The sequence below is a fragment of the Microcaecilia unicolor genome, chromosome 10, assembly GCF_901765095.1.
Source record: "Microcaecilia unicolor chromosome 10, aMicUni1.1, whole genome shotgun sequence".
Lineage (NCBI taxonomy): Eukaryota > Metazoa > Chordata > Amphibia > Gymnophiona > Siphonopidae > Microcaecilia > Microcaecilia unicolor.
In genome coordinates, this window is record NC_044040.1 from 106,814,452 (window position 1) to 106,886,540 (window position 72,089).

At 45.3% G+C, this 72,089-nt stretch overlaps 1 long non-coding RNA gene across 1 annotated transcript; it reads left to right on the top strand.

Moving 5' to 3' along the window:
- Positions 1–25,060: 25,060 nt before the first annotated feature.
- LOC115478446 lies at positions 25,061–35,014 on the top strand. The gene is made up of 3 exons (XR_003943525.1): positions 25,061–25,135; positions 26,750–26,752; positions 35,004–35,014. It is a non-coding gene; the product is annotated as an uncharacterized LOC115478446 (long non-coding RNA).
- Positions 35,015–72,089: the final 37,075 nt, after the last annotated feature.

Here is a 72,089-nt window from a genome sequence, read left to right on the forward strand (position 1 = left end):
TTGGTTCTTCTCCACTTTCTGAAGGATTGTTTTTTGGCTCTAATGATTTCCTTTATCTTACTTTAGCCACGCCGGCTGACGTTTAGTCTTTTTTCCCTTTTTCTAATACGTGGAATATATTTGTCCTGAACCTCCAGGATGGTGTTTTTAAACAGCATCCACGCCTGACGTATTTAAGGATTCTGAATACATACAACAGCCTGCAATCAGAGTACTAACCATATTTGTTGAGCCCATAACAATGCTTAATCAAAACCACTATTCCTTCCCAAGACCACTGAGATAGATACATTAGATTATCTCCCCATGCACTATGCAACAGATACAATAGAAGCCATAGAAAGACCTGAAAGTGTTTATTAGTATGATCCACCTGAAATTGCTATTACCCACATACCTATACTTCATGGGATTTTGTAGATGAACTCATGGATTTGTCCCATTCAAAAAACATTTCTCACTACAGGTTTGAGTAAGTCTCAAGAGAGGTGACATCAGGATTAAGGCCCAAGGGATTGGGTAATATAAAGGGAATTCCATACACCCCAAATAATAATCACCTGAGAATGAAGTTTCCTATCTTGCACCATACTTTCTAGCAATTTGTAAGACCAAAACTCGCCCTCTCGTTTGATAGCTTGCCACCTTCTGGAATGGATGATGACAAGCTTGACGAGCTTTGTGTCACCCCTCCCCAGATGGGGTGACAAGTGGGGAATGTATAATTATGGTACAGCCAGAGACCCCCCACACTGGAATGGTGGCGGGCCCAGTCATAGAGCTCAGGCCATTACAGACCTTGGCTGAGTCAGAAATCTGATGGCTGACATAACTGGGAGCTTACTGGAAAAGTATGGCCTAGTTTGTAGCCCGGATTGAGGCCTAAATAAGCTAAATTAGGAAAACTTAGGTCAACAGAAATGGAAACAAAATGGAAAGTGGAATTTTCTCTAATGTAAGTTAGGAAAAAAAAGTTGAGAAATGAGACTTTCCTGTGAGCAGGATTGTGGTCAGCAATGGTGTGAGAAAGGAAAGGTGTAGCTGGATGCAGGGTCTTGCTTAAGATTTGTGGTCAAGAGAGCTAAAGACAAAACCATGTTAGCAAGATAGAAGCTACTCATTAGCATGAGCCAATCAGTGACAACCATGTCATTAGCATAGATCCAATCAGGTATATCTACTGTCATATTATCCATATCCTGAGGGCACCTATAAAAATCAGGGTATTTCCTGGTTTAAGTTAGAGAGAAAAGGGTTGCCACTCTCTCTCTCCAAGGGAAACCAATGTGTCCAACAGAATTGACAAATTACCTAATTGCTTTCCCTTGTAAAACCTTTAATTGGTAAGAGAAATTATAAAAGATTAGGAACTAATTAACACCCGTTTGCAGCTGGATTATATATTCCTATAACTAATTGATTGTACGTGCCTGTTGTCAATTACTGATTTGACTTGTACCTTGGCAAATAAACTCCTCATTCCAAATGATGATTTGTGGACTTCACTTTAAGATCAGAGGCTGTAAGTATAAATGCTTTTGCTGTATCAGGCTATCTTTCACTGCATTGTATAACCTGTGACATAAATCCAGTTTGTCATAAGGCTGGTATCTTTTCCTTGGACCTAACATCTCTCTTAGTAGCAATTCCTTTTAGAACTTCACAACTCCTTGATTACCCCAGTACTAGTGCTATTTAGAGATGGAGTCAGATTTAAGGTCACTCCAGCCTTCTTGGGGGGCTCGGGACCCCTCAATTCACAACAATATGCACCTGTTGATGGTTAGATAGCAAGTTCTTTGTCTATTTAAGTTAGTACTTGAGAGTTTTAGATCAGACTGCATCAGGATTTTTGCCTTGATGGATTCTCTCTGAGCACAGATCTAATAAACTGCAGAATTTGCTCAGAGTCCTGAGAGTGTGCTTTTCTTTGGTAAGAGATTCAAATTTCCCTAACATATTGGTCCTTCAAAAAAAAAAAAGCCAGACCCACTCCCCTCCCCTGGTTACAGGGTCGAGATTGAAACTGCACGGGCCATCAATGTCCATCAACTGAAAGTCCTCCGGGGAGCACCACTGTAAAACAGAGGCTGATCTCTCTGTGACCAGGGGTGATGTCGGGTTCGAACCAAATTTAGACTAAGGAGAGCTGCCAGGATTCTGGGTAAGTTTTGTGGGGGGTTTTCTCTTTTTGTGTCCTTTCTTTTCTTTTTGTTTTTGTTTTGTGTTGTGTGCAATGAATCGGGGATTCATTTAAAGACCACAGCCTGTCTGGGACGGCTACTGGCAAATAGTGTACACTTTAAAGCTGTAATAGGAGTCCAGACTGGGTTTTGGAAACCCATGGTCCTGGGGACCGTGCTTTATAGGAGTCTGGATCGAGCTCTGGGAGTTTGGAAGTTCTGGGAATTTTTCCTTACAGCAAGTCTAGACTGGAGTTCCGGGAACTCACTGGTGTAATTTGTGTTTGTTTTGTTTTAGTTGATTGTCCGGACAAATGGGTAAGTTGTGTTGTAGATTAGCATTGTTGTAATTGTTTGTCTTGTTGTTCAGATGGCCGTAATGATTATGGCACAGCATTAACTGCTGATGCTAAATTTCTGCATAAGCTACATCCAGAAAATGTCAAATATTTGAGACAATTGGAAAAGAGATTTAAATTTGATGGAAAGTTAACAATGAATTCTTGTGATGACTTGCTTAGAAACCTTGAAGCATATGAAAATAGTTACAAAAGAAAGTGGGGGAAAATAGAACTAGAGCAAGCACAGAATTCAGAGAAAAAAAAACCCTCCGTGCGGCACGTTAAAATAGAAAGTTGGTAGGAATTTGGAATTCCTGGGCTGACAGTTTAATAACCATGGGAAAATTTATGTGTTGCTGTGTTTGTCTATGTTGTTTAACGAGATCTCAGAAGCAAGGGACTATTTACGGAGACTCTAAGTTTATGCATAAACGTAATCCAGATAGATACTGTGTTGTATTAAGGTGCAAAGAAAAGAAAAAAAAACAAATGAAGTATTTGCTGACTCTTTTCAATGTAATGTTTTATCGTGCAGTTTGGTTGACAAAACATGATCTATTCTGTTTCAGGGGAAAGCTTTTCCTGATTTCAAATGTTAACCTGCCTTGTGCAGCCTCTTAAAATTACTTACCTTGAAATTTTACTATGTATTTAAATAAATGGGAAAAGAAGTTTGGTTTGACAGATAGGAAATTATGAGATCATTAATCTTGAGAAGGCAGGGAATATTTCCACCCGGTTTTAAAAACCAGGACTGTAATTTACTTTCACCACTCACTGCTGGTACATTTCTCCAGGGCCGTGCCAACACGGTAAGCGAGGTAAGCATGGCAGGGGGGCGCTCCCCTCTGGGGGGCGCTGCCGCACCATGCTCACCTCACTCGCCCTCCCGCTCCCATTGTTCGACTTCCCACCCTCTTCTCCCCCCCCCCAACATCCCTTTTCTTTTTTTTTTCCTTTTTAAATTTACCTCCGTGGCGGTTCCGGCAGCGCAGCGTCAGTGAAGGAGGCGGCGTTCGCTCCCAACGTCTCTAGCCTTCCCTTCGCTGTGTTCCGCCTTCTTCTGACGTCATTTCCTTGACGTCAGAAGAAGGCGGAACACAGCGAAGGGAAGGCTAGAGACGTCGGAGCGCAGCGCCGCCTCCTTCACTGATGCTGCGCTGCCGGAACTGCCACGGAGGTAAATTTAAAAAGAAAAAAAAAGAAAAGGGATGTTGGGGGGAGAGAAGAGGGCGGACAGTTGAACAATGGGAGCGGGAGGGCAGGGGAGAGATGAGAGCATGGATGCGAAGGGGGAGGGGAGCAGAGGGCGGGCCAGGCCAGGCCAACTGGGACATGGGAGCGAGAGGAGAGAGAGGAGCATGGATGGAGGGGGGGGGGTCATGGAAGGGAGAGAGGGGAATTGCTGGAAAAGGATGAATGGAGGGGGCAGGGGACAGAGGAGCATGGATGGGCATGATTGGGAGGGCAGGGCTCAGGGAGAGAGGGGAATTGCTGGATAGGGATGAATGGAGGGGGCAGGGGACAGAGGAGCATGGATGGCATGGATTGGGAGGGCAGGGCTCAGGGAGAGAGGGGAATTGCTGGATAGGGATGAATGGAGGGGGCAGGAGACAGAGGAGCATGGATGGGCATGGATTGGGAGGGCAGGGCTCAGGGAGAGAGGGGAATTGCTGTAAAAGGATGAATGGAGGGGCAGGGGACAGAGAAGCATGGATGGGCATGGATTGGGAGGGCAGGGCTCAGGGAGAGAGGGGAATTGCTGGATAGGGTTGAATGGAGGGGGCAGGGGACAGAGGAGCATGGATGGGAAGGCAGGGCTCAGGGAGAGAGGAGAAATTGCTGGACATAGAGGGGAGGGAAGAGAGATGAAGGAGATGAAATGAGGGAAAAGGAAGAGAGGAAATAAACTGCACATGGATGAAGAAAATAGGCAGAAGCTGAGGACCAGAAATGAAGAAGAAAGGAGGAAAGGAAAGAAATAATGGAAAGGAAGCCCTGGAAACGGAGTTAAGAGGACAAATAGCAGCAGAATCAGATACTGGGCCAGCATGATCAGAAAAAGAAAGTCACCAGACAACAAAGGTAGAAAAAAATTATTTTATTTTCATTTTAGTGTTTGGAATATGTCCACTTTGAGAATTTACATCTGCTATCTTATTTTGCAATGTATAGCAGTTTGTTTCTAAGAATATTGCTGACAATTCCTGTCAGTGTGGCAAGTGGTGAGCAATCATTTTCACCGGGGGGGGGGGGGGCGCCGCCGCCGCCACCACCAACTGATAGTCTGCAGGGGGGGCGCCAACTGATAGTCTGCAGGGGGGGTGCCAACTGATAGTCTGCAGGGGGCGCCAGAGACTCTAGGCACGGCCCTGCACTTCTCCCTGCCTCCCCTCCCCTTTGGGGAATAGTTTACAAATTAGAAGGTAACCAGGATGTTGTTATGTGCAGGAAGAAGGGACTAGGCAGGGGAATGAGGAAATAGGAAAGAGAGATAGACAAAGGATGTTGAAGATGAAGAAGTACTGCAGGTAGGAAGAGTTTATAATTGCCCTGAGAAGCCCGTGATTGCTCTAGCTTGTGTTTTAAATGCTAGTCAGTCTCTGTAGTTTGTGTAGGTACTGTTCTTCCCTTAACGGCTCAGGATATTAAATTGTGCAAATGACATGGCTAGGCTGGTGGAATCTTGGAATATATTCTTTTAAATTAGTTCAATGTACCACGAGATTCTTATCTACTGTAGAGATACCGAATCTCAATGTCAAATTTAAATGGTACTATTTTATTGTATATCTTTGTTTTTTTCTCCTGGTATACCTATGTCATGTGTCTCCTATTATCTGTGTTGTGGCCATATTAGGAACTGTCTGTGTATTTAATGTACATGAGTCTACAAAATTCCATTGTTTGGGATTCTAGGATCTGTTTGTTAAAGAACTTTGTAAAAATAATGAGTTTTCTTGTGTGTCTGGATTGTGGGTTAGCGGAGCTCTCAGCTCCTCTTACAGAGTTCATATATGACCCCCTTGGCAGCTTCTGATATCATCATGTGGAATGCGCAGGCTGAAGCTGTCTTCAAAAGCTCAAACAAGTGTGGTAAGCTCTTCGGTCCAAGGACTCCCAGCATGTTAGCTAAATCATTAGCAACACAGCAGCGGTTGAAAATCAGATGAAAACCACAGTCATTGGAGATTTTTTACCTCCCCCCCCCGTGACTATGGGTGGGAACTTGTTCTTTGCAGCTAGGAAAATTTTTCATTCTTTCTTTCCTCTTTCTTTTGTTTGTTCAGACTAAATTTTACATCTAGGTTTTGTGAGACTGCTAATGGTTGCTATAAGATACTAGCTGTGTTTTGGGTTCTGCCTGATTTCTTCCTGAAGAATAGCTTTAAACAACCCAGCTTTACATAATTTGGTGTTGTTTGTTTTGATCCTATGTTCTCTTCCCTTGTGGAGAGGGAAGACTGAAAATTTGTTTTAAATTCCTGTCTCCTCTTTACAAACTGTGCTCAGAACTTTCTAATTACGAATTATTTGTCCAGTTTGTTGAGGCTTCCTTTTTGCAGTGTAAATATGTATAAAGTATTGTGAGTGTTACAGTTGTATTGACATACAATCCAGAGCTGGAAAAACTGAGGAAAATCATAAGAGATCTACAACCTATACTCCAGGAGGATGAATTACTGAAAGAGATATTCCCATCCCCACCAGTACTGGCCTTCCGACAACCACCCAACTTAAAACACAAGCTAATCAGAAGTAAACTTCCATCACAGACTGAAAAGGAACAGAAGGGCACAGGTCCCTGTAACTTATCCAGTTGCAAACTATGCCAAATATTTCACAGGACCCCACAGTTACCCACAAAGGAAAGATATTCAACATAAAGGGATCTTTCACTTGCTCATCTTCCAATGTGGTATATATCATTCAGTGTAAAAAATGTAACGAAGGATGCTATATTGGAGAAACAGGCCAGATGCTTCACAGAACCAGGACACTGTACCAGTGATTTCACAGTGAGAATACTGAAAGGTAACTTTAAAACCATACAAGAACGTAAGACCTTTGAAGTCAGAATGATTGAATATTTTAACACCCAACAGAAAGGACTTAACAAGGACCTGGGGTTCCTAGCCCATTATAAACCATAAAGCTGTATGTCTCTGTTGATCACCCCACCCCTCACCTATCCACACCCATCCTGTTAGAATATCAATGATATGCTTTGATGTCCCCATGCATACCTCCGACCCACCCCCATCCTCCCACCCTGTCAGACTGTCATAGTAATGCTTGAAGGTTTCACTTATATACACTGTCAGCTAGCACATTTGCTTATTTCCGATCTGACGAAGAAGGGCAACCTTCGAAAGCTAATCAAGAAATGTATTAAGTTATGTCCAAAAAAAGGTATCATCTTATTTTCTTTTCCATGTTTTATTTGTTTGATTTCTATTGATAACCTTAAGAGTGGACTAACACGGCTACCACACTCCTCTACTTAATAACTGAAAATAAACAGATATTCCTTATGCCCTGCAGTGAACTTCCTGTGGGACAGTGCCCTTGTCTGATTTCATTATATTTTATCTTTCCAGTGCACTAATATTTTTCCTTTTATAGCATGGGGCTTCTCCTTTTGAAAGAGCATTTTTGTATTTTCATGTACTTATGTTCATAAGATCACTTGTACTGTGTTTCTGTATTTTCCTGCTATGTCTATACCTCAGGTAACTGAGATTCCAGAGAATTGCCCCCCCCCCCCCCCACTTTTTGGAAAGTGAATCTAGCTGAATGTTTAGATTAAGAAGTTGTGTGTTAATACGCTTGAAGCCAGCTGCTGTAAGTATTGCTATGTTTTTATGTAGATTTTGATGATTTCTTTAATTTTTAATTCTTAACTAATTTCATTGAGAGTGGAGGAGATCCATGATTCCGGATTCCTGCAAGGGAAACAGCCGGAGACAGGAGCAGAGACAGTTGTGATAAGGACTGTCACTTTAAAAATAGACAGTTCCCTAGATAGGAGGGGGAACACAGGGAGAAATAGACCATCATAGCAGGAATGGAAGAACCTGACACTAGAAATTAGAATATTTAAGCAAAAAAAAAAAATAAAAAGAGGAGGGGCAGGGGAATTCCTAGGAACAGAAAACCCCAGTGGATGGCTTCCTGATCTAGAGGTGTGAAATGTGAGCATAAAGGGCATTTTAAGTTAGAGAGAGAAGAAAAGGGTTCTCTCTCATGGATTCTATGGAACCAGAGGAGCCAGAGCTCACAGAGTCACATTACAATCACAGAAGTCTGTCAGAGGCGAGTGGGAGAAGAAGGATTTTCAGTTCCCCTATTGGAAAACGTTGAGTAGAGTGGAGAATTAATAGCACAATTAGGTCTGGGACTGCAGTCAGAGACAGGCAAATAACTAGTAAAATTAATAATTTCACTACAGAAGATTGAAGGGGGGCAGACTCAAAAAAGATGTCAGGAAGTATTTTTTCACGGAGAGGGTGGTGGATGCTTGGAATGCCCTCCTGCGGGAGGTGGTGGAGATGAAAACAGTAACGGAATTCAAACATGCGTGGGATATGCATAAAGGAATCCTGTGCAGCAGGAATGGATCCTCAGAAGCTTAGCTAAAATTGGGTGGCGGAGCAAGTGGGGGGAAGAGGGGTTGGTGGTTGGGAGGCTAGGATAGGGGAGGGCAGACTTATACGGTCTGTACCAGAGCCGGTGATGGGAGATGGGACTGGTGGTTGGGAGGCGGGAAATACTGCTGGGCAGACTTATACGGTCTGTGCCCTGAAAAGACAGGTACAAATTCAAGATATGAGTTTATCTTGGGCAGACTAGATGGACCATGCAGGTCTTTTTCTGCCGTCATCTACTATGTTACTAAGATGAAAAGGGAATCGATCCTGGGATATGGCTCAGAGACAGGAATCAGGAGGAGGGATTAAAAGTTCCTCCATATAAAAAAAACAACCCCCCCCCCCCCCAAAACTAAACAGAAGCAGGAGAGTGAAGGGAATACATGAAAAAGAAAAAAACAATACCCTATTTCCTCTGAAGGAAGGGTCTGCAACCAGTGATACAATTAATAACAGAAGTTATGTAAGCTATGCATGTCCCATTTAACACCCAGTTCTCCTGGTTCTTAAACTGGACGGAATATAGGTTAGGGCAGGTTTTAGAGCTGGTTCTGGAAAGGTTCCAGTTGCAACCTGACTTCACCCTGTTCCATTATGTAGCTGCTTATGTGCATTCCTTTATTCAGTTAGCACCATCAGCATTAACACTACTGAAGCCACTGCTTGTTTCATGTATGATATTGTTTCTGCAAGCAAGCCAAACACCACAAGGGTGGAGGTACACAAATTCCTACGAAAAGTAGAATCTGAGGAAAGGGGGAGTAGGAGGAAAAAAGCTCAGCGTATTCAATTGCACTTCTGTGAAGACTTCACAGAAGTGCAATTGAATACGCTGAGCTTTTTTCCTGCATCGGCAGTGGATTACAATTGTAGCAGAAGCCTTGCTTTCATTCTCTTTGAGCTTAATACTCGTATATCTATATATCACAAGACTCCTGAAGAAGGTGTCTGTAGCACCGAAACACGGCTGTGTTGAGTCGAGTGTATATTTAAATAAAGAGATTGTTCCTATCTACGTCGCCTACTGGTGTTGCTCAAGAGCCTACTCCTCCTACTCCCCCTTTCCTCTGATATTGTTTCTGTTCATATTATAAGCTATGTTCACTGAAATGAACTGTTCCAGTGACACTTCCTGGACTGCTTTCAAGTTAGGACTTTTTCTTCTTCCTGTGCTTAGTATTTGGTATTCTATGGTATCTCATGTATTGTTTCATGTTGCAAAACAAAATACTAAGGTTCCAATTGTTAATGACTGGTAATGAATTGCAAAGTTCTCATCTGCCAATGTGGATGTATAAGTACAGTGGGAGCTAGAGATGAAGGATGTTTACAGAGAACTGGAGAAAGGGAGGGGTGAAGGGCCTCCTGACCTGTATGTGCTGAATGTGCAGAGAGAGGACACTGTACTTTACGGAGGGATGAAAAAACTTTCTCTCTCATAAATTCTATGACAGATTATGGATTTACGAGTGGGACCCGAGAGGGGACCACTAACAGTCAGGACTGTACCCCAAAGGGACGTGGGAATTTCCCCTATGAAATGTTGTTTTGGATTACCCATATTTGACATTGAAAGATATGTATTTAAATGAAATAAATTCTATCTCATCCTCTTTATCTCATTTAAGAGAGAAAGGGTTACTGGCCCAAAACTCCACCACTTAAATTTGCTGTTCACAAGACCCAGCTGGGAGATTGGGTACTGGTCAATGCTGACCACACACACACTATACCAGGATCAAGGGACCAGTAGTGACCCCTGCAAATTTCCTTTGGATGGATAGAGATAAATGACAGAGGATACAAGATTGAGAAAGAAAAGAAAAATACCTACATGGATAACTCCTATACCAGACCTGCTTTGAGCTGGGATCCAGGTCCTGATGATACCTGCCTGGGATCCAGTGACCAGGTTTTGTACACTGTGAACCTTTAATAGACATTTGGACTACAGGGCCTGGGACTTCATTATAGGGGAAGAGCATATCTTCTATGGGTGTGCTAAAATAAGGATTGATATATCACTACCCCGACCCCACACAGGTGCTCAGACAAGGGGGAATCGAGCAATTGAGTTGTTTAACCTTGTTAAGATTAGCAGACTGTCTTCTTTTGGCATAGGGGTAATACTAGTACCTCTCCTTTGAATAAGGTGTATATATATATATATATGTATATGTATATGTGTGTGTGTATATATATATATATATATATATATATATATATATATATATATATATATATATATATGTATATGTATATGTGTGTGTGTATATATATATATATATATATATCCTCAGAACAAACTATGGCAGTCATATGCTTATATATTAGTGAGCCATGGGTCAAGCCATGTCTCAACAGGCGGGGTATGGTAACTATAGTAACAAGAATATTCATAACAATGTGAGTTTTATAATACTGTAAAAATACTGTAAAAAAAGTTTTTCTGTTCATGATGTATGCTTTGTGTTAAGCACAAATTTCCGGGAAGACAGGTTAACTCCCTTTGAAATTCTGTTTGGCAGACTGTATATGATCCCTCAGGTTTGCCCCACTGGAAAAGAGTCATGAGGGGGCTGAGGAATCATTAGCAACAAGAATGTTAATTAACACAAGAGGTTTCTCTGTTTAATGTGATTCCAGATCAGTTTGAACATCCTGAACATACTGAGCCTGAAAAGGTTCAAGCAGGAGACTGGGTCCTAATCAAGGTCATCAAGAGAAAGAACTGGGCCTCACCCCACTGGGAAGGTCCATATCAAGTACTCTTGAGGAACAAAGTACTTGGGTACACCTGTCACACTGCAAGAAGATAGCAGGACCTGGAGCTGAGATCAGGAAAACAGAATAGACCAAGTGACTATCCAGCATTACTTGTCTACCAGTTCAGTCCAGTAAGTCCTGCAGGCCGCCTGCACCTAGGGGCTCAACCTCTGGGAAACGGTGGTCAGAGCAGGTGAAGTTCTAGTTCTGCTCATTTTAGCCTGTTCATCTATAGCTTCAGTTCCAGTCTGGGTGCTCAGATCCTGCTTGTACTACTTGTGACAACCAACATTCTCGCAAGGGTGAGCCCGGCTAAGAAAACAAGAACCCAAGTGAGAATTTAGGGTCAAACTGGAGGTCTTGACATCAGATCCAGATGACCCACGTGAACAACTGACTGAAACCACAGTTTGGAGTCCATTTGATGACTGGAAAACAGGAGAGCAATCAGGACCTTAATTGATAGACAGACAACAATCAGACTGGTCCTAGGAGCAATCTGTGGTATGACTCTAGGATCATCCTCCTGTTCCAGGTTTTGGACGCTGTAAAAAGGACATCAAATCCAGGAGCCTCCATGAATTTGTGAACTGAAACCAAAAGGGTTCAACAGAGGATAAATGACTCTAGGACATAGTATTTCATGACTATACAGGAACATCACATTTTGGTTGCAAACAAATGTTAAAATTCAAAGTAAATCAGTGTTACAAGTTGTTTTTATCTGCTATATGTTGTAACACAATCAGTTAGCCTCTGAAACAAAGAGCTAAGGGAAACATTCATGGTAAGATATTTTCCTTGGACAGTCAGATAAAGGAAATAATGCACTACATAAATTGTTCCATCCCATTGTGATGGTATTGATTGGTCATTCTTGCTCACGGTATGCTGGGTTAAGAGAAAATTTTCACCAAGATCTATAGAGGCTATGATGTCATACTCTAAGTGACCATACGGCATTAATGTGGGAACAACCTTTGTCCCTGAGCAGTTGGAGATGGCACTGGTCTCTAGGGGTGGTGCATGTCATACTTATGCGAGAGAAGGCATATGAGTGGGATTGCAAGCCTACTAAAACTAGAGCAAAGCCAGACTCAATCCAAAAGCTCCCAAACTGAATAGAACAGATGCCAAATGACCGTAGGAAACTCGATAAATGGTGAATACCTAGCACCCAAAATAAAAGATGAGCAGGAGCAAACAATTAATAATGGTGAGTTATTTACTCATAATAGTCACATTTCTTATTAGCTGACATGCTCCAAGGTTACATGTCCACTATTCCTAGGCTCATACAGTTAGATATACCTATGTAAAATGGTCTAATATCCTTACTATTTTTGTTTTTCATAGAATGAAAGGGAGGAAATGTTGTGAAAAAATGAAATCATTCTATGTATGTATTGTGATTATGCTTACCTTAGAGAAATGCATTGTCAGGTTCTCAGGTTCACAGCCCGCAGGGCCGGGCTCTGGAGCAAATGTGAGCCCTTGGGCTGCTGCGAGGAGCGGCAGCAGCAGGCAAAACCCACCAACCTATACTGGGCAAGCACACCGGCACCGGCAGGGACTGCAGGCACCGCCCAGCGAGCCGGAACACACGGACTGGAATCCCCCGGACTGGAGGACACAGGACTGGAACACTGGACTGGAATCCCCTGGACTGGAACACACTGGACTGGAGCACCCTGGACTGGTCCTTACAGCGTCACCTGCACTTAGCCACTGCCCCCCAAGGGTTGAGCCCCTGGGTTCGAGTGGCCGGCAGGACTTACTGGATGACACAGGGAGCAGGACTGGAAACAGAAGTACTTAAATCCTAAACTGACCTAAGTGCTCCCAAGCCCTAAACCAACAGAAGTGTTCCTCACAGTAAACTAACAGGGGTGCCCCTACGCCCTACACTAACAGAAGTGCAGGGAAGCCACAAGGGAAAAGCAAGGAAGAAAAAAACAAACACAAGAACTAGCAAAGGTGCTTCCTAAGCACCAAGCTACATCTGTGCCCCACAGCACTAAACTAACCAAGCACTAAACCCACAGAAGTGCTTCTAACAGAAACTAACAGGGGTGCCCCTACACCCTACACTAGCAGAAGTGCAGGGAAGCCACAAGGGAAAAGCAAGGAAGGTACAATACAAAGCTACCACAGGTGCTCATAAGCACCAAGCTATCACAGAGCTCCTACAGCACTAAACTACCAAAGGTGCTCCTAGCAGCACCAAAACCTGAAGTACTTCTATCAGCAACAAGAGGGAAAGCAGGGGAGCCAAGAGGGAAAAGCAGGGAAACTAACACAAGCAAAGCAGAAGTGCTTTAAACACAGCAGAACCAGAAGTGCTTCCAAAGCACCAAACACCGAAGGGCTTCTAAAGCCCCAAACACAGAAGGCTACTAACCCTCAAGCACAGAAGAGCTTCTAAAGCCACAGGGGAGCAACAAGGGAAAAAGCAGGGGAGCTAAACACATACAAGTCACAAGTGCACACTGCACTAACACTGACCTGGCCCTATAGCAATGTAGCAAAAGCAAACGTTGCAAAAGGCCCTGAAGGGAAGAACACCACTTCCTTATCAAGGCCCTCCCTGATGATGTCACACTCCCTAGACCAAGGCAGACAGCACACTGAAACCCAGAGAGGCCAACCCACACCAATGGAGCACCGTGAAGCACTTGAAGCCAGTACACCCACACAGCTGTAGTAAGGTGAAACAATTAGAGTCATGCTGCTGGAAGCTGCCAGCATAGAGAGAGAGAGCTAGCTCAGAAAGGACAGACAAAAGAAACAGAAGCCAGCTAAGAAGCTGACCCCCAGGAAAAAGGTAAGTTTGAGAGGGGTTCTGACCACGATCATAACATGCATGCCATAGGCGGTCGGTGGCCCAACTGTTTGGGGAGGCTAAAGGGGGCAGGGTTAGGGGTGGGGCCAGGGGTGGAGCTTAAATCCATAATTGTCTGATCACACACAGAAAAAAAAAATAAATGTCACAATTAATACCTTTTATTAAATTTAGATATTAGCTATGTATCATATGTCAAAGAATAAAGTGGTTGCTCAAAGCATATACTAACCACAATCGCTCAACTGCAAAACACTATGCACAACTTTGTGCAAAAACACACTCTGAACCTTACTGTACCATAAAATTACACTGGGCAGAACCTAATACACCAATATACCACCCATACGGAAAATGCAGACCGTCAACAATATTGAAACAAGGGATCATAATATCACAATTCTCATGTAGAGCCACAAAACATCCTAATTCATGTTTAATGTGGGATAAAATGTCATAAATAAGTAAATAAACTTTTAATGTTGAACACCTAATTCTCAAAGTGGACATATTCCAAACACTATAATGAAAATAAAATGATCTTTTCTACCTTTGTTGTCTGGTGACTTTGTTTTTCTGATTGTGCTGGTCCAGTATCCGATTCTGCTGCTATCTGTCCTCTTAACTCCGTTTCCAGGGCTTCCTTTCCATTTATTTGTTTACTTTCCGCCTTTCTTCTTCATTTCTTGTCCTACATCCGTAAGTAAAAGCTGGGTCCTCCGCAAACTTGACTGTCCAGTCGATCCAGCTTTTGCCTATTTTCTTCATCCACGTGCAGTTTTTCTACTCCTTCCTTTTCTGTTATCTCATCTCCTTTCTCACTCCTCCTCCCCCTCCTTGTCCAGCAACCCTCCTCGCCCCCTACCCTCCCCTCCATCCACCCATGTCCAGCAACTCTCCTCTCCCCTTCTTCCACCATGTCCAGCAACCCCCTCCCCTTCCCTCCATCCAGCAACCCTCCTCTCCCCTGCCTCTCCCCTTCTTCCACCATGTCCAGCAACCCTCTCCCCTTCCCTCCATCCACCAACCCTCCTCTCCCCTTCTTCCACCATGTCCAGCAACCCCCTCTCCCCTTCTTCCACCATGTCCAGCAACCCTCCTCTCCCCTTCCCTCCATCCAGCAACCCTCCTCTCCCCTGCCCTCTCCTCTCCCCTTCTTCCACCATGTCCAGCAACCCTCCTCCCCTTCCCTCCATCCAGCAACCCTCCTCTCCCCTTCTTCCACCATGTCCAGCAACCCTCATCTCCTCTCCCGTCTGCCCTGTTTCCTTCCTGCCACCCCCCTCCCCCGCCGTACCTTTAAATATTATAGTTTTGCTGGAGCCGCGGGCAGCCGGCCTTGAAGACATCGGCAGGCTTACGCCGGTTCCAGCAACCCTCCCTCCCTCGTTGCAAGTCGGGATGGCTCCACCCTCGTAGAAACAGGAAATACGTCAGAAGAGGGCGGAGCCATCATCCGACTTGCAACGAGGGAAGGGAACGGGAAGGCTGCTGGAACCGGCGTAAGTTTGCCGATGTCTTCAATGCCGGCTGCCCGCGACTCCAGCAAAACTATAATATTTAAAGGTAGGTCGGGCGGCGGGGGGGGGGGCAGTGGCGGGCTGGGGAGGCTTAGCCTCCCCAAGCCTCTTATACGGGGCGCCTATGATGCATGCTATGAAATAATAGAATTAGTTAGGCCTTACTGCAGAATAGAGTAAAGAAAGGTCATGCATAGGCCATGACTTTAGTTCACTAGCTCGTTAGCAAGGAAATAGGATGAAATCATCTCAGTCAGCTGAGTATGTGAGCCTTATCTCAGTAGCCATTAGAGGGAAAAGCAAAGAAATGTTTACTTCATTAAATGTTGTCCAGAAAGTTCTGCAGCTGTGAAAAGCTTGCTAGTCAGAAGACCTTCTCAACTATATCATCGCATTGGTATGTTTTAATTAGCTAGAAGTCTACTTATCTTATTAGAGAAACATAACTTCAAAGGTAAGAAGAAGTGATTGCTTTTTACCTCATTAAAACTTAGTTAGAAACATATGCACCTGTTGATGGTTAGATAGCAAGTTCTTTGCCTATTTAAGTTAGTACTTGAGAGTTTTAGATCAGACTGCATCAGGATTTTTGCCTTGATGGATTCTCTCTGTGCACAGATCTAATAAACTGCAGAATTTGCTCAGAGTCCTGAGAGTGTGCTTTTCTTTGGTAAGAGATTCAAATTTCCCTAACACTTTACAATCACAAGTATTGTAGAGCCTGTGTGAGGAGGCCTGACCATTGCTCATTGGCCTGCAGGCACCGGTCATGACATTCCAGGGGCATAGCTACGTGGGGCCAAGGGGTCTTGGGCCCCCACAGATTTGGCTCTGCCCCCCCCCCCCGTCGCTGCCCCTTTTGACCCCCCCCCCCCCACCGTTGCCAACTCTCTCCCGCCGCTGCCGTCAGGTACCTTTACTGGCGGGGGTCCCCAACCTCCGCCAGCCGAAGTCCTCTTCAGTGCCGGTCTCCGGCGTGTTGCTGATCTGGAAGGATTCTGTTTCTGTGAGTCCTCCTGACGTCCTGCATGTAGGAACCTCATCATCAACTACAGAAGACGTCTGACCGCTGTGCTTGCCAACAAGGGTTTTGCCACCAAGTATTAGGTCTTGTTTGCCAGAGGGATTAAATACTTATTTCCCTCTGCAGAATGCAAATAAATTCATATACTTTCCACAATGTGATTTTCCGGATTTAATTTGTGATGTGCTATCTCTCACTGTTACCAATAACCTACCCTTCAATTATGGGCTGCTCATGTCTTTGTCAGTGGGCAAACTTACAAAATCAGCAAGGGATCAAATACTTATTTCCCCCACTGTAAGTGCATTCACTCTGCCGCTCCCCAGTACCTCTCCACTCCTGTCCTCCCCCTACGTCCCCTCTCGAGTACTCCGTTCTGTAGATAAATCTCTCTTATCTGTCCCTTTCTCCTCTACTGCTAATTCAAGACTCCGTTCCTTTTATCTCGCTGCACCTCACGCCTGGAATAGACTTCCCGAACCTGAACGTCTAGCCCCGTCTTTGGCCGTTTTCAAGTCCAAACTCAAAACCCACCTCTTTACCACTGCTTTTGAACTCCTAACTCACTTGCCCTGTCCTTTATCCTCACCTCTTTATTCCCTTACCATTAATTGTTCTGTCTGTGTACTGTCTTATCTAGATTGTAAGCTCTTTGAGCAGGGACTGTCTTTGTATATGGTGTACAGTGCTGCGTATGCCTTGTAGCGCTATAGAAATGATAAGTAGTAGTAGTAGGATTGTGAAAAATTACAAGAGGAGCTTACCAGACTGGGAGACTGGGAATCCAAATTGCAGGTGACATTTAATGCGAGTATGCACAAAGTGATGTATGTGAGAAAGAGGAGCCCGAACTATAGCTATGTGATGCAAAGATCCACATTAGGAGTCACCGACCAGGAAAGGGATCTAGGTGTCATCACAGATAATTCTTAGAAACCCTCTGTTCAGTGTGCAGCAGTGTTTAAGCAAATAGAATGTTAGGTATTATTAAGAAAAGGAATGGAAAACAAAAAGAGGACGTTATATGCCTTTGTGTGACCGCACCTCGAATACTGTGTGCAATTCTGGTCACTGCACCTCAAAAAAGATATAGTGGAATTATAAAAGGGTTAGAGAAAGGCGAACAAAATGATAAAGGTGATTGAATGACTTTTCTATGAGGAAAGGCTGAAGTGGCTAGATTTCTTCAGCTTGGAGAAAAGACGCCTGAGGGGAGATATGATAGAGGTCTATAAAATAATGAGTGGAGTGGAACAGGTAGATGTGAATTGCTTGTTTACTCTTTCTAAAAATACTAGGACTAGGGGTCACGCTGTAAAGCTACAATTTAAAATAATTCAAAGAAAATATTTCTTCACTCTACATGTAATTATAATTCAAAGAAAATATTTCTTCACTCTACATGTAATTAAACTCTGGAATTCATTGCCAGAGAATGTGGTAGCTTAGCAGGGTTTAAAAAGGTTTGGATAACTTCCTAAAAGAAAAGTCCATAAGCCATTATTAAGATGGACATAGGGAAAATCCACTGCTTAAAATATATTGTATTGTACTGTTTTGGGACCTTAACAGGTATTTGTAGCCTGGATTGGCCACTGTTGGAAACAGGATGCTGGGCTTGATGGATGTCTGTTCTTATTTACAGCCCTCCTGACCTGATGCACCAAGTCTCCGAAACAACTGCAGCTCTCAGGGTTCCAACCCCCAGTGTTCTTGAGGCAGCGCAAACTCTGGGTGAGTGATCTGTACCTCTTCTAGTTGCTTTTCCAACTTTCTCAGCTGCTTTGAAGTGGAGGCTTATTCTTCAGCAACTGAGCCATTGGTCGATGCTCCTCTTTGCTCTGGGCCCTTGAACTCTCTAGTCCTTTCTGTGCCATTTCTACAGCCAGGTGGAGGCTCCGTAATTCCTCCCAATACCTATAAGTTTGCTCCACTCTCTCATTCCCCAGGGCTTATAGCTAGGTCTGATCTTAATTCCACTTTTCACCTCTACCATTTGCTGTTGGAGGGTCTTCTCTTTCTTCTGTACTTGAAATGCATACTCAGCCGCTTACTTTGACTTATCTGCCAGAGTCTTAATATAGTGGTCGGCCTCTTTCAACTTGCTAGCTAAATCCTGCGGTGGTCCTGAACCTCTACCGGGTGATTCCCAGGGGGTTCTGTCTCTCCCCCTAGTTGAGACACCATGACAGAGAACTAATCTGGGTCTTCAGTCACCTCTAAACCACAGGAGTGGACTATTTTTCCCACTTCTTGGGCTGCACCTTAGGTAGGCACTTAACCTCTACCTGTTTTTCATGACGAGTCCCTTTTCTTTCTTGGGTCTTCTGGGCTTGGGTTGTAACTCACTCCCTTGCTCAGGCATCACTCTTCTTTGCTGCCCATCCACTTGTCTGGCTTTAGGCTTCCTGCCTTTGACAGGGCACTTAAACTTCCTGAAGCCCTTTGACTTCTGGCAGGTCACTTAATTTGCTCCCTCTTGGAGACTTCATTATCTTTCTTCCTCCTGGGGACATTTTGGCTACCCCCGTAGGCCCTCTGTCAGTCACCCCTTATGACTGAGACCAGTCAGCATGGCTTTTGTGTGGGGAAATCTTGCCTGACCAATTTACTTCAATTCTTTGAAGGAGTGAACAAACATGTGGACAAAGGGGAGTCGGTTGATATTGTGTATCTGGATTTTCAAAAGGCGTTGACAAGGTACCTCATGAAAGGCTACAGAGGAAATTGGAGGGTCATGGAATAGGAGGAAATGTCCTATTGTGGATTAAAAACTGGTTGCAGGATAGGAAACAGAGAGTGGGGTTAAATGGGCAGTATTCACAATGGAGAAGGGTAGTTAGTGGGGTTCCTCAGGGGTCCGTGCTAGGACCGCTGCTTTTTAATATATTATAAATGATTAGAGATGGGAGTAACTAGCGAGGTAATTAAATTTGCTGATGACACAAAGTTATTCAAAGTCGTTAAATCGCGACAGGATTGTGAAAAATTACAAGAGGACCTTACGAGACTGGGAGACTGGGCGGCTAAATGGCAGATGATGTTTAATGTGAGCAAGTGCAAGGTGATGCATGTGGGAAAAAAGAACCCGAATTATAGCTACGTCATGCAAGGTTCCACGTTAGGAGTTACAGACCAAGAAAGGGATCTGGGTGTCGTCGTCGATAACACACTGAAACCTTCTGCTCAGTGTGCTGCTGCGGCTAAGAAAGCGAATAGAATGTTGGGTATTATCAGAAAGGTATGGAAAACAGGTGTGAGGATGTTATAATGCCGTTATATCGCTCCATGGTGCGACCGCACCTTGAGTATTGTGTTCAATTCTGGTCGCCGCATCTCAAGAAAGATATAGTAGAATTGGAAAAGGTGCAGCGAAGGGCGAGTAAAATGATAGCGGGGATGGGACGACTTCCCTATGAAGAAAGACTAAGGAGGCTAGGGCTATACAGCTTGGAGAAGAGACGGCTGAGGGGAGACATGATAGAGGTATATAAAATAATGAGTGGAGTGGAACAGGTGGATGTGAAGCGTCTGTTCACGCTTTCCAAAAATACTAGGACTAGGGGCATGCGATGAAACTACAGTGTAGTAAATTTAAAACAAATCGGAGAAAATTTTTCTTCACCCAACGTGTAATTAAACTCTGGAATTCGTTGCCGGAGAAAGTGGTGAAGGCGGTTAGCTTAGCAGAGTTTAAAAAAGGGGTTGGACGGTTTCCTAAAGGACAAGTCCATAAACCGCTACTAAACGGACTTGGAAAACTCCAAAATTCCAGGAATAACATGTATAGAATGTTTGTACTTTGGGAAGCTTGCCAGGTGCCCTTGGCCTGGATTGGCCGCTGTCGTGGACAGGATGCTGGGCTCGATGGACCCTTGGTCTTTTCCCAGTATGGCATTACTTATGTACTTATGTACTTATGACTGTTTTATGGCCCATTTTTGGCCTTTTTCTGTTCCATAGCTGTGCCCCACTCCCAGGGCCGGTAGTCTTTTGAATTTGCAGGGCATTGCTGCAATACTAACCAGATTTCTTGCCACTTCTAGTCCCAAATGCCCATCCTGGAATTTTATTTATTTAATCCTTAATGCACACTCACTGGTCTCCCACCACACCAGTATATGCTGGAGTACTGGCTTGGAAGTTATGCTCCACTCCAGGATTTCCAACTGTTCCAGTTGCCGCTTGTAATGCAGCCATTTCTAGCTTCAGCCCCAGCATGGAGTCTCTCACTCTCTCTGATCAGCTGTGTATTCTGTAGTTGGCCTTGATTCAGGACACCTTGTAACTTCTACTCCAAATCAAGTTCCTGAACTGCCCCAGCTGCAGCTTCTCTGGCAGCAGTTCAGCCTTTAATACACTTTCTGCACAGCTTTTAATTTTATACTTTCTGCTCTGCAGTCTCCCATAGCCAGCTTCTCAGTAGCAGTTTCAGTTCCATCTCCGCTCCAATATTTGGTTGGAAAGTATTATGCAGAAAAAAAACCACCAAAGTGTAAAGAACACCAATGTCCCACGAGGAGTCACAGAAGAAAGCGAGGAGTGTGAACAGAATCAGGCTCTTCAAAACAGACCAAAGACACTTAATATGGATTGCAAATTTTAATAGAGAATGACTCAACACAGTACCATGTTTGGCACTAAAAGTGCCTTCCTCAGGAGTCTGCACAAATACAAATATAACAATTATAAAAGTCTTAAATATATACCAAAAGATGAGCATAAAACATAAATATTAGATATTTAATATGCAATGGTGGGCTAAAAACTTTTAAAATTCAAAATAGAAAGTGAAATGAAAAAGATAGAATAAAAATGAGTTATAGATTAGACAATCAGATAAAATACAGTTTCAGAAATATAAAAGGGACAAGCAAATGCGCAACACTGATTAAAGAGGACCTAAAGAGATGTGATGTTGAAAAACTTGCTATTGTTTAGAAGCCAATGCATAGGGTCAAAGGTGCTTCTTAAAGAGAGACAAAAATTGTTTATATATGTCAAAAAACATAGGTATATAGGTATATATAGTTGTGATGCAAGAACTAATCTTGATGCACGTGTCTGGCAATTTTATTGTTATATCTTCAAAACTGAAACTTTGTGGTCTAAAAAGAGGTCATAGGAAGTGCAGAAGTGGGAAATGAAGGACAGCTAGACAAGCCACTGGTACAACCAATCCACTTTATTCTTCAAACATGTAAAAAAACTTGTCTAGGGTCACTAGTAAAGTGTTATCTAAATTTCCGTGATATTGCTCTGATGTAAGATGGGATCAAAGGAACTAGAGGACGCAGAAAGAAATCAACGAAGATTGACAAAGGCTCAAGAATGGAGCCGTTGGCTGACACGATGGGTCTGCCTGGAGGTTTATAAAGGGATTTGTGATCTTTGGGGAGAACATAAATGGTGGGCCCAACAGGGTTTTCAACTGTAAGGAACTCTTTTTCTTTGGAAGTGAGGAATCCCATTTGGGATGTGATATCTATCAGTTCTCTGATATCTTATTGAATGGTTGCAGTCGGATCATCTTGAAGTGGTACATAGTATTGTGAATCATGGAATTGTCTGTGGATTTCTGTGATGTAATCTTCACGATTCATGATGACTACTCCTCCATCTTTGTCATCTGGTTTGATGATAATGTCTGGATTCTTGGCCAAATTGTACATGGCTTCGCGTTCAGGTCTGGTGAGATTATAGTATCTTTGACATGATCTGGATTCAAGCTTCTGTATGTCTTTGGTAATACATAAATTGAAGGCTTATATAAGTGGATCTGGAGGTCCTGAAGGAATCCATTTGGAACATTATTTCACAATGGATACTTCAGTACTAGGATGGGGAACATTATTAATCTCAAGAAAAATAATTTTAGAAATGATTGGCATTTCAGCACAATACTTAATTATTGTAGAGCTAAAAGAATACCTAGGGGCAGTGGTGTGCTGGAAAATTTTTAACAGGCCTCTTTTTCGGGCATAGCCAGCAGTACAGTGTGTGTGTGTATGGGGGGGAGAGGCTGAGGTGGATTGGAGGGCAACACACTCCTCAATCTCCCCTGCGCCCCCCATGCGAGCATGCAAGGCATACCTTTGCTGGCAGGGGTGCCGACTATCTTTCTCTTTTGATCTAGGCACAGGAAAAAAAAGATTTTAAATGCTCCCAGGTTTCAACCTAATTCATGTTTAATGTGGGAATATAAATCTCATAAATAACTTAAAATAAGTAAATAGATAGAAACTCTGGATGTTGAGCACCTGATTCTCATAATATGATATCTGTTTTAGTGGCTCTTTCCAGAAGAAAAGAAAAATCTCTGCATGAATACAACACGTGCTAGAGTGTCCCTATAACCAGCCCCTCCTCCAAATGACACACTAATTACGATTTATAACAATTTACTACTCTACCTATGAAAAGCTGGCATGTTTGAACATATAAGTGAGATTAAATAAACATGCTACCAACATTAAAGAATGACAACATAGTAACATAGTAACATAGTAGATGACGGCAGAAAACGACTTGCACAGTCCATCCAGTCTGCCCAACAAGATAACTCATATGTGCTACTTTTTGTGTATACCCTACTTGGATTTGTACCTGTGCTCTTCAGGGCACAGACCATACAAGTCTGCCCAGCACTATCCCCACCTCCCAACCACCAGCTCCGCCTCCCACCACCGGCTCTGGCACAGACCGTATAAGTCTGCCCAGCACTATCCCTGCCTCCCACCACCGGCTCTGGCACAGACCGTATAAGTCTGCCCAGCACTATCCCTGGATGCAGCAGCTCAAAGGACTGTTTGATTTGTTTGGGATGATGGCTGTGCGGGGTAGGGAAAAGAGACAAACCTCTGAGGAATCTTGACAATATGTCTTCTTTGAGCTGCAGCCCTGCATTCACTGTTGCTGGCTTCCTTTCTTCTCCTGGGCTGGTACATCGGTGGCCTGAAGCAAGAACCTTGAGCTGCGATCCTCATGCTTGTGGCAGGCAAAACAAAAAAAACCAGTATGAAACCGTGTGTAGGGCCGTAGCCCTGCATGCGCTGCTGCCGGCCCGGCTTCCTTCCTCCTCCTTCCCCTCAGTATGTAACTTCCTGTTTTGGAGAGGGAGGAGGAAGGGAGCCGGCCCGGCAGCAGCATACGCAGGGCTACGACTCCGCGCACGGTTTCATGTTCTTTTTATGTTTTGCTGCGAGCGAGGGTCATCGGACTCGGAGTGAGAGACGTCAGCCACAGGGCAGCTGGAGCTGACGCTGCCAGGAAGGGATCTGAGCCACCCCAGCCCAGATTTTGGGAGCCGGTTGTTAAAGTTGAACAACCGGCTCCCAAAATTATTTAAAAAATAACAAACGGCTCTGGCGAGCTGGCTCCAGCACACCACTGCCTAGGGGCCTTAGAATACAAAAAGCTCCAAATATGTTTTTAGATGATCAAGCTTTTTTAGATAAATGGTGTCCAATTTTAAATAAATGTAGTTTTGATTTAATGATTTTAATTGCAGAAACATCCAAAAATAAAGCAAAAATTTAAAAGAAATACAAAATGTCAAACTAGATACCCTAAAAAAGTAAGATCCCAACTTTGACACTATACTCAAAGACATAAAGACACACAAATTTAAGGGAGAGATCAAAGAGATGAAAAATAAAAATTTTAAACGTGACGAGGAAGATTACAAACGCAGAATTTATTCAGGCCTCTCATAAACTGTCCTCTAAGTTTAGATATCCTGACGTTTAACCTTGGCACCCCAATTCTGTTTATTTATTAGGTCTGCTTCACCCGTTTGGGCAGCAGAAGCCATGGGCTCTCTGTACTATCCTGGAAAGAACTGCATATCCCCTCTAAATACTTAATTACTCTAACCTTGTATCTGCTCTGTCAGATTTACAGTCTAGGCAGAAGCAAATTCAGTAATTTAGGAGGAAACCCAGTATTCAAAAGATATAATAAGATAGTTTATTAGCAAAAGCATCTTACCCAAAGATAGTACCAGAAGTTCAGACATTCACATGGTAGAACAACACTTCACGACTGATGACATGTGCCTTCAAAGATTGCTGGCTTCACTCTTCTTCTCCGAAAACACTGCTTAGGTAGCAGACCTTTTATACAATTTTGGTCCTATAGATCCCTATGAGCATTTCACTTTCCCACCTGCACTTTCATCATAATTGGCACATATATCCAATTATGCCCAAGTTCTAACTTTTCTTATCTTTCATCCAATTAGGACCAAGTTTCAACCTTAGCAAGTTTGCTTATCTCTTATCCAATCATGACCAAGTCTCAGTTTTCTTATCTCTTATCCAATTATGATCAAGTTTCAGCTCTCCTATCTCCAAACTTCGCTTACCCTTAAATTGAACTTTTCTTCACCTGGCCCAATTAGTTTTATAGTTTCTCAGTATGCCTATGTCCAGCTACACACAACCCTTGCCAACTTTGTAACTCTGCCAAGGTTAAGCAGGCTGTCACATTTCTTCAGTGAAGTATCAGGACTGAGAGATGCTATGATTTTAGAGGCCTAGTTTACTTTAGAAAGCCTGATCCTGTTTTTCACTGCATTCAATTTGTGACAATTATTTACAATTCACACCTGAAGTCTCTATATTTCTGAAGTTCCTTTACTGAATAACACAAAGATTACTCACAGTCAGATGTAATTCAGAAGCACTGCCCCATGGCATAGAGACTCCGTAATTCTGAGAAGGCATTAGCTCAGAGCTGGGTGACTGGAGTGCAATATCTCTTCAGTAAGATATACACAAGGTAAAAAACCAAGTACATAAACAGGGGGTATGGCAGGAAAGGGTGCTGTCTTAACAAGATGGAGACTGACTCCATGTGAGAGGGATAGAGAAGGACATTGCGAAGGATGTAAAAAGAATTGAAGCAGTGCAAAGAAAAGCTACGAGAATGGTAAGGGATTTGCGTTACAAGACGTATGAGCAGAGACTTGATGACCTGAACATGTATACTCTGGAAGAAAGGAGAAACAGGGGTGATATGATACAGACATTCAAATATTTGAAAAGTATTAATCCGCAAACGAACCTTTTCCGGAGGTGCGAAGGCAGTAGAACGAGAGGACATGAAATGAGATTGAAGGGGGGCAGACTCAAGAAAAATGTCAGGAAGTATTTTTTCACGGAGAGAGTAGTGGATGCTTGGAATGCCCTCCCGCGGGAGGTGGTGGAAATGAAAACGGTAACAGAATTCAAACACGCGTGGGATAAACATAAAGGAATCCTGTTCAGAAGGAATGGATCCTAAGGAGCTTAGCCGAGATTGGGTGGCAGAGCCGGTGGCGGGAGGCAGGGATAGTGCTGGGCAGACTTATACGGTCTGTGCCAGAGCCGGTGGTAGGAGACGGGCTGGTGGTTGGGAGGCGGGGATAGTGCTGGGCAGACTTACACGGTCTGTGCCCTGAAAAGGACAGGTGCAAATCAAGGTAAGGTATACACAAAAAGTAGCACATATGAGTTTATCTTGTAGGGCAGACTGGATGGACCATGCAGGTCTTTTTCTGCCGTCATTTACTATGTTACTATGTTACTATGACACACACTGGCTCAGGGTGCAGGGAGAGACCCACCAATGAGAATAGAGCCTGCCATCTAGCAACAGTACAACCAATAAAAACAGTTTTATGCAGACAGGCCAGTGTAGCTACATTCCCTGAACCACACCACCCACAATGCGGAGTTGCCAGGTGGGCTGGTTTCCCACCCAATTGGGCTGGTTTTTAAACCAGGATGCGGGAAATTATCGAAGGTTGCGGGCTGCGGGAAATTGGGCTTCTTTTTCACTGCAGCTGTGCAGGGTGTGGGCTCTTTTTTCGGGGCTTCTATTTGTCTAATTTGGTCCAATAGAAGCTTTTCCGGGGCTTCTATTGGTCCAATTTGGTCCAATAGAAGCTTTTCCGGGGCGGGGTTGACATCGGGGGCGGGGTTTATGACGCCAGAGGTGTCGTTGGGGACGGGGAAATGACATCAGAGGTGACGTCAGGGGGCGGGGTCGGTGACGTTGGAGGCGGGGTCGATGACGTTGGAGGCGGGGTTTGACATTGGGCGGGTTTTGGGCTGGTTTAAGGCTGATTTTGGGCGGGGAAAATTTTTCCCATCTGGCAACCTTGCCACAATGCATTGTTCATGTGACTCTGCAGTGAGAATGACAGCAAAGGTATCAAACTCATCTGCAGGGCCACATTATAAATCAGGGTAAGGCTGTCAGAGCACAGAACAGAACTATATACTCATTTGCTAAAGTAAAGCCATACAGAAACCATAGGAATCACAGAACAAAAGGAGACCAGTCAGACAGAGAAGATACTCTTTTTCACAAAGTCCCTCCACAAGCAGAAGCAGAAGAAAGAATACACACAGAACCAATTAGGAAGAGGATAAGAAGTGAGTCAGGGGACTGTTATGCTTCTCCCTCCAATAGTCCTCTGTCACCCACATTTACGGGCATGTTTACTAAGGTGCGGTAAGGAAAATAGCGCTTTACTGACACTGGCACATTAATAGTGCCTGTGCCTCAATAACGTGTGTTAATGGCTGTAATTAGCATGCATATATGTTCTATATGCACGTATGCATGAAAGTAGTCCTGTAGAGCAACTGCTATACTAATGGGAATGCTGTGTAATGGGAGCTTATGCTCTGTCCTGCAGAATGATCAGAGAGGGTCCTAGTGTGACAAATGATGAATGTGACAGTGAATATTACAAAGCTCAGGGCCCCTTTTACCAAGCTGCGGCAAAAGGGAGCCTGAGTAGGTGATGGTGCACAGGGCCGTGCCAAGGGTCTCTGGCGCCCCCCTGCAGACTACCAGTTGGCGCCCCCCCCCCCCCGCACCTGCCTGGCTCCAAGGCAGCGATTCCCCTCTCTCCCCTGCCCTCCCGCTCCCATGTAGGAACTGCCCGCCCTCTTCTCCCCCCCAAGATCCCGTTCCTTTTTTTTTCTTTTAAATTTACCTTCCTCCGGCAGCGCAGCGTCAGTGAAGGAGGCGGCGCTCCCAGTCCCGACGTCTCTAGCCTTCCCTGGTTCGCTGCTCACTGCCCCGCCTTCTTCTGACGTCAAGGATGACATCAGAAGAAGGCGGGGCAGTGAGCAGCGAACAAGGGAAGGCTAGAGACGTCGGGACTGGGAGCGCCGCCTCCTTCACTGACGCTTCGCTGCCGGAGGCAGGTAAATTTAAAAGAAAAAAAAAGGAAGGGATCTTGGGGGGGAGAAGAGAGCGGGCAGTTCCTACATGGGAGCGGGAGGGCAGGATAAGCACGCAGCGGCGGCGCCCCCCAGAGGATAGCGCCCCCCTGCGGCGCTTACCCCGCTTACCGCATCGGCACGGCCCTGATGGTGCATGTATTTTCATGCATGCTGAGGCCCCCTATGACTCTAGGTAGTAAAAGGGTACTTTTTTATTTTTCTGTTGGAAATAGCAATACATCAAGTAAAGCACTTGCTGTGCATGTGTCCATTTCGGGGGGAGCCCTTGCTACCACCCATTGAGGTGGCGGTAAGGGCTCTCATGGTAAACCGATGGTAACCGGGTAATGTGTGGGTACACTGTAGCACGAAAAAAAAAATTGTGTAGTGGTGGATATGATGGTGCGCTTGGGGTCAGAAGTACCGCTGGGCTGCTGCGGTAGGCCAATGGTATTTCCTGTTTAGCCAGCGGTAAACTGACTGCTGCTTTGAAAAAGGTGCCTCAGGGGTCCTTTAAGGAAAATGTGGTAAAAAGTGATCTGTAGTAATGTGGGTGCAAATGTTGGACATGTGCTGATGTTGCCACCCCTCTTGGCTGGACTGTAGTGATGTGCTCCCAGATACCTGATGTTTGTAGTCGTGGCGAATAATCAGGGAACACACACTCACAGCCGAGGGAGTGGAACAAATAAACTAACCTCGTCCTTTACTCTCAAAGAATAAAGAAGGAAAAGAATCTAAATTTAGGATTTGTTCCTGAACTGGAAGAACCGCACCTTCAGATATGCAAATTATCTTTTTCTTTATTGAATACAAATGCAAACAAATTTTCATTCAAATAAACTCAAATTCACAATTAGTGTGAGGCTTAATAGAACTGCAATAACATATTCAACATTCAAATGTAGTTTTACATGTATACCCTTAACTTTTTCTGTTTCTTTCAACAGAATCACCTAAAAAGGCAGAAAAGAACTTTTTCAGATAAATATTTAAATTGTCTTTTTGTCAAAATCAGATATTTGTTTTTATACTCTTTCCTTGCTATTGATGTCAGAATTTGAGTCTTTATGGGTATTATAGAAGTTTGTGCAAGGATCTCACTTGAACCCAGAACACTTAGCAAGTCAAGAAAACATGGATTTTTTTTATATTTGATGTTGTTCTGTTCTTTAGTTTTCCCTTAAAATGTTGTGAAAAAATAATATATTTCTTTCAACACCCTTGGCAAATGTCACTTAGCTGTGGTTGAATTTATTTAGGTGAGGTCTTTCTTGTGTTGGAGCTCAGCCGAAACCCTTCAGAGGATAATTTCTCCAGATTTCTTCTTCCTAAACCTCACTTATAAGAAAATAAATGGAGGCAAGACCCTTGAACTCCCTCTGTTCTTGTTCCGGCTCTGGTGACTATTAACCAATCTCAATACTGTGGCCACACTTTCTAATTGAAATAAAATAAGTTACAGGAGTACTCACTTCAAAGCCTATTTCTCACTGTTGGTTCCCTAAACTGTTGCAGGAGAAGACTTTTGCACTGCATACAGAGATCTCACACAACAACCCATTCCATATTCAAATGGTGATTCAACATTCTCCATCTCACAGACTTCACATATAAACATAACATTTCCCTGCACAGCTATCAGATCAATCTGGAGAATACAGCATACTCATACAAAAACAGTGCTGGATTTTCTTTAATCTGCAGTCTGATTCCGAACCCTGTACTGACCTCAGAACTCTCACCAACAACACACCTTTCCCACAGACACAGCTTAATGGCTTCTTTCTTCAAATCACAGATTCACCTCTCAGTCCTTCCCCTGTGTCAGAGTTAAAATCCTTACACACTTTTTCCTGACACCCTTATAGTTTCTTTCACTTAGTATAACTACCAGCAGAAATCACAGTCTCTCAGAACCTGAGTCTCAACTGTTTTCCCCTATTCTAAAAAGAGTAGGCAGCCATGTGTCCACTTAATACGTGAGCATACAGACTCTCATTCCACCTTCCTTGACCTTAAATTCCCTCAGAACTTAACCATTCCATTCACTGCATGCAGAAACATACCTTTCCTCCACTCAAAACCAAATTAAATATGGTTTAAACTTTCTCACAGCTTTCTATTAGTACTGCTTTCTCACCCAGAACATCAGTTTACCTCACATGTATTCAGAAACACAACCATGGAAAAGGCAGTCTGGTTCATTTAAGTACTCACTTCTCAGCTCAAATCATCTCATTTTCACTCACTTTTACTATCCAAGTACCCTTTTCCAAGTCACATTTCACTTTAAACTCATAAAATCCATGCCTTAATTCTTACTTTTCACACACTCAGCATACGTTTCTCTGTCTCACTCTCCATGTTCAGCCAGCCATTCTCTTCAGATCACCCAGTCTCCCTGGCAACTCACCCCCCCTAGAGGATCTGACATCACTCAACCAATCAGCTTGTCAGAGAAAGACAGTTTTTATTCTCTGATCTGTTTAGAATCTCCCTCCCCCATAGAAGTAAATGCAAAACTTCCTATACAGAGAATTTCAAAGTCAATTTTAACCTGACTTGTACCCAAAACAGAAAGGAACATTTTAAAGTACAATCCCCACCTAATCATGGTTTATTCCTTGAAAAATAAAACCATATTTAAGAAACATCTCACACTTTCTTCAGCTAACTCCATTAAAAATTTCCAAACTAACTTTAATCCTTTTCCAGCCAGCAACATCCATCAAAACCCTGGAACAGCCCCCCACAGAGCCCCAGAAAAAAACATTTAATATATGTTACCATATATTACATTTTGCCCATACTTAAAAATTAATATTGTCCCCAATATTACCATTACACCCACTCTCTCACCAACCATTTCGTCATAACATAGTGCACAGTTAAGAGATTCAGACTTTTGAACAAGTATCATCAAAAATCTGTTACATTCAATTTTCACTTCTGTTCGTTTAACTCTCCTCTTAAGAAATACAACGTACCCCACTTTCATTTTGTATCTTTATGACATTCAAATTATCACCCAAAAGTGCAATGACTTTATATGGTTGTGCTTCGCAAATGTCCTGAATCTTGTGTCTCCCAGTAAATCTCTGTCTCCTGAGCAGTACCCAATCTCCCTCTTGGAGAACTGCAGCTCTGGATCTCTTATCATACTGCTTCCTCATCTTCTCATTTTGAAGTCTTGCATTCTCTCTCGTCAACTTCTGTGCACATTCCAAATTCTCCCAATGTGAATTCATCCAATCTCCCAGGTTTCCAGTCAAACCTGTAGCATGATGTGTCAAACTATCAGATATTTGATTTAGTTCTGGGAGGAACCTCAACCAACTTTTTTTCTTGTGTTTGGGGAAGGTACGTACAATCTGGTGTAGAGTCCGGTTAAATTTCTCTTCGAGTAGGGATGATTCAACCGCTGGACCCTGTCTGACCACACTGACAAGGCTGTCGGAATAGGGAAGATCACCTGTCCTCTCTAAAAGTGAGCAGTTAAAGTCTCGAAAACTTGGTTCTGTAGCTCGTTTAAGATCATCATCTTCTTTCAGACCTTGCGCCTCAAGTTCCCAGAAACTCTGTGCCAGTGCCTGCTGCCGGTCCTGTTCCTCCCTCTCATGGTCCAGTTCATTCTGCTGCAGCCAGTCCATATCACCCTGGGAACCTTCAGGAGTCTTGTTTTCTTTGTTCTCATCAACTTCTTTGGTCATGCCAATGAAGTTAGAAGGACCTTGCTCAGACGGTGCAACAGGTTTTGCTATTTCCATTGACTCAGAATTACACAGCATTTTCTGCAACTCTTCCCCTCCTGATCCATTATCTGGGCTACTTGGCTTTTCCTCCTTCTCGTGGCTTCCAGAATGCAACATTTCCTTCTTGCTCGTTCCCAGCACAACTGCCATCACCTCTTCTTCACTCTTCCCACTAAAGTTAGCATCTGAGGATTTACCACTCTCCGGTTTGTTTGTTTTTTCTCCACGCTTCTGCGTAACCAGGGTGTTAACTACCCCAATCTTATCGGGCAAGTTCATTCTTCTAGAAGCAGAAACCAGAACCGCTCCTGTACTCTTCCGTATTTGTTGACACTTTCCAATCAGGATCTTTTCCGACATTGCAGGTATGATTTTACCCACGTTTCTCTGTAGCTTTACCACTCCATCAGATTCCTTAATCTTGGTGGAACGCTTCTGAGATATATTGGACAGAATCCCCAAAATCTTCATGGGTTCTAAGGTGAAGCAGGAGAGATCCTTAAATAGCCCCTCCAGATGTTGCAGCACATTCATTCCGACTATTCCTTGAATGGCGTTACTCTCCACCTGTCCGTCACAGAAGTTGTCTTTGACCACAAAAATACATCTCTCAGGCACTAGCTGTCCCAGGCACTGCACATCTGCATCGATATATCCCAAGACAGAAAGGTCTGTGCCATTTACTGCCACTAAAGTCAGTTGACTTGCATCTTGCAAACACTCGGTATTGGCAAAATTTTTATAGAAAAAGCTAGCCAAAATTGTAGACATGCTAGAACCTGTATCCACAGTGCAGAGTGTTTCAATACCATCAATTTTCACTTTTAACAATGGACTGAATCCTATAGCCCTTTCTCCAAATAGTTTCTCTTCTTTCTTCTCTTCGCTACAGATGTGTTTCTGCACGCGAACAATAGATTTGGGATCACTTCTCTTCTGAAGTCCAGACGTTTCACCTCTATCATTCCCACTCTTCATACAAGCTCCACTGGTACTTGGACCTTCTGCATTGGCCCTGTCTACCACAGGATATGGCCGATTTATGATCTCACTTAAGCAATTACGTGCCATATGTCCTGGTTCTTGGCACCGGAAGCAAATTAATTCCCCTGAATTGGTTCGGGAAGGCCTCCAATTTTGATTGTTTCCTGAACCTCCCTCTGGAGCCAGAATATCTCATATTATCTCTCTCTCTCCTTTGACGACTCCACTCTTCTTCTTGTCTTTCACACATTCTAGAAAACATGTTCGTCATCTGTTGCATCATTGCTACTATAACAGATTCCTCTGACCGGGGACAATCACCTGTCTCCTCTCTGGTTCTCTGTAAAATTCTTTTGGGAGAGGACTCCCAAGGTGCAAGTCCACTTGGTCTTCTACAGAGACGCGTAAAATCCTCAACGTAGACTTCATTTTGTCTATCCAGTCTTCAACTTTTAAATCTTCAGGACCTCGTGGGAATCCATAGAAATCCGGTACTGTTCGATTTTGCGGGATAACCACTGTATGTGTCAAAATTTGGGGAACAGCACGACTTCATTCACCCTCCATCTTCTTTCTTCTATGAAGACTGGGGTTGCCTCAGAAACAGAGATGTCCGGGAGAACAAAAACCCAGAACACTTACCCAAAATAATACACAACCACTGCAAAAAAATATATTTGTTTTCAACTTTACCAATGGCAGAATTCTTCCAAATCTTCCGCCACTTGTACCAGACTTGCAGGACTAAAGTTCACTTCAATAAACCCCAAAATTTATCCAACAGGTACCCCCAAATCAGGAAAAATCCTGAGGCTTAATAGAACTGCAATAACATATTCAACATTCAAATGTAGTTTTACATGTATACCCTTAACTTTTTCTGTTTCTTTCAACAGAATCACCTAAAAAGGCAGAAAAGAACCTTTTCAGACAAATATTTAAATTGTCTTTTTGTCAAAATCAGATATTTGTTTTTATACTCATTCCTTGCTATTGATGTCAGAATTTGAGTCTTTATGGGTATTATAGAAGTTTGTGCAAGGATCTCACTTGAACCCAGAACACTTAGCAAGTCAGTAAAACATGGATTTTTTTTTTATATTTGATGTTGTTCTGTTCTTTAGTTTTCCCTTAAAATGTTGTGAAAAAAATAATATATTTCTTTCAACACCCTTGGCAAATGTCACTTAGCTGTGGTTGAATTTATTTAGGTGAGGTCTTTCTTGTGTTGGAGCTCAGCCGGAACCCTTCAGAGGATAATTTCTCCAGATTTCTTCTTCCTAAACCTCACTTATAAAGAAAATAAATGGAGGCAAGACCCTTGAACTCCCTCTGTTCTTGTTCCGGCTCTGGTCACTATTAACCAATTCTCAATACTGTGGCCACACTTTCTAATTGAAATAAAATAAGTTACAGGAGTACTCACTTCAAAGCCTATTTCTCACTGTTGGTTCTCTAAACTGTTGCAGGAGAAGACTTTTGCACTGCATACAGGGATCTCACACAGCAATCCATTCCATATTCAAATGGTGATTCAACATTCTCCATCTCACAGACTTCACATATAAACATAACATTTCCCTGCACAGCTATCAGATCAATCTAGAGAATACAGCATACTCATACAAAAACAGTGCCTGATTTTCTTTAATCTGCAGTCTGATTCCAAACCCTGTACTGACCTCAGAACTCTCACCAACAACACACCTTTCCCACAGACACAGCTTAATGGCTTCTTTCTTCAAATCACAGATTCACCTCTCAGTCCTTCCCCTGTGTTCTGTTCCCTGACAGCCTTGCACTAGTTCATAACGTGATCCTAAAATGTGTGTAATGTCTTTACTGTTATTCTCATTTCTAAGAACTTTCGCTACTGCAGTCTCTCATTGTAAAGATATATGAGCAAGGCACTGTGGTTAATGTAGTTCACAGGCAGTGCAGCCACACTTGCTTGGTTGTGCAAGAGTTGTTACCACTGGTTGTAAGGCTGCCTAGACCTCCTCTCTCTCTCTCTCTGCCAAACTTGGCTCCTCTGTCTCCCTGCTACCATTTTCTGTTCAGCCTTACTATCTCTGTCCTAAGAGGTCAGCCAGGTATGACCTTTCCTTCCTATCTCTAGGACCACCCCTTGCCACCCGATGGCAGGCTCTGTTCCCTTTGGCCTCTATCTGCCCCCCCCCCCCCCGAGCCTGTAAAAAGCCCCATCACCTCTTTGTCCTTTCAGCCATGAGGTATTCTAACACCATCCAGCCAGGGGCATGGAGATGACCCCATCTCGCTCCAGACAGCTCTGTCCTGCTGAAACTCCCTGTAACGAACCTGGATTTTTTACCCTGTGAATATCTTCTTCCAAATGAGATATTGCACATTCCAGTCACCCAGCTTTGGACTATTTCTACCTGTTCAACTACCTTCCCCTCCCCCTGCAATACAACTACCTCTCTTCAGATCTCCACCTCCCACAGCCTCCAGATTAAGATGTCTCTGTATCCTGAACATCTATCTGTGAGTAAATTATCTGTGATTTATTCAATAAAAGAGACTTCATAAAATAATAGACACTTCAGGTGATTGCTGTGCCAGGGTTATGCTCCATGATATTGGGGCTTCTAATTACCAAGCTCCAAGAGTCATGACACCCTGTGTCAGAGTTAAAATCCTTACACACTTTTTCCTGACACCCTTATAGTTTCTTTCACTTAGTATAACTACCAGCAGAAACCACAGTCTCTCAGAACCTGAGTCTCAACTGTTTTCCCCTATTCTAAAAAAGAGTAGGCAGCCATGTGTCCACTTAATACCTGAGCATACAGACTCTCATTCCACCTTCCTTGACCTTAAATTCCCTTAGAACTTAACCATTCCATTCAGTGCATGCAAAAACATACCTTTCCTCCACTCAAAACCAAATTAAATATGGTTTAAACTTTCTCACAGTTTTCTATTAGTACTGCTTTCTCACCCAGAACATGGTAAAATTATGTATCATACCTGATAATTTTCTTTCCATTAATCATAGCTGATCAATCCATAGACTGGTGGGTTGTGTCCATCTACCAGCAGGTGGAGATAGAGAGCAATCCTTTTGCCTCCCTATATGTGGTCATGTGCTGCCGGAAACTCCTCAGTATGTCGATATCCAAGCTCCATCCGCAGGACTCAGCACTTAGAGAATTACACCCACAAAGGGACACTCTGCCCAGCTCACCACCGCCGAAACGGGGGAGGGGAATTAACCCAGCTCATCCCCACACAAGTGGGGGAGGGGAATCCGTCCAGCTCATCCCCGCGGAGCGGGGGAGGGACACCACCCCGCCGATGCGGGGGGATCTGGCTTATCCTGCAACCGCAACCGCGGGAGGAGCTGACTGACCCTAACACCGCCGAAGCGGGAGGGGTACAAAGCTGCCCTACAGCCGCACGAAGCGGGAGGGAGCGCCGGCAGAATTTATGTCTCAATCCAGCCCCGTAAAACGGAGGGGAGAGGAATGCAGCAGCTCACTGTAACACAAACTCGTCTCAACTCTTGAAGAATCCAATTGAAAAAACTTGAACACGAAGTCCTCCTGAACAGGAACTGAAGACTAACCTTGAACCTGAAATGCAACCAGAATATAAACAGTACAGATATCTGGGAGGGGCTATGGATTGATCAGCTATGATTAATGGAAAGAAAATTATCAGGTATGATACATAATTTTACCTTCCATATCATCATGCTGATCAATCCATAGACTGGTGGGATGTACCGAAGCAGTACTCACCCAGGGCGGGACATTGAAATCCCTGACCGCAACACTGAAGCTCCAAACCGGGCCTCTGCCCGAGCAGCCACAGTCAAACGGTAATGCCTGGAGAAGGTATGGGCCGATGCCCAAGTTGCCGCCTTGCAAATCTCTTCCAAGGAGACGGACCCGGCCTCTGCCATCGAGGCCGCCTGAGCTCTAGTGGAGTGAGCCTTCAGCTGGATAGGCGGCACCTTCCCCGCGGCCACATAAGCCGCTGCAATGGCTTCCTTGACCCATCTTGCCACTGTAGGCTTAGCAGCCTGCAGACCCTTACGAGGACCTGCAAACAGGACAAACAGATGATCCGATTTCCGGAAATCATTGGTCACTTCTAAGTACCTGATGATGACTCGTCTCACATCCAGATATTTGAGAGCAGAGTATTCCTCTGGGTAGTCCTCCCTACGAAAGGAAGGGAGACAGAGCTGCTGATTCACATGGAAGCGAGAAACAATCTTGGGCAGGAAGGAAGGCACTGTGCGAATAGTCACTCCTGCCTCAGTGAACTGCAGAAAAGGCTCTCGACATGAGAGTGCCTGGAGCTCGGAAACTCTTCTGGCTGAAGTGATAGCCACCAAAAAGACTGCTTTCAACGTCAGGTCTTTCAGAGATGCCCTCGACAAGGGTTCAAAAGGCGGCTTCTGCAAGGCACTTAGCACCAGGTTGAGATTCCACGCAGGCACCACTGAGTGCAGAGGAGGGCGCAGGTGATTAACTCCCTTGAGAAAACGTACCACATCTGGCTGCGAAGCCAGGGAAGCACCCTTCAGGCAGCCCCTGAAGCAAGCCAGAGCCGCTACCTGGATAAGGGAACTGAGCGACAGGCCTTTCTCCAGACCTTCTTGCAGGAACGCCAGCACTGAAGAAATTGGAGCAGTGAAGGGAGAAAGTGAGCCTGCTTCACACCACGCTGCAAAGATACGCCAAACCCTGGCGTAAGCAGTAGAAGTAGAGTGCTTCCTCGCTCTCAGCATAGTGGCGATGACCTTGTCTGAGAAGCCCTTCTTCCTCAGACGCTGCCGCTCAATAGCCAGGCCGTAAGACCAAAGGGGGAGGGATCCTCCATCACCACGGGACCCTGATGCAACAGGCCCTGCTCCACTGGCAGCCGCAGAGGGTCGTCCACTGAGAGCCTGATCAAGTCCGCATACCAGGGACGTCTGGGCCAGTCCGGACCCACCAGGATTATCTGGCCCGGATGCTTTGCCACCCGGTCTAGTACCCTGCCCAACATGGGCCAGGGCGGGAACACATAGAGAAGCTCTTGTGTCGGCCACTGTTGGAGAAGAGCATCTACTCCCAGAGATCGAGGGTCCCGTCCTCTGCTGAAAAAGTGCGGCACTTGGCAATTGGCCGATGACGCCATCAGATCTAGGCTCGGCTGGCCCCAGCGCTTCGTGATGTCCAAGAACGCCTGAGCCGATAACTGCCACTCTCCGGGATCCAAGGTATGGCGACTGAGAAAGTCCGCCTTGACATTCATGACTCCGGCAATGTGGGCCGCTGACAGTTGTTCCAGGTTCGCTTCCGCCCACTGGCATAGATTCATGGCTTCCTTGGCTAGAGGGGCGCTCTTGGTACCTCCCTGGCGGTTGACATAGGCCACAGCCGTGGCATTGTCTGACAGGACCTGTACTGGCTTCAACGCCAGTACCGGGATGAACTCCAAAAGCGCCAACCGAATGGCTCTGAATTCCAGGAGGTTGATAGACCACTTTGCCTCTGCAGGAGACCAGAGCCCCTGCGCTGTCCTTCCCAAGCAGTGGGCTCCCCAGCCCGTCAAAGAGGCGTCCGTCGTGACGACAATCCACTCCGGGGTCACAAGAGGCATCCCTGCAGACAACTTGTCTGCCTTCAGCCACCAGCTCAGCGCCTTGCGCACTGCTGGGTCCAAGGGAAGGCGCACAGCATAATCCTCCGACACCGGAGTCCAGCGCTGCAGCAGAGAGTGTTGTAGTGGTCTCATATGAGCCCTGGCCCAGGGCACTATTTCCATCGTGGCCGTCATAGAGCCCAACAGCTGCACATAGTCCCAAGCCCGAAGAGGAGAGGCTACTAGGAACTGGTCCACCTGAGCCTGAAGTTTGACAATCCGATTGTCCGGCAGGAACACTCTGCCTACTTGGGTGTCGAATCAAACTCCCAGATACTCCAGGGACTGAGTCGGGCGCAGCTGGCTTTTCTCCCAGTTGATGATCCACCCCAGGGAGCTCAAAAGAGCAATCACCCGGTCCACAGCTTTGCCGCACTCTGCATAAGAGGGGGCTCGGATCAACCAGTCGTCCAGATAAGGATGGACTTGTACTCCTTCCTTTCACAGGAAGGCCGCGATGACCACCATTACTTTGGAGAAGGTCCGCGGAGCAGTAGCCAACCCGAACGGGAGGGCTCTGAACTGGAAGTGTCGGCCCAGGACTGCAAAACGCAGAAAGCGTTGATGAGGAGGCCAGATGGGAATATGCAAGTACGCTTCCTTGATGTCCAAGGATGCCAGGAACTCCCCTGCCTTCACTGCCGCTATAACAGAGCGGAGAGTCTCCATGCGAAAGTGCCGAACTTTCAAGGCCCGATTGAGGTCAAGGATAGGCCGTACAGAACCTCCTTTCTTTGGTACCACAAAGTAAATGGAGTAACGTCCCTTGCCAAGCTGATTTTCTGGCACCGGAACGACCGCACCCAGGCGGATCAGATTGTCCAAGGTCTGCTGCACTGCCACAGCTTTGACCGGAGACTTGCAGGGAGAGAGTACAAACCCGTCTCTTAAGGGTCGGCAGAACTCTAGCTTGTAGCCGTCTCTGATGACTTCCAGCACCCAAGCGTCTGAAGTTACCCTGGTCCACTTGCCCAGAAACGAGGACAGGCGTCCTCCAATCTGCACTGGGCCATGGACCAGGACCCCGTCATTGGGTACGAGACCCTGGGGGAGGACTGGAGGGCGCACCTCCGGGACGGCGGTCTCTGCGAAAGGAATGCTGCTTGGGGGAGAAATTCCTCTTGAAGGAAGAGGGGGCAGAGGAGCCCGACTTGCCTGGGCGGTACCGACGGGCTTCCTGAAACCGTCCTCTGGAGATACCGGGGCGAGCACTGGCCCGAGCCCTGACCTCTGGTAACCTCTTGCCCTTAGATGTGCCGAGATCGGTCACAATTTTGTCCAGCTCGACCCCAAAGAGCAGCTTGCCTTTAAAAGGCAACTTAGCCAGGCGGGACTTAGAGGCATGGTCAGCAGACCAATGTTTCAGCCAAAGCCACCGCCGCGCAGAGACTGTCTGAGCCATACCTTTAGCCGAGGCTCTCAAGACATCATACAGTAAGTCTGCCAAATAAGCCAAGCCCGATTCCAGGGCCGGCCAATCAGCCCTCAAGGAAGGATCCGAGGGGGAAGCCCGCTGCACAATCGTCAGGCACGCCCTGGCCACATAGGAGCCGCAAACTGAGGCCTGCAAACTTAAGGCAGCCGCCTCGAAGGACGACCTTAAGGCCGCCTCCAATCTTCTGTCTTGGGCGTCCTTTAGGGCCGTGCCACCTTCCACCGGCAACGCCGTTTTCTTAGTCACCGCAGTGATTAAAGAATCCACGGTAGGCCAAAGAAAGGCTTCCCGTTCACTTTCAGGCAAAGGATAGAGGCGGGACATAGCCCTAGCCACTTTGAGGCTCGCTTCCGGGACATCCCATTGAGCCGAAATTAAGGTGTGCATGGCATCATGCATGTGGAAGGTTCTAGGCGGGCGCTTCGTCCCCAGCATAATGGCGGAGCCAACAGGGGCTGAGGGAGAGACGTCCTCTGGAGAGGAAATCTTCAAAATGCTCATGGTCTGCAGTAACAGGTTGGGCAAATCCTCTGAGCGAAAGATCCGCGCTGCAGAGGGGTCATCCGCTCCATCCGAGCGGGAATCCGTCTCCTCCAAGGAATCCGCAAAGGACTGTTGGGAGAACTCAGATACGCTGCCCTCATCTACATCAGAGGAGACAAAGTCCTCTAAGGCCTGGGAATCCACCCGAGGGCGTTTACTTCCGGGGGCCTCAACCCCTTTATCGGACAAGGGAGAAGGGGCAGCGTTCTGCATAAGGAAGGCCTGATGCAGCAGCAAAATAAATTCGGGGGAGAAACCCCCCAGACTGTGCACTTCAGCCGCCTGGGCCACAGCCCTAGACGCACCCTCAACCGGCGCTCGCAAGAGCGGGGGAGAAACATGCTGCGCATCCAAGATGGCGTCCGGCACAACACTCCGCGAAGGAGCCGCGCGGGAAGAACGGCGCTTAACTTTAGCCGCTTTTTTGCCGTCGCCTAAATCAAGGGCGGCCATGGCATTAACGTCTCCCAGCTCAAGGGCGGCCCAAAAAGAAGCCGTCCGAGCAGCGTGGCCGGCCAAGATGGCGGAGGCGAGCAGCGGGGGATGGGCGTTTATGGCGGGAAAAACCGCCGCACCGGAGGAAGACCCGGGACACTGACTGGCCTCCGAACTGACACCCAACAAGGGCGAGTCAGACTTTAAGACCACAGCATCCCCACTAGAAGCGCACACGCGGTCCGGGGAGCGATTCTTCGCGCCCTCGCCCCCCGACGCCATAGGCCACGTGGAGATCGATCGGGGAACCCCCTGCCCGCTATAAAAAGGTAAAAATTACCTGCTTCTCGCTCCGAGCTGTAACGACCTGGTGTCCCAGTGAGTAGCTGCAATAAACGTTTAAATAAACGTCGAAATAAACGCCCTTAAGGAGGTTCAAAATTTTTTTTTTTTTTTAACGGAGCCAGCGGGAGGGGGGGAGAAAAGGAGGGACCTGGCGCCACCAGGTTTGCACTTGCTCAATAAGAGCCCTCAACCCCAGGTACTCAACAAAACCTAAAAATTAGGCTTGGAGACCTAGCCAGAGCTGCTGCTGTGTGTGACCACCACCTGCTGAGATAGAGAACATACTGAGGAGTTTCCGGCAGCACATGACCACATATAGGGAGGCAAAAGGATTGCTCTCTATCCCCACCTGCTGGTAGATGGACACAACCCACCAGTCTATGGATTGATCAGCATGATGATATGGAACAGTTTACCTCACATGTATTCAGAAACACAACCATGGAAAAGGCAGTCTGGTTCATTTAAGTACTCACTTCTCAGCTCAAATCATCTCATTTTCACTCACTTTTACTATCCAAGTACCCTTTTCCAAGTCACATTTCACTTTAAACTCATAAAATCCATGCCTTAATTCTTACTTTTCACACACTCAGCATACGTTTCTCTGTCTCACTCTCCATGTTCAGCCAGCCTTTCTCTTCAGCTCACCCAGTCTCCCTGGCAACTCACCCCCCCTAGAGGATCTGACATCACTCAACCAATCAGCTTGTCAGAGAAAGACATTTTTTTTTCTCTGAGAATCTCCCTCCCCCATAGAAGTAAATGCAAAACTTCCTATACAGAGAATTTCAAAGTCAATTTTAACCTGACTTGTACCCAAAACAGAAAGGAACATTTTAAAGTACAATCCCCACCTAATCATGGTTTATTCCTTGAAAAATAAAATAATTCATCAAGGAGAAGAGAGTTGACTTTCCCTGACCTCTTTCACCTAGCTAGGACTGTGGATAATGCAAACCAGATGATGACCTCTTAAACTGCAGACAAATCTCACTTGAAAGTCAGACAAAGATGTAACACTGAATTGAAAAGATATTCTACATAGAAATATAACTTATTAATTAAACAGAATAAAACATATTTTAAATAAGCAGAAATCAGAATTCCTTATAAGACAAAATCTAAATCATCTAGAATTATTTAAACCTACACTATCTCCTTCTAAACAGCATTCAGTCTAATCCTTTAAACTGCCTGCGAAACTGTCCAGTATGCCTTGCTCATAATGGCATCCAGATGTGGTATATTTATTATGAACAATCCATCACTCAAAAAGGGACAAAGGAAAGTTTCATTTCTCTCTGACCTTTCTAACCTCTAGTCTAGCAAAAGCTAGACATTTGAGCAATCAAAACCAGATGGCATTCCATCACTTGCAGGACTGAACCAAACAAACAGAATTAACAAATATGATTTCTCTGTCCAAGCTGCCTCATTCCCCCCTTTGAGACTAAAATCAGCTTATGCAGAGATAAGTCTCACAACTCAAACTCTTCTTTCTTCCTAATCTAAAACAAATACAGCAAACTAATCAAGCAATAATATTCCAACAGTCTGTGCTAGTCACAGATTACTCTAATATAATGTTCTCAGTCTTTGAGTTCTTATACCAGTTGGGATAGACCCTCAACTGACAAGGATCAAGCTCTCAAATTCCAGGAAAGCCAGAATCAGGCAAGAAAGAGTCTCAGTATGAAGCCGAAGTCCAGCAGCTCCTGCGGTATGCAGTTGACCCTTCTTTTCAGCTAGTAGATTCTTTGGTTCGGGTCAAGCGCAGCTTCAATGGCTCCGCTGGATCACTTTCTGCTCTCCACTGTTTAGGCTCCGTCTGATCCGTGCTGGGCTCAGTCTGGTCAGCAGACTTGATTCGAGACCAATGGACCCATGGAGTTATCCCTGCGACCTTCACAGCTGTAGGGGTAGAAAGCAAAACAGTAAAAGGTCCTTTCCACCAGGGCCCCAAGGGCTGGAGCCTCCAGTCTTTCACCCAAACTCTATCCCCTGGCAGGAAGGAATGTACCTGAGCCTGGAAGGGGACAGGGTTTATTTCTCTCACATAAGACTGAAGCTCAGAAATTATCCGGCCCAAGAGGGCTACCTGCTCCTGCACCTGGGCAGACCCTAAAGTCCCTATGTCTCCCTTAATTCCCTGCAAAATGGCTGGGAGCTTCCCATACACAATTTCAAAGGGAGAGAGGGCCGTTCCTTTAGTTGGGGTGCATCAGAGGCGGAAGAGGGCTAGTGGCAGTGCCTATGGCCATTTCAGTTGGGTTTCCTGACAAATCTTTGCTAGGCTATTTTTCAAGGTTCTGTTTGCCCGCTCAACCTGCCCTGAACTCTGGGGACGGTAAGCACAATGCAATTTCCAGGTAATGCGCAATGCGCGGGACAGGGCCTGAAGTGTGGCTTCAACAAAGGCGGGACCATTATCTGAGCCTATGGCAAGGGGCAGTCTATACCTGGGGATGACATCCCTAAGGAGGGCTCGAGCTACTTCTGTGGCTTTCTCGGTGACTGTAGGGTTTGCTTCCACCCACCCAGAGAAAGTACAGACCATGACCAAGAGGTATCGGAACCTACCGCTCCTGGGCATTTCTGTGAAGTCTATGACTAGGGACTCAAAGGGTGTTAGTCCTCTAGACTGAACTCCTGGTGGAATACGGGGTCCCTGACGAGCATTATTCTGGGCACAGAGAGTACATCGGGCAGAGGCAGTGGCAACCAGATTATCCAATCCTTCCAGGACCACTACTCGACTGAGTAGGCGGGCTAGTGCTGTTTTCCCTAAGTGTGACAAGTCATGAGCTTGAGACACTATAGGCCAAGCTAGGTGGCGTGGCACCAGAACTCTGGTATCAGGGAGATGTAACCAGCCATCAGGTCTCCTTACTGCCCCTTCTTCTTGAGCCCATTTCTCTTCCGTTTGGGTGTATATAGGTGTCCATTCTTGCAGTCGAATTTGGAACAGGGGGGTCACAGTACCTGCTGGAGGTCCTCGAGCAGCTTCCTTGGCCACCCGATCAGCATGGCGGTTCCCTCGGGCCACTGGAGTATCTGTCCTTTGGTGTCCCCGACAGTGAATGACAGCTACCTTTTTAGGGGCCCAAACGGCCTCTAGCAACTGAAGTATTTCAGGTCCATACTTAACAGGTTGGCCTGCGGCATTTATGAGTCCCTTTTCCTTATACAAAGCTCCATGAGCGTGTAGAGTTGTGAAGACATACTTGGAATCAGTATAAATGTTGGTCACCAGTCCTGCTGCTAGCTCCAGAGCTCGTATGAGGGCCACAAGTTCTGCTTTCTGGGCTGAAGTTTCTTGGGGCAGGGCCCTTGCTTCTATCACCTTGTCCTCTGTCACCACAGCATAGCCTGCCAATCGCTTGGAGTTCTCCACGTAACTGCTTCCATCTGTGAAATAAATTACATCTGGGTCCCTCCAAGGAACATCTTTGAGATCTGGTCGACTGGAGTACACTTCATCCATGGTTTGGATACAGTCATGATCTGGTGGTCCCTCAGATGCTGGCAAAAGAGTGGCGGGATTGAATGTAGCCACTGTTTCCAGGTGTATCCGTGGATTCTCACATAAGCTGGCTTGGTACTTAACCATGCGGCTATTTGTAAACCAGTGGTTGCCCTTGTACTCCATGAGGGTGAGAACTGCGTGGGGGACTTTGACAACCAGTTCTTGCCCCAAGGTCAACTTGTCAGCTTCCTGGACCAGTAAGGCTGTTGCTGCAATGGCCCTCAGGCAGGCTGGCCATCCTTTAGCCACTCCATCCAGCTGTTTAGACAGGTATGCAACAGGCCTCTGCCAGGATCCCATCATCTGGGTCAGCACACCCAGAGCAACCCCCTGTCGCTCGTGGACATACAGTGAGAAAGGTTTCTCCACATCAGGAAGGCCTAACGCAGGGGCTTGGAGTAGGGCTTTCTTTATGGCGATAAAGGATTGTTGAGCAATAGGTCCCCATTCAAATGGTTCCTTTTCACCCCCCTTTGTGGCCTGGTAAAGGGGTTTCACCATCAGTGCAAAATTTGGAATCCAAATTCTGCAGAATCCGGCTGCTCCCAGAAATTCCCTAACTTCCCTTCTGGACTTGGGTTGGGGAATTGCAGCAACCGCTTGCTTCCTACTGACATCCAGTCTCCGACTTCCCTGGGAAATGCAGAAGCCCAGATACTTCACTTCTGACTGACAGAGTTGGGCCTTCGAGCGTGAGACCTTATAGCCCGCATCCAAGAGTAACTCCAGCAATTCTCTGGTAGCCTCGAAACACTCTTCCTGGGTCACTGCTGCAATCAGGAGGTCATCTACATACTGGAGTAAAACTCGCCTGGAAGGCTCAGATTTAAAAGTCTTAAGGTCTTGTCCTAGGGCAGTCCCAAAAATGGTGGGGGAGTTCTTGAACCCCTGTGGCAGGCGGGGCCATGTATACTGAAGCTTCCGTCCTGTTACTGGGTTTTCCCATTGAAAGGCGAAAAGCAGTTGACTGGCGGGGGCCACCCGAATACAAAAGAAGGCATCTTTTAGGTCCAGTGTCGTGAAATGGGTAGCTCCAGAAGGTATCAATCCAAGCAGGACATATGGATTAGGCACTACAGGGTGTAATGAAATAGTGGATTTGTTGACCACTTGTAAGTCTTGGACTGGCCGGTAGTCCTCAGTCCCTGGCTTCTGAACTGGCAACAGTGGCATATTCCATGGAGACTGGCAAGGTCGAATGATTCCATGGGATAACAGATGATTCAGATGTGCTTGAATCCCTTCCAGAGCCTTTCGGGGAATTGGGTATTGACGAAGACGGATTGGCCGGGCACTTGGAAGTAAGTCTACATGGACAGGAGGAATATTTCGGGCCAACCCTGGGGGATTATCTTCTGCCCATACCCCATTGACCTGGAAGCTGTCGGCCAGGGGTAGGTCAACTTGGCCATGCGACTGATGCAGCCGCCATTCTTCTTCAAGGGGGCAGCAGAAACTCAATATGCCCTTAGGGCTGGATGTCGGGGGCCGAAAGGAGACTGAAGTCTGGCCATCAGAGTCAAAGGAAATTTGGGCCCTAAGCTTGGACAGCAGGTCCCGGCCTAACAAAGGGATTGGACAGTCTGGCATATACAGGAATTCATGAGTGACTGTGTGTGAGCCTAATTGGCATCTACGGGTCGTCAGGAAGGGCCTCCGGTTCTGCACCCCCGTGGCTCCCACCACTCGGACAGTTTTTCCAGACACAGGCGCTAATCGCTCCGTCACAACAGAGTGTTCAGCTCCTGTATCAATCATGAATGGAATTGAGCGGCTCCCTATGGTTAGCTTGACCATGGGTTCCTGGGAGCCCAGTTTGTAGGAACCCGGTCTGTCCTATTCATCCCATTCTGCCATCTCGGCTATCCCAATGATGTCAGATTCAGAAGGCTCATACCTTCCCTCTCGAACTCGCCCTCGGCTTCCTTGATCTCCTGGTCCCCTTCTCAGTCCCTGGCGCTTCTGGGGGCATTCATCTTTCCAGTGCCCTCTTTCCCTGCAGTAGGCGCACTGATCCCTCTCAAATCGTGGTCTGGGATTCTCCCCTCGTGGCCGGGATTGATTGAAGGAATCTCGAGGCCGGGCTGGCGGTCCGGGGTCCCACTTTGGCTTCCCATTGGCTAGAGGTCAACCTCGGTTAAGGGTGGAATTAGTAATGGCTGCCGCCAAGAGGTCGGCCTTCTTCTGCATCTTCCGGTCAGCCTCTCGGCGCATCTCCTGATCCCTATTAACGAAAACCTTTGTTGCGATCTCAATTAGCTGGGTGGTATTCATCCCTGCGAATCCCTCCTGACGCTGCAGCTTCTTCCGGATATCTGGCATACTCTGGGCCACCAATGCACTATTCACCATTCTCTGGTTTTCTAGTGCCTCAGGGTCGAATGGGGTGTATGTTCTGTAGGCTTCAATTAGTCGCTCTAAAAGGCCCCAGGGGATTCAGTTGCCCTTTGGAGAATTTCAGAGACCTTTGCCAGATTAATGGGCCTCTTTACGCCTTTCTTCATACCTTCCAGCAAGTCCTGGCAATAGCCAGACAACAGTTCATAGTGCTGCCCATTATTTGGATCCCAAGCTGGAGCTGCGCGAGGGAACCGAGTTCTAACCCATTCCTCTAGGTCCTGTGTCCCCTCAGGGGCACGTGCTCGCGTGATGGCCTCAGCATTTTGTAAAATCTTCCGCCTCTCCTCAGTTGTGAAGAGGGTCAGGAGGAGCTGTTGACAGTCAGTCCAAGTTGGGTTATGGGTGGCCATAATACTAGCCACTAGGTCCACCACTGCCTGAGGCTTTTCAGTATAAGAGGGGTAATGCGTCTTCCAATTCAGGAGATCGGTGGTTGTGAAGGGTACATACTGGTAGGCCTGTATAACCTGACCCTGATTATTAGGATCCGGTCGAGTGGTGGTTACCTGACGGAGTGGCAGAGCTCTCAAGGAGGTGGGAATGGAACCTGAGGTAGAGCTAGGAGCTACCCCCTTATCATGCTCAAAGGTGATTGCAGCAGGTCTAACCCATTCAGGGGAGGTGTGTTGAACCCCTGAGGGATGGGGAGGGGTACTCATAGACTGAGTGGTGATCACAGGTGATTCAGTCCATTGAAAGGGATGCTGAGCCCCTGATGAGTGGGAAGGGGTACTAGAGGGAAAGGCTGGGCTGTCGGGAGTTGAGGAGTCAGGGAATGGGGCCCAAAGCGGGTCATGGGAGGTTAGCAGGGAAGGATGTGGCAGAGAAGGGTAGATGCTGGCTGAAAAGTCCAACCTAGGATGTGGCGGGGTTTGCACAGAAGGGGAGGAACTATCCGGAGAAGCCTGTGCTGGAGAGGCTTGGGCTGGACTCCGTGGATCTCTGGGGGTGGAGCGGAACCCCAACAATGGGCCATAAGGTGGTGGCTCAAGATCTGAGGGGTCATCAGAGAGTATGGGTTTCTCGGACAGGGTAGGGGCGGAAGCCACCGATTGGATGATGGGCTTCCTGGGACTCTTTCCCTCCTCCAGTTTAGATTTTCTAATAATCTTTCTTTGAACGCGGCCCAGCATGAACTTTACCGGGGATCCCATATAAGTTTTCAACCAAGAGGGAGGGTCAGTAACAAGGCTGTCCCAGGAATCTATATAGGGGAGTTGTTCAAGATATTCTGGTTCTCCTATAACTATGCTGTAGACCTTCCGGATTACTTCAATATCTAAGCTGCCACCAGGGGGCCACCCCACTCCCATAGATGCCCACTCAACTTCACACAAAGTTCGTAGAGTACTTAAGCTTAAAGTCTGTCTATAATCATTAGCTAAAAATCCTTTCTTAAAATTCTTAAGCATACAATCTAGGGGAGTACCAGTTTGACTAGACGATGTCCCCCCCATAATGCTTACAGTTACAACACACAGAAAGGAAGGGAAATTTTTGGAAGTGTGGTAAGGGGTCCACACATCCAGAGACACAAGGTAGACAAACAACAATCGCTTCCTTCCATCGCTGGCCAGTTGAACTCGCATTAACTGGAACCGCAGCTATAAGAAGTCCACACTCATTTAATCATTCATGCATCACACACACTGTACAAAAATCCCACCCAACAATTTCAGATTTCTCAGATACAGGTAAGCTCTGGCGGTTTCCCTGCTAGTCCCCACTAGACTAGAAGGTACTAAGGCCTTTGCTGAGAGTTGATCAGACTCCCCTTCCCTCAACTTTTGAGGGGCTGGTTTACAGTTTCCTAGCTAGGATTACAATACAGCATACAGAATACATACCCGGCCAATGTTCCTCAGTCAGTTGGGTGCCAGAAATTGATGCAGGATTCGTATCCCACTTCTGACACCAGGAATTGTTGCAGGAATTACCACTATTGTTAGCAGAATCTGTGGTACTTCAGGAGTCAAACACCACACACCAGAATGAGAGAGAAATCTTCTTTATTTGCCAGCAAACAAAGTAGGACATCAGCACTAGGTCTCTCCTTCTCTTCAGCTCTCTGTGTCTTGTCTCTCTCGTCTCAGCTCCTGCTCTTCTCAGCTCCTTCTCTCTTGTAAGCTTCTTCTGCTCTCCTTTATATAGAGTCCTACACCCTTCTAGCCCCCCTTTCTCACTTGGAATCACTGTGCAAAGGGGAAAGGGATAGTGATAGGAGTGTACTACCGTCCGCCTGGCCAGGACGAACAGACGGATGCGGAAATGTTAAAGGAAATCAGGGACGCAAACAAACTGGGCAACACAATAATAATGGGGGATTTCAATTACCCGCATATAGACTGGGTTAATGTAACATCTGTACACGCAAGGGACATAGGATTTCTTGATGAAATCAAGGACAGCTTCATGGAACAGCTAGTTCAGGAGCCGACAAGAGAAGGAAAAATACTAGACTTAGTCCTTAGTGGTGCTCATGATCTAGTGCAGGGGGTAACGATACGAGGGCCGCTTGATAACAGTGATCATAATATGATCGGTTTTGATATTGGCATTGAAGGAAGTGAAACTAGGAAATCAAGTACGCTAGCGTTTAACTATAGAAAAGGTGATTACGACAAAATGAGAAAAATGGTGAAAAAAAGACTGAAAGGAGCAGCTCGCAGAGTAAAAAACTTGCATCAGGCGTGGATGCTGTTTAAAAACACCATCCTGGAGGTTCAGGAGAAATATATTCCACGTATTAGAAAAAAGGGAAAAAAGACTAAACGTCAGCCGGCGTGGCTAAACAGTAAGATAAAGGAAATCATTAGAGCCAAAAAACAATCCTTCAGAAAGTGGAGAAGAGAACCAACTGAAAGTAACAGGATAGATCATAAGGAATGCCAAGCCAAATGCAAAGCGGAGATAAGGAGGGCAAAAAAGGACTTTGAGAAGAAATTAGCGCTGGAAGCAAAAATACATAGTAAAAATTTTTTTAGATACATTAAAAGCAGGAAACCGGCCAAAGAGTCGGTTGGGCCGCTGGACGAAAATGGTGTTAAAGGGGCGATCAAGGAGGACAAAGCCGTAGCGGAGAAATTAAATGAATTCTTTGCTTCGGTCTTCACCGAGGAGGATTTGGGGGGGACACCGGTGCCGGAAAGAATATTTGAAGCGGGGGAGTCGGAGAAACTAAACAAATTCTCTGTAACCTTGGAGGATGTAATGGGTCAGTTCAGCAAGCTGAAGAGTAGTAAATCACCGGGACCTGATGGTATTCATCCCAGAGTATTAATAGAACTAAAAAATGAACTTGCGGAGCTACTGTTAGAAATATGCAATCTGTCCCTAAAATCGAGTGTAGTACCAGAAGACTGGAGGGTAGCCAATGTTACTCCGATTTTTAAGAAGGGTTCCAGAGGAGATCCGGGAAATTATAGACCGGTGAGTCTGACGTCGGTGCCAGGCAAGATGGTGGAGGCTATTATTAAGAATAAAATTGCAGAGCATATACAAAAACATGGACTGATGAGACAAAGTCAGCACGGATTTAGTGAAGGGAAGTCTTGCCTCACCAATCTAATGCATTTTTTTGATGGGGTAAGCAAACATGTGGACAATGGGGAGCCGGTTGATATTGTATATCTGGATTTTCAGAAGGCGTTTGACAAAGTGCCGCACGAAAGACTCCTGAAGAAATTGCAGAGTCATGGAATCGGAGGTAGGGTATTATTATGGATTAAGAACTGGTTGAAAGATAGGAAGCAGAGAGTAGGATTGCGTGGCCAGTATTCTCAGTGGAGGAGGGTAGTTAGTGGGGTCCCGCAGGGGTCTGTGCTGGGTCCGTTGCTTTTTAATGTATTTATAAATGATCTAGAGATGGGAATAACTAGTGAGGTAATTAAATTCGCCGATGACACAAAATTATTCAGGGTCGTCAAGTCGCAGGAGGAATGTGAACGATTACCGGAGGACCTTGCGAGACTGGGAGAATGGGCGTGCAAGTGGCAGATGAAGTTCAATGTTGACAAGTGCAAAGTGATGCATGTGGGTAAGAGGAACCCGAATTATAGCTACGTCTTGCAAGGTTCCGCGTTAGGAGTTACGGATCAAGAAAGGGATCTGGGTGTCGTCGTCGATGATACGCTGAAACCTTCTGCTCAGTGTGCTGCTGCGGCTAGGAAAGCGAATAGAATGTTGGGTGTTATTAGGAAGGGTATGGAGTCCAGGTGTGCGGATGTTATAATGCCGTTGTATCGCTCCATGGTGCGACCGCACCTGGAGTATTGTGTTCAGTACTGGTCTCCGTATCTCAAAAAAGATATAGTAGAATTGGAAAAGGTACAGCGAAGGGCGATGAAAATGATAGTGGGGATGGGACGACTTTCCTATGAAGAGAGGCTGAGAAGGCTAGGGCTTTTCAGCTTGGAGAAGAGACGGCTGAGGGGAGATATGATAGAAGTGTATAAAATAATGAGTGGAATGGATCGGGTGGATGTGAAGCGACTGTTCACGCTATCCAAAAATACTAGGACTAGAGGGCATGAGTTGAAGCTACAGTGTGGTAAATTTAAAACAAATCGGAGAAAATTTTTCTTCACCCAACGTGTAATTAGACTCTGGAATTCGTTGCCGGAGAACGTGGTACGGGCGGTTAGCTTGACGGAGTTTAAAAAGGGGTTAGATAGATTCCTAAAGGACAAGTCCATAGACCGCTATTAAATGGACTTGGAAAAATTCCGCATTTTTAGGTATAACTTGTCTGGAATGTTTTTACGTTTGGGGAGCGTGCCAGGTGCCCTTGACCTGGATTGGCCACTGTCGGTGACAGGATGCTGGGCTAGATGGACCTTTGGTCTTTCCCAGTATGGCACTACTTATGTACTTATGTACTTATGGTAAAAAATAGATTGATTACCCTGTCTTGAACTAATTATTACTTACACATTACTTAAAAATATCAGTTACATAGGTTTGAGATATTTCCTAAACTGACCTATGACCTGGGGCCTCTCAAACTAGACAATGTGGCACCTATATCCTGCATTTTATTATTATTAAATTCTCAGCTAACTTCATACTAACTGCTAACTGGACTCTGGCATTCATTAAGGGGTCAAGGGGCCAGTCTTGCTTAATGGCACACAGACATGGTTTGTTATTACTTTCAGAAGACCAGTCCTACACTTAGCTATAATTCATCAAGGAGAAAAGAGTTGACTTTCCCTGACCTCTTTCACCTAGCTAGGACTGTGGATAATGCAAACCAGATGATGACCTCTTAAACTGCAGACAAATCTCACTTGAAAGTCAGACAAAGATGTAACACTGAATTGAAAAGATATTCTACATAGAAATAGAACTTATTAATTAAACAGAATAAAACATATTTTAAAATAAGCAGAAATCAGAATTCCTTATAAGACAAAATCTAAATCATCTAGAATTATTTAAACCTACACTATCTCCTTCTAAACAGCGTTCAGTCTAATCCTTTAAACTGCCTGCGAAACTGTCCAGTATGCCTTGCTCATAATGGCATCCAGATGTGGTATATTTATTATGAACAATCCATCACTCAAAAAGGGACAAAGAAAGTTTCATTTCTCTCTGACCTTTCTAACCTCTAGTCTAGCAAAAGCTAGACATTTGAGCAATCAAAACCAGATGGCATTCCATCACTTGCAGGACTGAACCAAACAAACAGAATTAACAAATATGATTTCTCTGTCCAAGCTGCCTCATGTCTACTTACATCCTGAGTCCTTAATTCCATCTATTGGCATCATGGTAAGGGCTTATGTGCTACCAGTGTGTGTCAACTGCCTCTTACTGCTGGGAATGTCCCCTGTGGTAGAAAAGAGAGCATTATTGTACTGTGGCATTTGTTGTGTATTTAATTTGAAATTGCTAGCCTGGCTGTAGTACCAATTTGGCACTCCCAACCTGTGTGTTAGGCCTCCTGCACCTTGGTAACAAGGCACCTTTAAATAACTGTTTATAGAGTTCTGCGTTATACCCCCCTTCATGAGCAGAGAGCTATGTTCTCTATCAGAGGCACATCTACTGCATTAATCCTATGGCAGCTCAGAGCTGCCATTAGGTTTAAGGGAAGAGCCTTCCCCCTGCTCTGACAAGGCATCCCAGGCTGTCTGTTGCAGCCTGGGCTGCAGTGTCAGCTCCAGTGATCCAGTGCACCCTTGGACCTTCCCCTCTCCCATATGTAAGGGCAAAAATGGTCCAGTGGGACCCCTGTAGTCACTCCACCTGTCGCTACTGTGGGTCATGTGTGTTCATGGCAGGGGTGCCTGATGTGCCTCCCCCCTCCTTGAATGTTTACTCTGGTTGGTTAGTGGTGGAGGTACATTTAAATGCATACACTACCCACCATCTGCCTGCTTTGCTCCATCATGCTGAAACAGCGCCCATATCATTAGCATACTATTAGGTTGGATCATGAGGGAGTGACGTCAGGGTGCTGCTGTGGGGCTAAAACTGTGGCACAGTTTGGATTACTGGGGTTTGTGTGTGGTACCCTGTCACCGAGCTGGGGTAAATAGGAGTCCAGCAACAAGCTGGGCATATGGAATTGGCACATGGCTAAGGCGGCTGTTCTGTTCCGATTGGGGGCTAAAAGGCGATTGTAACAGTGATGTGGGCAACGGCTGTGCACAATATCCAAATAACTAAGCGGCAAGTACAGCATTTGCCCCTCTGTCCTGCCAAATAATCAGTAGATGGTAAAGGATGAACACTCTAGTGCCTATCATGCAGCGTGTCACAGGGGCGTAGCCAGACTTCGGCGGGAGGGGGGTCCAGAGCCCAAGGTGAGGGGGCACATTTTACCCCTCCTGGCACTGCCGCTGCCACTTTTGACCCCCCCCCCCCCCACTGCCGGCACCCCTCTCCCTCCCATTTCGACTCCTCCTTCCCCCTGCCGCCGTCAGGTACCTTTGCTGGCGGGGGTCCCTAACCCCCGCCAGCCGAAGTCCTCTTCAGCGCCGGTCTCCGGCACGTTGCTGATCTGGAAGGATTCTGTTTCTGTGTGAGTCCTGACGTCCTGCACGTTCCTACATGCAGGACGTCAGGAGGACTCACAGAAACAGAATCCTTCCAGATCAGCAACACGCCGGAGGACCGGCACTGAAGAGGACTTCGGCTGGCGGAGGTTGGGGACCCCCGCCAGTAAAGGTACCTGACGGCAGCGGCGGGAGAGAGTTGGCAACGGTGGGGGGGGGGGGGTCAAAAGGGGCAGCGACGGGGGGGGGGGGGGGCAGAGCCAAATCTGTGGGGGCCCAAGACCCCTTGGCCCCACGTAGCTATGCCCCTGGAATGTCATGACCGGTGCCTGCAGGCCAATGAGCAATGGTCAGGCCTCCTCACACAGGCTCTACAATACTTGTGATTGTAAAGTGTTAGGGAAATTTGAATCTCTTACCAAAGAAAAGCACACTCTCAGGACTCTGAGCAAATTCTGCAGTTTATTAGATCTGTGCACAGAGAGAATCCATCAAGGCAAAAATCCTGATGCAGTCTGATCTAAAACTCTCAAGTACTAACTTAAATAGGCAAAGAACTTGCTATCTAACCATCAACAGGTGCATATGTTTCTAACTAAGTTTTAATGAGGTAAAAAGCAATCACTTCTTCTTACCTTTGAAGTTATGTTTCTCTAATAAGATAAGTAGACTTCTAGCTAATTAAAACATACCAATGCGATGATATAGTTGAGAAGGTCTTCTGACTAGCAAGCTTTTCACAGCTGCAGAACTTTCTGGACAACATTTAATGAAGTAAACATTTCTTTGCTTTTCCCTCTAATGGCTACTGAGATAAGGCTCACATACTCAGCTGACTGAGATGATTTCATCCTATTTCCTTGCTAACGAGCTAGTGAACTAAAGTCATGGCCTATGCATGACCTTTCTTTACTCTATTCTGCAGTAAGGCCTAACTAATTCTATTATTTCATAGCATGCATCATAGGCGCCCCGTATAAGAGGCTTGGGGAGGCTAAGCCTCCCCAGCCCGCCACTGCCCCGCCCCCCGCCGCCGCCGCCCACCGTACCTTTAAATATTATAGTTTTGCTGGAGTCGCGGGCAGCCGGCATTGAAGACATCGGCAAACTTACGCCGGTTCCAGCAGCCTTCCCGTTCCCTTCCCTCGTTGCAAGTCGGATGATGGCTCCGCCCTCTTCTGACGTATTTCCTGTTTCTACGAGGGTGGAGCCATCATCCGACTTGCAACGAGGGAAGGGAAGGTTGCTGGAACCGGCGTAAGCCTGCCGATGTCTTCAATGCCGGCTGCCCGCGACTCCAGCAAAACTATAATATTTAAAGGTACGGCGGGGGAGGGGGGGTGGCAGGAAGGAAACAGGGCAGACGGGAGAGGAGATGAGGGTTGCTGCACATGGTGGAAGAAGGGGAGAGGAGGGTTGCTGTATGGAGGGAAGGGGAGAGGAGGGTTGCTGGACATGGTGGAAGAAGGGGAGAGGAGAGGGCAGGGGAGAGGAGGGTTGCTGGATGGAGGGAAGGGGAGAGGAGGGTTGCTGGACATGGTGGAAGAAGGGGAGAGGAGGGTTGCTGGACATGGTGGAAGAAGGGGAGAGGAGGGTTGGTGGATGGAGGGAAGGGGAGAGGAGGGTTGCTGGACATGGTGGAAGAAGAGGAGAGGGCAGGGGAGAGGAGGGTTGCTGGATGGAGGGAAGGGGAGAGGAGGGTTGCTGGACATGGTGGAAGAAGGGGAGAGGAGAGTTGCTGGACATGGGTGGATGGAGGGGAGGGTAGGGGGCGAGGAGGGTTGCTGGACAAGGAGGGGGAGGGAGGAGTGAGAAAGGAGATGAGATAACAGAAAAGGAAGAGAGTAGAAAAACTGCACGTGGATGAAGAAAATAGGCAAAAGCTGGATCGACTGGACAGTCAAGTTTGCGGAGGACCCAGCTTTTACTTACGGATGTAGGACAAGAAATGAAGAAGAAAGGCGGAAAGTAAAGAAATAAATGGAAAGGAAGCCCTGGAAACGGAGTTAAGAGGACAGATAGCAGCAGAATCGGATACTGGACCAGCACAATCAGAAAAACAAAGTCACCAGACAACAAAGGTAGAAAAGATCATTTTATTTTCATTATAGTGTTTGGAATATGTCCACTTTGAGAATTAGGTGTTCAACATTAAAAGTTTATTTACTTATTTATGACATTTTATCCCACATTAAACATGAATTAGGATGTTTTGTGGCTCTACATGAGAATTGTGATATTATGATCCCTTGTTTCAATATTGTTGACGGTCTGCATTTTCCGTATGGGTGGTATATTGGTGTATTAGGTTCTGCCCAGTGTAATATTTATGGTACAGTAAGGTTCAGAGTGTGTTTTTGCACAAAGTTGTGCATAGTGTTTTGCAGTTGAGCGATTGTGGTTAGTATATGCTTTGAGCAACCACTTTATTCTTTGACATATGATACATAGCTAATATCTAAATTTAATAAAAGGTATTAATTGTGACATTTATTTTTTTTTTCTGTGTGTGATCAGACAATTATGGATTTAAGCGCCACCCCTGGCCCCACCCCTAACCCTGCCCCCTTTAGCCTCCCCAAACAGTTGGGCCACCGACCGCCTATGGCATGCATGTTATGATCGTGGTCAGAACCCCTCTCAAACTTACCTTTTTCCTGGGGGTCAGCTTCTTAGCTGGCTTCTGTTTCTTTTGTCTGTCCTTTCTGAGCTAGCTCTCTCTCTCTATGCTGGCAGCTTCCAGCAGCATGACTCTAATTGTTTCACCTTACTACAGCTGTGTGGGTGTACTGGCTTCAAGTGCTTCACGGTGCTCCATTGGTGTGGGTTGCGCCTCTCTGGGTTTCAGTGTGCTGTCTGCCTTGGTCTAGGGAGTGTGACATCATCAGGGAGGGCCTTGATAAGGAAGTGGTGTTCTTCCCTTCAGGGCCTTTTGCAACGTTTGCTTTTGCTACATTGCTATAGGGCCAGGTCAGTGTTAGTGCAGTGTGCACTTGTGACTTGTATGTGTTTAGCTCCCCTGCTTTTTCCCTTGTTGCTCCCCTGTGGCTTTAGAAGCTCTTCTGTGCTTGAGGGTTAGTAGCCTTCTGTGTTTGGGGCTTTAGAAGCCCTTCGGTGTTTGGTGCTTTGGAAGCACTTCTGGTTCTGCTGTGTTTAAAGCACTTCTGCTTTGCTTGTGTTAGTTTCCCTGCTTTTCCCTCTTGGCTCCCCTGCTTTCCCTCTTGTTGCTGATAGAAGTACTTCAGGTTTTGGTGCTGCTAGGAGCACCTTTGGTAGTTTAGTGCTGTAGGAGCTCTGTGATAGCTTGGTGCTTATGAGCACCTGTGGTAGCTTTGTATTGTACCTTCCTTGCTTTTCCCTTGTGGCTTCCCTGCACTTCTGCTAGTGTAGGGTGTAGGGGCACCCCTGTTAGTTTCTGTTAGAAGCACTTCTGTGGGTTTAGTGCTTGGTTAGTTTAGTGCTGTGGGGCACAGATGTAGCTTGGTGCTTAGGAAGCACCTTTGCTAGTTCTTGTGTTTGTTTTTTTCTTCCTTGCTTTTCCCTTGTGGCTTCCCTGCACTTCTGTTAGTGTAGGGCATAGGGGCACCCCTGTTAGTTTACTGTGAGGAACACTTCTGTTGGTTTAGGGCTTGGGAGCACTTAGGTCAGTTTAGGATTTAGGAGTACTTCTGTTTCCAGTCCTGCTCCCTGTGTCATCCAGTAAGTCCTGCCGGCCACTCGAACCCAGGGGCTCAACCCTTGGGGGGCAGTGGCTAAGTGCAGGTGACGCTGTAAGGACCAGTCCAGGGTGCTCCAGTCCAGTGTGTTCCAGTCCAGGGGATTCCAGTCCAGTGTTCCAGTCCTGTGTCCTCCAGTCCGGGGGATTCCAGTCCGTGTGTTCCGGCTCGCTGGGCGGTGCCTGCAGTCCCTGCCGGTGCCGGTGTGCTTGCCCAGTATAGGTTGGTGGGTTTTGCCTGCTGCTGCCGCTCCTCGGCAGCAGCCCAAGGGCTCACATTTGCTCCAGAGCCCGGCCCTGCGGGCTGTGAACCTGAGAACCTGACAATGCATTTCTCTAAGGTAAGCATAATCACAATACATACATAGAATGATTTCATTTTTTCACAACATTTCCTCCCTTTCATTCTATGAAAAACAAAAATAGTAAGGATATTAGACCATTTTACATAGGTATATCTAACTGTATGAGCCTAGGAATAGTGGACATGTAACCTTGGAGCATGTCAGCTAATAAGAAATGTGACTATTATGAGTAAATAACTCACCATTATTAATTGTTTGCTCCTGCTCATCTTTTATTTTGGGTGCTAGGTATTCACCATTTATCGAGTTTCCTACGGTCATTTGGCATCTGTTCTATTCAGTTTGGGAGCTTTTGGATTGAGTCTGGCTTTGCTCTAGTTTTAGTAGGCTTGCAATCCCACTCATATGCCTTCTCTCGCATAAGTATGACATGCACCACCCCTAGAGACCAGTGCCATCTCCAACTGCTCAGGGACAAAGGTTGTTCCCACATTAATGCCGTATGGTCACTTAGAGTATGACATCATAGCCTCTATAGATCTTGGTGAAAATTTTCTCTTAACCCAGCATACTACCGTGAGCAAGAATGACCAATCAATACCATCACAATGGGATGGAACAATTTATGTAGTGCATTATTTCCTTTATCTGACTGTCCAAGGAAAATATCTTACCATGAATGTTTCCCTTAGCTCTTTGTTTCAGAGGCTAACTGATTGTGTTACAACATATAGCAGATAAAAACAACTTGTAACACTGATTTACTTTGAATTTTAACATTTGTTTGCAACCAAAATGTGATGTTCCTGTATAGTCATGAAATACTATGTCCTAGAGTCATTTATCCTCTGTTGAACCCTTTTGGTTTCAGTTCACAAATTCATGGAGGCTCCTGGATTTGATGTCCTTTTTACTGCGTCCAAAACCTGGAACAGGAGGATGATCCTAGAGTCATACCACAGATTGCTCCTAGGACCAGTCTGATTGTTGTCTGTCTATCAATTAAGGTCCTGATTGCTCTCCTGTTTTCCAGTCATCAAAATGGACTCCAAACTGTGGTTTCAGTCAGTTGTTCACGTGGGTCATCTGGATCTGATGTCAAGACCTCCAGTTTGACCCTAAATTCTCACTTGGGTTCTTGTTTTCTTAGCCGGGCTCACCCTTGCGAGAATGTTGGTTGTCACAAGTAGTACAAGCAGGATCTGAGCACCCAGACTGGAACTGAAGCTATAGATGAACAGGCTAAAATGAGCAGAACTAGAACTTCACCTGCTCTGACCACCGTTTCCCAGAGGTTGAGCCCCTAGGTGCAGGCGGCCTGCAGGACTTACTGGACTGAACTGGTAGACAAGTAATGCTGGATAGTCACTTGGTCTATTCTGTTTTCCTGATCTCAGCTCCAGGTCCTGCTATCTTCTTGCAGTGTGACAGGTGTACCCAAGTACTTTGTTCCTCAAGAGTACTTGATATGGACCTTCCCAGTGGGGTGAGGCCCAGTTCTTTCTCTTGATGACCTTGATTAGGACCCAGTCTCCTGCTTGAACCTTTTCAGGCTCAGTATGTTCAGGATGTTCAAACTGATCTGGAATCACATTAAACAGAGAAACCTCTTGTGTTAATTAACATTCTTGTTGCTAATGATTCCTCAGCCCCCTCATGACTCTTTTCCAGTGGGGCAAACCTGAGGGATCATATACAGTCTGCCAAACAGAATTTCAAAGGGAGTTAACCTGTCTTCCCGGAAATTTGTGCTTAACACAAAGCATACATCATGAACAGAAAAACTTTTTTTTACAGTATTTTTACAGTATTATAAAACTCACATTGTTATGAATATTCTTGTTACTATAGTTACCATACCCCGCCTGTTGAGACATGGCTTGACCCATGGCTCACTAATATATAAGCATATGACTGCCATAGTTTGTTCTGAGGATATATATATATATATATATATACACACACACATATACATATACATATATATATATATATATATATATATATATATATATATATATATATATACACACACACATATACATATACTATATATATATATATACACCTTATTCAAAGGAGAGGTACTAGTATTACCCCTATGCCAAAAGAAGACAGTCCTGCTAATCTTAACAAGGTTAAACAACTCAATTGCTCGATTCCCCCTTTGTCTGAGCACCTGTGTGGGGTCGGGGTAGTGATATATCAATCCTTATTTTAGCACACCCATAGAAGATATGCTCTTCCCCTATAATGAATGTCCCAGGCCCTGTAGTCCAAATGTCTATTAAAGGTTCACAGTGTACAAAACCTGGTCACTGGATCCCAGGCAGGTATCATCAGGACCTGGATCCCAGCTCAAAGCAGGTCTGGTATAGGAGTTATCCATGTAGGTATTTTTCTTTTCTTTCTCAATCTTGTATCCTCTGTCATTTATCTCTATCCATCCAAAGGAGAATTTGCAGGGGTCACTACTGGTCCCTTGATCCTGGTATAGTGTGTGTGTGTGGTCAGCATTGACCAGTACCCAATCTCCCAGCTGGGTCTTGTGAACAGCAAATTTAAGTGGTGGAGTTTTGGGCCAGTAACCCTTTCTCTCTTAAATGAGATAAAGAGGATGAGATAGAATTTATTTCATTTAAATACATATCTTTCAATGTCAAATATGGGTAATCCAAAACAACATTTCATAGGGGAAATTCCCACGTCCCTTTGGGGTACAGTCCTGACTGTTAGTGGTCCCCTCTCGGGTCCCACTCGTAAATCCATAATCTGTCATAGAATTTATGAGAGAGAAAGTTTTTTCATCCCTCCGTAAAGTACAGTGTCCTCTCTCTGCACATTCAGCACATACAGGTCAGGAGGCCCTTCACCCCTCCCTTTCTCCAGTTCTCTGTAAACATCCTTCATCTCTAGCTCCCACTGTACTTATACATCCACATTGGCAGATGAGAACTTTGCAATTCATTACCAGTCATTAACAATTGGAACCTTAGTATTTTGTTTTGCAACATGAAACAATACATGAGATACCATAGAATACCAAATACTAAGCACAGGAAGAAGAAAAAGTCCTAACTTGAAAGCAGTCCAGGAAGTGTCACTGGAACAGTTCATTTCAGTGAACATAGCTTATAATATGAACAGAAACAATATCAGAGGAAAGGGGGAGTAGGAGGAGTAGGCTCTTGAGCAACACCAGTAGGCGACGTAGATAGGAACAATCTCTTTATTTAAATATACACTCGACTCAACACAGCCGTGTTTCGGTGCTACAGACACCTTCTTCAGGAGTCTTGTGATATATAGATATACGAGTATTAAGCTCAAAGAGAATGAAAGCAAGGCTTCTGCTACAATTGTAATCCACTGCCGATGCAGGAAAAAAGCTCAGCGTATTCAATTGCACTTCTGTGAAGTCTTCACAGAAGTGCAATTGAATACGCTGAGCTTTTTTCCTCCTACTCCCCCTTTCCTCAGATTCTACTTTTCGTAGGAATTTGTGTACCTCCACCCTTGTGGTGGTTTGGCTTGCTTGCAGAAACAATATCATACATGAAACAAGCAGTGGCTTCAGTAGTGTTAATGCTGATGGTGCTAACTGAATAAAGGAATGCACATAAGCAGCTACATAATGGAACAGGGTGAAGTCAGGTTGCAACTGGAACCTTTCCAGAACCAGCTCTAAAACCTGCCCTAACCTATATATTCCGTCCAGTTTAAGAACCAGGAGAACTGGGTGTTAAATGGGACATGCATAGCTTACATAACTTCTGTTATTAATTGTATCACTGGTTGCAGACCCTTCCTTCAGAGGAAATAGGGTATTGTTTTTTCTTTTTCATGTATTCCCTTCACTCTCCTGCTTCTGTTTAGTTTTGGGGGGGGGGGGGGGTTGTTTTTTTTATATGGAGGAACTTTTAATCCCTCCCTCCTGATTCCTGTCTCTGAGCCATATCCCAGGATCGATTCCCTTTTCATCTTAGTAACATAGTAGATGACGGCAGAAAAAGACCTGCATGGTCCATCTAGTCTGCCCAAGATAAACTCATATCTTGAATTTGTACCTGTCTTTTTCAGGGCACAGACCGTATAAGTCTGCCCAGCAGTATTTCCCGCCTCCCAACCACCAGTCCCATCTCCCATCACCGGCTCTGGTACAGACCGTATAAGTCTGCCCTCCCCTATCCTAGCCTCCCAACCACCAACCCCTCTTCCCCCCACTTGCTCCGCCACCCAATTTTAGCTAAGCTTCTGAGGATCCATTCCTGCTGCACAGGATTCCTTTATGCATATCCCACGCATGTTTGAATTCCGTTACTGTTTTCATCTCCACCACCTCCCGCAGGAGGGCATTCCAAGCATCCACCACCCTCTCCGTGAAAAAATACTTCCTGACATCTTTTTTGAGTCTGCCCCCCTTAAATCTTCTGTAGTGAAATTATTAATTTTACTAGTTATTTGCCTGTCTCTGACTGCAGTCCCAGACCTAATTGTGCTATTAATTCTCCACTCTACTCAACGTTTTCCAATAGGGGAACTGAAAATCCTTCTTCTCCCACTCGCCTCTGACAGACTTCTGTGATTGTAATGTGACTCTGTGAGCTCTGGCTCCTCTGGTTCCATAGAATCCATGAGAGAGAACCCTTTTCTTCTCTCTCTAACTTAAAATGCCCTTTATGCTCACATTTCACACCTCTAGATCAGGAAGCCATCCACTGGGGTTTTCTGTTCCTAGGAATTCCCCTGCCCCTCCTCTTTTTATTTTTTTTTTTTGCTTAAATATTCTAATTTCTAGTGTCAGGTTCTTCCATTCCTGCTATGATGGTCTATTTCTCCCTGTGTTCCCCCTCCTATCTAGGGAACTGTCTATTTTTAAAGTGACAGTCCTTATCACAACTGTCTCTGCTCCTGTCTCCGGCTGTTTCCCTTGCAGGAATCCGGAATCATGGATCTCCTCCACTCTCAATGAAATTAGTTAAGAATTAAAAATTAAAGAAATCATCAAAATCTACATAAAAACATAGCAATACTTACAGCAGCTGGCTTCAAGCGTATTAACACACAACTTCTTAATCTAAACATTCAGCTAGATTCACTTTCCAAAAAGTGGGGGGGGGGGGGGGGGCAATTCTCTGGAATCTCAGTTACCTGAGGTATAGACATAGCAGGAAAATACAGAAACACAGTACAAGTGATCTTATGAACATAAGTACATGAAAATACAAAAATGCTCTTTCAAAAGGAGAAGCCCCATGCTATAAAAGGAAAAATATTAGTGCACTGGAAAGATAAAATATAATGAAATCAGACAAGGGCACTGTCCCACAGGAAGTTCACTGCAGGGCATAAGGAATATCTGTTTATTTTCAGTTATTAAGTAGAGGAGTGTGGTAGCCGTGTTAGTCCACTCTTAAGGTTATCAATAGAAATCAAACAAAATAAAACATGGAAAAGAAAATAAGATGATACCTTTTTTATTGGACATAACTTAATACATTTCTTGATTAGCTTTCGAAGGTTGCCCTTCTTCGTCAGATCGGAAATAAGCAAATGTGCTAGCTGACAGTGTATATAAGTGAAAACCTTCAAGCATTACTATGACAGTCTGACAGGGTGGGAGGATGGGGGTGGGTCGGAGGTATGCATGGGGACATCAAAGCATATCATTGATATTCTAACAGGATGGGTGTGGATAGGTGAGGGGTGGGGTGATCAACAGAGACATACAGCTTTATGGTTTATAATGGGCTAGGAACCCCAGGTCCTTGTTAAGTCCTTTCTGTTGGGTGTTAAAATATTCAATCATTCTGACTTCAAAGGTCTTACGTTCTTGTATGGTTTTAAAGTTACCTTTCAGTATTCTCACTGTGAAATCACTGGTACAGTGTCCTGGTTCTGTGAAGCATCTGGCCTGTTTCTCCAATATAGCATCCTTCGTTACATTTTTTACACTGAATGATATATACCACATTGGAAGATGAGCAAGTGAAAGATCCCTTTATGTTGAATATCTTTCCTTTGTGGGTAACTGTGGGGTCCTGTGAAATATTTTGGCATAGTTTGCAACTGGATAAGTTACAGGGACCTGTGCCCTTCTGTTCCTTTTCAGTCTGTGATGGAAGTTTACTTCTGATTAGCTTGTGTTTTAAGTTGGGTGGTTGTCGGAAGGCCAGTACTGGTGGGGATGGGAATATCTCTTTCAGTAATTCATCCTCCTGGAGTATAGGTTGTAGATCTCTTATGATTTCCCTCAGTTTTTCCAGCTCTGGATTGTATGTCAATACAACTGTAACACTCACAATACTTTATACATATTTACACTGCAAAAAGGAAGCCTCAACAAACTGGACAAATAATTCGTAATTAGAAAGTTCTGAGCACAGTTTGTAAAGAGGAGACAGGAATTTAAAACAAATTTTCAGTCTTCCCTCTCCACAAGGGAAGAGAACATAGGATCAAAACAAACAAACACCAAATTATGTAAAGCTGGGTTGTTTAAAGCTATTCTTCAGGAAGAAATCAGGCAGAACCCAAAACACAGCTAGTATCTTATAGCAACCATTAGCAGTCTCACAAAACCTAGATGTAAAATAATTAGTCTGAACAAACAAAAGAAAGAAGGAAAGAAAGAATGAAAAATTTTCCTAGCTGCAAAGAACAAGTTCCCACCCATAGTCACGGGGGGGGGGGGAGGTAAAAAATCTCCAATGACTGTGGTTTTCATCTGATTTTCAACCGCTGCTGTGTTGCTAATGATTTAGCTAACATGCTGGGAGTCCTTGGACCGAAGAGCTTACCACACTTGTTTGAGCTTTTTGAAGACAGCTTCAGCCTGCGCATTCCACATGATGATATCAGAAGCTGCCAAGGGGGTGTCATATATGAACTCTGTAAGAGGAGCTGAGAGCTCCGCTAACCCACAATCCAGACACACAAGAAAAACTCATTATTTTTACAAAGTTCTTTAACAAACAGATCCTAGAATCCCAAACAATGGAATTTTGTAGACTCATGTACATTAAATACACAGACAGTTCCTAATATGGCCACAACACAGATAATAGGAGACACATGACATAGGTATACCAGGAGAAAAAAACAAAGAATATACAATAAAAATAGTACCATTTAAATTTGACATTGAGATTCGGTATCTCTACAGTAGATAAGAATCTCAGTGGTACATTGAACTAATTTAAAAGAATATATTCCAAGATTCCACCAGCCTAGCCATGTCATTTGCACAATTTAATATCCTGAGCCGTTAAGGGAAGAACAGTACCTACACAAACTACAGAGACTGACTAGCATTTAAAACACAAGCTAGAGCAATCACGGGCTTCTCAGGGCAATTATAAACTCTTCCTACCTGCAGTACTTCTTCATCTTCAACATCCTTTGTCTATCTCATCTTTCCTATTTCCTCATTCCCCTGCCTAGTCCCTTCTTCCTGCACACATAACAACATCCTGGTTACCTTCTAATTTGTAAACTATTCCCCAAAGGGGAGGGGAGGCAGGGAGAAGTGCAGGGCCGTGCCTAGAGTCTCTGGCGCCCCCTGCAGACTATCAGTTGGCACCCCCCCTGCAGACTATCAGTTGGCGCCCCCCCTGCAGACTATCAGTTGGTGGTGGCGGCGGCGGCGCCCCCCCCCCCCCCCCCGGTGAAAATGATTGCTCACCACTTGCCACACTGACAGGAATTGTCAGCAATATTCTTAGAAACAAACTGCTATACATTGCAAAATAAGATAGCAGATGTAAATTCTCAAAGTGGACATATTCCAAACACTAAAATGAAAATAAAATAATTTTTTTCTACCTTTGTTGTCTGGTGACTTTCTTTTTCTGATCATGCTGGCCCAGTATCTGATTCTGCTGCTATTTGTCCTCTTAACTCCGTTTCCAGGGCTTCCTTTCCATTTATTTCTTTCCTTTCCTCCTTTCTTCTTCATTTCTGGTCCTCAGCTTCTGCCTATTTTCTTCATCCATGTGCAGTTTATTTCCTCTCTTCCTTTTCCCTCATTTCATCTCCTTCATCTCTCTTCCCTCCCCTCTATGTCCAGCAATTTCTCCTCTCTCCCTGAGCCCTGCCTTCCCATCCATGCTCCTCTGTCCCCTTCCCCCTCCATTCAACCCTATCCAGCAATTCCCCTCTCTCCCTGAGCCCTGCCCTCCCAATCCATGCCCATCCATGCTTCTCTGTCCCCTGCCCCTCCATTCATCCTTTTACAGCAATTCCCCTCTCTCCCTGAGCCCTGCCCTCCCAATCCATGCCCATCCATGCTCCTCTGTCTCCTGCCCCCTCCATTCATCCCTATCCAGCAATTCCCCTCTCTCCCTGAGCCCTGCCCTCCCAATCCATGCCCATCCATGCTCCTCTGTCCCCTGCCCCCTCCATTCATCCCTATCCAGCAATTCCCCTCTCTCCCTGAGCCCTGCCCTCCCAATCATTGCCCATCCATGCTCCTCTGTCCCCTGCCCCCTCCATTCATCCTTTTCCAGCAATTCCCCTCTCTCCCTTCCATGACCCCCCCCTCGCATCCATGCTCCTCTCTCTCCTCTCGCTCCCATGTCCCAGTTGGCCTGGCCTGGCCCGCCCTCTGCTCCCCTCCCCCTTCGCATCCATGCTCTCATCTCTCCCCTGCCCTCCCGCTCCCATTGTTCAACTGTCCGCCCTCTTCTCTCCCCCCAACATCCCTTTTCTTTTTTTTTCTTTTTAAATTTACCTCCGTGGCAGTTCCGGCAGCGCAGCATCAGTGAAGGAGGCGGCGCTGCGCTCCCGACATCTCTAGCCTTCCCTTCGCTGTGTTCCGCCTTCTTCTGACGTCAAGGAAATGACGTCAGAAGAAGGCGGAACACAGCGAAGGGAAGGCTAGAGACGTTGGGAGCGAACGCCGCCTCCTTCACTGACGCTGCGCTGCCGGAACCGCCACGGAGGTAAATTTAAAAAGGAAAAAAAAAAGAAAAGGGATGTTGGGGGGGGGGGAGAAGAGGGTGGGAAGTCGAACAATGGGAGCGGGAGGGCGAGTGAGGTGAGCATGGTGCGGCAGCGCCCCCCAGAGGGGAGCGCCCCCCTGCCATGCTTACCTCGCTTACCGTGTTGGCACGGCCCTGGAGAAATGTACCAGCAGTGAGTGGTGAAAGTAAATTACAGTCCTGGTTTTTAAAACCGGGTGGAAATATTCCCTGCCTTCTCAAGATTAATGATCTCATAATTTCCTATCTGTCAAACCAAACTTCTTTTCCCATTTATTTAAATACATAGTAAAATTTCAAGGTAAGTAATTTTAAGAGGCTGCACAAGGCAGGTTAACATTTGAAATCAGGAAAAGCTTTCCCCTGAAACAGAATAGATCATGTTTTGTCAACCAAACTGCACGATAAAACATTACATTGAAAAGAGTCAGCAAATACTTCATTGTTTTTTTTTCTTTTCTTTGCACCTTAATACAACACAGTATCTATCTGGATTACGTTTATGCATAAACTTAGAGTCTCCGTAAATAGTCCCTTGCTTCTGAGATCTCGTTAAACAACATAGACAAACACAGCAACACATAAATTTTCCCATGGTTATTAAACTGTCAGCCCAGGAATTCCAAATTCCTACCAACTTTCTATTTTAACGTGCCGCACGGAGGGTTTTTTTTTTCTCTGAATTCTGTGCTTGCTCTAGTTCTATTTTCCCCCACTTTCTTTTGTAACTATTTTCATATGCTTCAAGGTTTCTAAGCAAGTCATCACAAGAATTCATTGTTAACTTTCCATCAAATTTAAATCTCTTTTCCAATTGTCTCAAATATTTGACATTTTCTGGATGTAGCTTATGCAGAAATTTAGCATCAGCAGTTAATGCTGTGCCATAATCATTACGGCCATCTGAACAACAAGACAAACAATTACAACAATGCTAATCTACAATACAACTTACCCATTTGTCCGGACAATCAACTAAAACAAAACAAACACAAATTACACCAGTGAGTTCCCGGAACTCCAGTCTAGACTTGCTGTAAGGAAAAATTCCCAGAACTTCCAAACTCCCAGAGCTCGATCCAGACTCCTATAAAGCACGGTCCCCAGGACCATGGGTTTCCAAAACCCAGTCTGGACTCCTATTACAGCTTTAAAGTGTACACTATTTGCCAGTAGCCGTCCCAGACAGGCTGTGGTCTTTAAATGAATCCCCGATTCATTGCACACAACACAAAACAAAAACAAAAAGAGAAAAGAAAGGACACAAAAAGAGAAAACCCCCCACAAAACTTACCCAGAATCCTGGCAGCTCTCCTTAGTCTAAATTTGGTTCGAACCCGACATCACCCCTGGTCACAGAGAGATCAGCCTCTGTTTTACAGTGGTGCTCCCCGGAGGACTTTCAGTTGATGGACATTGATGGCCCGTGCAGTTTCAATCTCGACCCTGTAACCAGGGGGAGGGGAGTGGGTCTGGCTTTTTTTTTTTTGAAGGACCAATATGTTAGGGAAATTTGAATCTCTTACCAAAGAAAAGCACACTCTCAGGACTCTGAGCAAATTCTGCAGTTTATTAGATCTGTGCTCAGAGAGAATCCATCAAGGCAAAAATCCTGATGCAGTCTGATCTAAAACTCTCAAGTACTAACTTAAATAGACAAAGAACTTGCTATCTAACCATCAACAGGTGCATATTGTTGTGAATTGAGGGGTCCCGAGCCCCCCAAGAAGGCTGGAGTGACCTTAAATCTGACTCCATCTCTAAATAGCACTAGTACTGGGGTAATCAAGGAGTTGTGAAGTTCTAAAAGGAATTGCTACTAAGAGAGATGTTAGGTCCAAGGAAAAGATACCAGCCTTATGACAAACTGGATTTATGTCACAGGTTATACAATGCAGTGAAAGATAGCCTGATACAGCAAAAGCATTTATACTTACAGCCTCTGATCTTAAAGTGAAGTCCACAAATCATCATTTGGAATGAGGAGTTTATTTGCCAAGGTACAAGTCAAATCAGTAATTGACAACAGGCACGTACAATCAATTAGTTATAGGAATATAATAATCCAGCTGCAAACGGGTGTTAATTAGTTCCTAATCTTTTATAATTTCTCTTACCAATTAAAGGTTTTACAAGGGAAAGCAATTAGGTAATTTGTCAATTCTGTTGGACACATTGGTTTCCCTTGGAGAGAGAGAGTGGCAACCCTTTTCTCTCTAACTTAAACCAGGAAATACCCTGATTTTTATAGGTGCCCTCAGGATATGGATAATATGACAGTAGATATACCTGATTGGATCTATGCTAATGACATGGTTGTCACTGATTGGCTCATGCTAATGAGTAGCTTCTATCTTGCTAACATGGTTTTGTCTTTAGCTCTCTTGACCACAAATCTTAAGCAAGACCCTGCATCCAGCTACACCTTTCCTTTCTCACACCATTGCTGACCACAATCCTGCTCACAGGAAAGTCTCATTTCTCAACTTGTTTTTTCCTAACTTACATTAGAGAAAATTCCACTTTCCATTTTGTTTCCATTTCTGTTGACCTAAGTTTTCCTAATTTAGCTTATTTAGGCCTCAATCCGGGCTACAAACTAGGCCATACTTTTCCAGTAAGCTCCCAGTTATGTCAGCCATCAGATTTCTGACTCAGCCAAGGTCTGTAATGGCCTGAGCTCTATGACTGGGCCCGCCACCATTCCAGTGTGGGGGGTCTCTGGCTGTACCATAATTATACATTCCCCACTTGTCACCCCATCTGGGGAGGGGTGACACAAAGCTCGTCAAGCTTGTCATCATCCATTCCAGAAGGTGGCAAGCTATCAAACGAGAGGGCGAGTTTTGGTCTTACAAATTGCTAGAAAGTATGGTGCAAGATAGGAAACTTCATTCTCAGGTGATATATTATTTGGGGTGTATGGAATTCCCTTTATATTACCCAATCCCTTGGGCCTTAATCCTGATGTCACCTCTCTTGAGACTTACTCAAACCTGTAGTGAGAAATGTTTTTTGAATGGGACAAATCCATGAGTTCATCTACAAAATCCCATGAAGTATAGGTATGTGGGTAATAGCAATTTCAGGTGGATCATACTAATAAACACTTTCAGGTCTTTCTATGGCTTCTATTGTATCTGTTGCATAGTGCATGGGGAGATAATCTAATGTATCTATCTCAGTGGTCTTGGGAAGGAATAGTGGTTTTGATTAAGCATTGTTATGGGCTCAACAAATATATGGTTAGTACTCTGATTGCAGGCTGTTGTATGTATTCAGAATCCTTAAATACGTCAGGCGTGGATGCTGTTTAAAAACACCATCCTGGAGGTTCAGGACAAATATATTCCACGTATTAGAAAAAAGGGAAAAAAGACTAAACGTCAGCCGGCGTGGCTAAACAGTAAGATAAAGGAAATCATTAGAGCCAAAAAACAATCCTTCAGAAAGTGGAGAAGAGAACCAACTGAAAGTAACAGGATAGATCATAAGGAATGCCAAGCCAAATGCAAAGCGGAGATAAGGAGGGCAAAAAAGGACTTTGAGAAGAAATTAGCGTTGGAAGCAAAAATACATAGTAAAAATTTTTTTAGATACATTAAAAGCAGGAAACCGGCCAAAGAGTCGGTTGGGCCGCTGGACGAAAATGGTGTTAAAGGGGCGATCAAGGAGGACAAAGCCGTAGCGGAGAAATTAAATGAATTCTTTGCTTCGGTCTTCACCGAGGAGGATTTGGGGGGGACACCGGTGCCGGAAAGAATATTTGAAGCGGGGGAGTCGGAGAAACTAAACAAATTCTCTGTAACCTTGGAGGATGTAATGGGTCAGTTCAGCAAGCTGAAGAGTAGTAAATCACCGGGACCTGATGGTATTCATCCCAGAGTATTAATAGAACTAAAAAATGAACTTGCGGAGCTACTGTTAGAAATATGCAATCTGTCCCTAAAATCGAGTGTAGTATCGGAAGACTGGAGGGTAGCCAATGTTACTCCGATTTTTAAGAAGGGTTCCAGAGGAGATCCGGGAAATTATAGACCGGTGAGTCTGACGTCGGTGCCAGGCAAGATGGTGGAGGCTATTATTAAGAATAAAATTGCAGAGCATATACAAAAACATGGACTGATGAGACAAAGTCAGCACGGATTTAGTGAAGGGAAGTCTTGCCTCACCAATCTAATGCATTTTTTTGAGGGGGTAAGCAAACATGTGGACAATGGGGAGCCGGTTGATATTGTATATCTGGATTTTCAGAAGGCGTTTGACAAAGTGCCGCACGAAAGACTCCTGAAGAAATTGCAGAGTCATGGAATCGGAGGTAGGGTATTATTATGGATTAAGAACTGGTTGAAAGATAGGAAGCAGAGAGTAGGATTGCGTGGCCAGTATTCTCAGTGGAGGAGGGTAGTTAGTGGGGTCCCGCAGGGGTCTGTGCTGGGTCCGTTGCTTTTTAATGTATTTATAAATGATCTAGAGATGGGAATAACTAGTGAGGTAATTAAATTCGCCGATGACACAAAATTATTCAGGGTCGTCAAGTCGCAGGAGGAATGTGAACGATTACCGGAGGACCTTGCGAGACTGGGAGAATGGGCGTGCAAGTGGCAGATGAAGTTCAATGTTGACAAGTGCAAAGTGATGCATGTGGGTAAGAGGAACCCGAATTATAGCTACGTCTTGCAAGGTTCCGCGTTAGGAGTTACGGATCAAGAAAGGGATCTGGGTGTCGTCGTCGATGATACGCTGAAACCTTCTGCTCAGTGTGCTGCTGCGGCTAGGAAAGCGAATAGAATGTTGGGTGTTATTAGGAAGGGTATGGAGTCCAGGTGTGCGGATGTTATAATGCCGTTGTATCGCTCCATGGTGCGACCGCACCTGGAGTATTGTGTTCAGTACTGGTCTCCGTATCTCAAAAAAGATATAGTAGAATTGGAAAAGGTACAGCGAAGGGCGATGAAAATGATAGTGGGGATGGGACGACTTTCCTATGAAGAGAGGCTGAGAAGGCTAGGGCTTTTCAGCTTGGAGAAGAGACGGCTGAGGGGAGATATGATAGAAGTGTATAAAATAATGAGTGGAATGGATCGGGTGGATGTGAAGCGACTGTTCACGCTATCCAAAAATACTAGGACTAGAGGGCATGAGTTGAAGCTACAGTGTGGTAAATTTAAAACAAATCGGAGAAAATTTTTCTTCACCCAACGTGTAATTAGACTCTGGAATTCGTTGCCGGAGAACGTGGTACGGGCGGTTAGCTTGACGGAGTTTAAAAAGGGGTTAGATAGATTCCTAAAGGACAAGTCCATAGACCGCTATTAAATGGACTTGGAAAAATTCCGCATTTTTAGGTATAACTTGTCTGGAATGTTTTTACGTTTGGGGAGCGTGCCAGGTGCCCTTGACCTGGATTGGCCACTATCGGTGACAGGATGCTGGGCTAGATGGACC